This window comes from Solanum stenotomum, chromosome 4 (genome assembly GCF_019186545.1).
Source record: "Solanum stenotomum isolate F172 chromosome 4, ASM1918654v1, whole genome shotgun sequence".
Taxonomy (NCBI): Eukaryota; Viridiplantae; Streptophyta; class Magnoliopsida; order Solanales; family Solanaceae; genus Solanum; species Solanum stenotomum.
This window is the reverse complement of record NC_064285.1, coordinates 6,402,312-6,474,400: the sequence shown is the minus strand read 5'-3', so window position 1 is coordinate 6,474,400 and position 72,089 is coordinate 6,402,312. Positions and strand designations below refer to the sequence as shown.

Here is a 72,089-nt window from a genome sequence, read left to right as displayed (position 1 = left end):
ACTTGGTGATATCCTTGAAATGTGCAGCAAGAAACTGTTTTGCAGCATCTATCAGTGGCCGAACTGCATCAGCAATAGAAACACTAGAAGGAAGATCCAAATATAGCAATGCTGATTCACATGTCATGGGAAGATTGAGCAGTAAGCGGCTGCAGTGTCTCATGCATGATGCAACCTCAAATTTGTCAGCAGCCATAAGCACATCAAGCAAAGCAGTAGGTGTTATCGTAGACAAAGTATTGCTATACATGAATTTTAGTAAGTCCATGAAGGCAGCTTCTTCTGCGAAAAAAAAAAGATAAAGAAAGGTGGATGTGAAAAGAAAAAAATTGTGATCATAAATTAAAGGAAACTATGTTCACTAGTTAATAACTATGTAAGAATTCTTCTTTAAATATATATATATTTATTTTATGACAAGGGAAACCCGCAGCCGCATGCGCACAGGGTAAAACCCCCGCTCCTATGCAATAGCTCGCAAACCACATAGGAGAGATAATCCGCACTAGGCGAACCCGATGCGACGAGCTCGACCCAGAAGACAAACCCCTTGCTTTCGCTAGCAAGGGGTTCTAAACTTGAGACCTCCAACATGGAAGTCTCAAGCCCAAACCACTGGGCCACTTGGAACATGTTATTAACCTTGCAAACATATGAATAGACAATCACTGTCTCACACAAATGTTTCTGAGAGACACGATTCTTGTTCTGGTGTCCAATCCTTTTATTATTCATCGAGATAGATAAAGTAATGGATATTTAGAATGATGCCTTTCTATATTTGAAGACTTTTTACTTCTTAACATTTCTACTTAGCCATGTGACCAGGAGGTCATGAGTTCAAGCTATGGAAACAACCTCTTGCAAAAATGTAGGGTAAGACTGCGTACAATAGACCCTTGCCGTTCTTTATTGTACCCCGCGCATAGCGGGAGTTTAGTGCAACGGGCTCCCTTGTTTTTTTACTTAGCCCTCAATGATATGTCCAATAAGAATTGGCATGGCTTTCAAGACTAGTAGATACAAAGGGTACTTAAGGGGCGTTATGAATTTAACTTGTGTCAAACATACTTCTTACTTAAACAAGTCAATCAAACACCATCTGATAAATTAAAAGGTGGAAGTACAAGAATCCCTTCAATTCTATGAATTCAAACAGCCGAAAAAAACTGAATTTTCATTTAGTGATTGATACACATTGCTCTCTAATTGCACATCCTAAACATCTAAAACTTGTTATTGAAATGTCAAATCAAGTGCACAAGAGGTGGCTAGTCTGTGTAAATAGGAGTATAGCAAGACATGCTTTTCATTCCACCTCCCCTTTTTTGGGGGGTGAGGGTGAGGGTGGGGGTGGTAAGTAACATAGAACACGATATAGTGTAAGTAACATAGAACATAATATAGTACTACCTACAAGCAATTTCAATAGCTTGCTTTCTAGCCTTACCAATTGAAATATGAGATAGACAATAGACACAGATGAAGCTCAGACAATACAATTGTACCCGAATTCTGATATGGACATCATCAGGTTAATATTACTACTCTACGAGGACAACTTTCTAAAGAAAAGGACATTACAATGAAATGAGAACATGCCAAACTACAACTACAAAATCTTAATACTAACCCGAGGCATGGATTTGTACAGTAACATGCTGCTGCTCCGACTCTTTCATGCCATTGGAGAATAGCTATGAAGAAAACAAGAAGACGTCATCAAGACTTTCTGACTCATCAAGAACAGAGCATTAAAGACTCCTAACCTTGTAAAAGAATGGACTCTGTGCGGCCAAAATAGGAGAACTGATGTGTATAGTTCTAACTGGAAGCGCAGCTGCTGAGTTCAAGTATGTGAATGAGTCAGTGCTCTTAGAAGCAACACCACCACCTTTAAAATGCCGTAAGCTTGTTACAAAAGGAAATAGAACAGAGAAAGAGAAACAAAAACACAAAATGATAAAGGAACTTAGGTTTCACATGCCATTACATCATAACAAAATTAAGGTTTCAGATTATGCACACAAAGACGTCACCTATATTGCCTAGAAGAGTGAAAGCCATGTTAGTATATCTCTTAGATTCTCATATATCATGATCTTATGTTAAAACAGTTAGAATCCTTAACAAATGACATCCTTGAAATAGTACTACAATGATGGAAATAAGATAATTTGGTCTACAGTGGGGAAGTGCATAGGTACCCGGGTGATCTGTAGTCATCTCAACGCCGGATGGAGATTCCTCCGCCATTGCAACAGCTTCCTCATCTTGGTTCTCATAAGCAAGGACATCTTCTGTATCCAGCATAGTACAATTCAAAACATCGTCCTCACATTGCGTGAGCACGTCTGCATCTGAAAGGTTTATGAGATCAGCATCCACTATGACGAAAAACAAAGTGAACTTGGAGAAACTAACTAATAAGTGCAATTATGTTAAAACAGAACTAGCTTGAGTAAGTTTTCTGATGGGCAAATTCTCGAAATGCCACACACGTGTCAAATTCTTTAAAAATACACTACTTTTTGGAGAATTCGACACACACATCCATTGAGGTTTTTGAAACGTTCGAGCAACATAGCTAGATAGTACAAAATTAAAATTTAAAAAAGAAGAAAACAGAGCAGAAAATAAATAAATTCAAATCCCAAATTTTGCATCTTTTCCTCATAAAGCATGATATTTTAAAATCCCATTCTTCACAATCAGTGGCGAATTTACAGCCAAAAAATAGGGCACCCGCACCCGTGGTCTCTTTGTAAAATTAGATATTTTATATGTATATTTTTTAAGATTTTGTATAATATTATATTCTTGCACCCGTACTACAAAAAGTCTAAATGGTCCACATGGTTAGATGTTGAGCTTTTGACCTTGAGGATTAAGGATCAATTCTCACTTCAATACATTTTACTTGGTGCACCCATGTTCGAAAAATCTTAGATTCGCCTCTGTTCACAATCATTTTAACCATAATAAAGACAACAACAAAAAAGATATATCAAACATCCCTTTGTAAAAAAATTAACCCTCAAAACCAAAATTAGACAAATATGCAAATTGTACTTCTACATACAAAATATAGACACATTAAAACCAAGAAAAAACCCTAAATTCTACAAAAAGATTTTTCAAAAAACCCTAATTAGTGAAATTAAAAGAACTAACTAACCATTTTGTTTATTGGTTTCTTCTCTTCTACGTTTGCGTTTCCGGTCCCAATCGCCGGCAGTACTGCTGCATCCCTCACCTTCGGATTTGAAGTACGGAACAATCTGGATCGTCAGAATCCGGTCGGAGAAAGTGGCGTTGTTGTAAGCAAAAGAGAAGTCGGATCCGGTACCCGACCCGTAACCAAGAGTGTCCATTTTGGTTAATGGATCAGAAAGATCGTTTTTCATGGAATTCAAAAATTACGTAATTTAGAGAAGAAAAGGTTGAGAGAATTTGTGAGGATAATAATATTATGGAAGTTATGGCTCACAATATATACATTTTTGTTCATTTCTCTAATTAGTTATATTAGGTTAATTAAACTACTTTTTTGTTCTTCCGTATGTATACTTTTATTTATAACAGCTAAATGAGATCTAAACATAAAATATTATTTCGTATATATATTAATTATCGAGAAAATGGCCAAAAGCCCCCCTACTTATAGCTAGATTTCCAACTACACACTCATACTTACACCCCTGAACATTTTAAAAGTAGAATATATAACCCCTTAATAACTCACCCCAGATTCGTATTAAGTAGTGCTGGACACGCGCCCGCCACGTAATATATATATTTTTAATGTATAAAAATCAATTAGTATTTTGTTTTCTTTCATCTCTAGGCATGGCATCAGCCAACGGCTGAAGATTTTTCATCCATTTTCATCCAAATTTTCTCGATTCAACCTTCAAAAATCCCCACTTTTTTTCAATAATCCTAATTACCCTTCAAAATCTCAATTTCTACACCATTTCCTATTTTTTCTCTCGATATTGATGAAATTTCACTCAAAATCATTAACAATTTAATGCTCTAAAAAGTCAGTCAATTTTGGGGATTAAATTTTTAGATGCAATTAATTTAGTTTAGTTGGGTAGAAATCTTTAAAATGAAGATTTTTGTGCTATTAGTATTTATTGTAGATTTGATAGTCACAGCTTTAACAGATCTGAAATAGGAAAGTAGATGCAATACCTAACTATTTAAATTTTGTGTTTATGCTTGAATTTGCATCTCCTACTTTAAAAATCTTGAAGCTACAAAGGAAGTGGCAATGGTGGATCACAACGAAATTGATGGTTGATGGGTTTGTTCTCACATAGTGGAAGGCCGATGAAGACAAAGAATTGGTGGTGGATGAGTGAAGTTCACATGGTGCCGCCGCCGCTGCAGCCCATGTTATTGTTGCTAGTGTTTCTTGTTAAAGAGAAAGAAGAAAAGGTTGCTGGTGTTTCTTGTTAAAGAGAAAGAAGAAAAAGATAGTTAAAAGTAAAATAAATAAAATAAAAGGAAACATAAAAAAAAAAAAAAATTAATAATGAAATAAAAGAAATACTTATAAAGTTAAAGTTTTATTATTTGTTTTTGCTTTCACTCTCTCAAAGAGAGTGAACTACACATTCCTTGCCACCTCAGCATATAGGGAGCAAATAACTCCATTTTAAAATAGTCTAAGGGGTTAATAGGACCATCCTAAAGTATGAGTGTATAATTGGGAATCTGACTATAGATTAAGGGGATTTTAGACTATTTTCTCTAAAATATCACATCACTATAGTAGTTATAAAATTTTCAAACAAATAACGATGTTTGATTGTACATAAGTATTGAACTAAGAATGCGATATGAAAAATTTAAGGTGGTTTACTATGTTTTGCTCGTATAGGTAAATTCGTGAGTATGATGAAGATTTATGATTAAATATTAATTAAATTAAACTAATTCTAATTTATTTAGTCAAAAAGTATGCTTGAAGTGATTTTATGATTAATTTTTTAAATGTATGAGGGGTTGTCAAAGAGAGATAATATTGTAGGATTATGATTTTGTCTAACAAAGCTTGTTGAATTCTTCAATTAATTTGACTAGTTATTAGTTAATTAATCTGGCTTGTTAATCTACAAGAATAATACTCATAGAAAGTTAATCTATGTGAATGCACCTTTTTACTCTTTTTGTCGCGCTACTTTGGCTAGCAACCGACTTCAAATTCTCCGTATTGAGTAGGAATTTGAATAGAAACTCTATTTTGGGGTTCAATGTTGTTGGACTCTACTCCTCTCCCTGGGCTCGCTTCGTTCTATGCTCAAAGCTTCAAATCAATCACTTGGACAGAGGGATTTGACCTGTTACTTTCTTCTACACGAATATGGACATCATATTTTGATTTCAAAGAGGGGCTGGTGGAGTTAATTCCTTAAATGACAACTTAAAGTGGATCTCGCTGATTGAGCAGCGAGAAAGAATGAAAATTGGACATCGTGAATGGCGTTAAAAATCAGAAACAATGAGTGAGTTGTCCATTTTGGTTTTAAAAATTTTAATGCCCCTTTATGCATTTTGGTTCCAAACTCTACATATTTGGTGGAAGTTGTGGCAGCTATTTGAGCTGTTGGATTTTAAAGGAGTGAATAGTAAATGAAGGGTTGCAGCTCTCTTCAAAAGTAGGAGATAACATGAGCATCTTCAAGTGTTTCAAGTTCCAACATATGAAGGCAACAAAGTAAGACCATGCTAAATTATGGTGTTGTGGTGTGACTGTTTCATTCTTAACTATAAGTTTTGAGTTTGAACCCTGAATATGGAAAATATTATGTTAGGAGCGTCATCCTCATAATAGACCTTGCAATTCACGATTCAACATAATCAAAGCTCCAACATAGGCATCAGACATCAACTGAAAATACAATAATAAAAAAAAAGTAATACTATGTTTTGACACAAATGCACAAAATTATTTCCCTCAAGAAAATAATACCCTTTTTTTAATTATTGTCCGATGCTCGATACCCAGTGTTTTAAAAAACGTTTTTGGGGCGAGTTTCGGGGCGGGGCGTACCAAAAACGCTCTGGGGCGTAAATTAAAGACGTAGATCCATAAGGCGTAAGTTCTAAAATTTGAGGCGTAAGCCTCGAGCATAAAAACGTAGGCCCGGACGTTTTAATTTATTTTTTTAACATTTTTTGCTTTAAATCATATTTCTTACTATTGGTGTAATGATATTTCTCAAATAGTAATTATAATACTCCCTCCGTCCCATTTTATATGATGTACTGTGATTTGGCACAAACTTTAAGAAAAATGGAAAGACTCTACAATGTTCCGAAAATACCCTTATTAATAAGTCTAATTTGTTAAATAAAAAAAAATACTATATTTGACTTTGAATAGAAAAGTATATGACTTTTCTCTCTCTCATAAGTTAATGTCACATCAGTCATTAATATAAATCCAAAATAGTCCAATTCAAGAAGGGTAAAATAGGGATAATGTCATTAAATATTTACCAAATAAGGAAATGTGTCATTCTTTTTGGGACTGACCAAAAAGGAAAGTGAGTCATATAAATTGGGACAGAGGGAGTACTTTTTTTCTTCATTATTGATTATAAATACTTATCTCAAATAAAAATCATAATATAATTTCTATATATTATTGGTTATTTATAAAATCATTGAAAGGTTTACTTTTGCTTATTTTATTAGTAATGAAACTATAAAATTGAATATACATGAGACTATGAACCGTAGATCCATGAAACTTACACCCCGTGTCTCGAGGCTTACGCCTCGCTTTTTAAAACACTATCGATACCCATATTGAGCGCCAACTAAATTCGAATTGCATACCGGAGTCTCTTAAGCCCAGTAGTGTATTAGGCAAAATGGAGATTGAAGACAAAGGCAGGCAAGTAGTAATGGTTGAGAAAAATTATTGATTGCCCATTTATGGGATTTATTTTGACAAGTCGTTATTATTTACGAGAATGATTGAAGTATAATGATTAGGTGACTACTAATTTTTTAAACATTCCTAGGAACATTGTCATGGATACAATTGGGCAATTCAGTAGAATTGGAAGTTTAAATTTAAATTTTTAAAAAAAGAGATATTATATTTATTTAATAATTTTTTATATTTTTATTTTCATAAATTATTAAAGTATATGATAATTAATTATAATTTTTTTAATTGACTGTATTATATTTCTTTTGTAATTATTCATAAGACAAGAATAGACATATATAAATTATTGTACAGTATATAACATTACAAATGTTTATATTTTAGATACATTCTTATTGATTATAATTTTGAAAACTTTTTCAATTGAGTCAATTGTTATATAAATTATCAAAATATTCTAGAAGTAGTAGAAGTATTTAAAATATAATTACTTCACTTGATTGAATATACCAATTAGTATCATTTTTTATTTATATAATAATTCATATTTATTTTATTTACAAAAATAGGCCTAAATAATCAATATTATAATGATTGTTATGCTTTAGATGACATAGATAAATTAAAAAGTAAAAAAAAAACTCCAAACTTAATTGCCTACAATTTTTAATAAAAATTATGTCAATTATTTTTTAGAAAATAATAAAATTTTGAAAATACATGCATAATGATTAATAAAAAATAATTAAGAAACTTACAATAAATACATAATTAAAGCAACTCATGCTTTAGAGTTTAGGGTGTGAACTGAGAAAAAAACATCCAATTAAATAGCTACGTATTACATTTTCATCCAAATCGTCCGGATTTTGCTGGCGCTTACACTAATCAATTTAAAAATATATATTAAATAATTGTATCTAATTAATTACAAAATTTATTAATGAGATTTATTAGTTAAGTAAGTTAAATAAACATAACGTTTATGTCACTATGAATACATACTTCCTTTTCAATCTATATGGCCTTAAATAATATTTATCATAATTCTAAATTTTGACAATGATATCATTCTCTTCAATCTTTCCTTTTACTTGCTATTTTTAATATTTTATTTAGTCCTTAATAACTTAAATATAATTGATATTTTAAAATTTATATAGACAAAATAAATTATACAAAATAAATAAATCATTCCGTTTCTGCATTGGTTAATTGACTAGTTGACATGAATAATAAAGATTCAAACTTATTTGTTCAAGACAACTCGAATGAAAATTGAAGGGTTCTTTTAAGTGTTAATTACTCCAAAAATTTCCACTACGTTTGTCTATGACTTCCCTTAAATATAAACAAAAGAAGGAATGAAGAAACTGAAAAGCCATTTTTTTTCATTTTTTCATTGGTGTTTGGAGTCCATATTGATATATCGATTAAATTTGAATAACACACTACAAGATCCATTTGAGAATGCCGCATAAAATTTTCTCTATACCAAGTGGTCGAATCCGACCTAAAGAAGCATTAATATGTAGAAGTAACAGTGAAACATTGTCTAATTCCCTTTAGCTAATTCAACTTCATATGGCACTTTCCTAATTTGTTGGAAACATAAATGTCACAACAAATAATATTAAAGGAAAATAAATGTTTTAATCAACACACAAAATAATTTATTGTGTGATTACTTGATAATAATATAACAAGCTTACATTTGATTTGATTTGATTTTTTTAATTAAGGGTAGAGAAAAGGAAAAAGAAGGAGAGGAAATACAAGGTAGAGAATTATCTAATCATCACCGGCCAATGAGGTAGGTAAATTAAAAGTTATATAATCAATTAACTGAACTACTAAATAGACATTTGACCGAGAATATTTTCTACTTTTTTTCAGAGTAGAATTCCCGGAATCATGTTTGGTCATAAAAAAATGAAAATTTCTAGAATTTGGAAAAATACTTAAACTTTGTTTTCTTCACTCCAAATGGAAATTTCTCATTTAAAAATAATCTCAATTTAAATTCATGTCCAAACACAACCATGATTTATAAATATCATTTTTGACTTCGAAAAAACAAAAACTAATTTTTCAAATACTCACACTTTTCAAACAAATGAGCCCTAAGACTTCTCATTTATTTAGTATTTGCTTACAAGGAGGGGAAGAAGATGTATAAATGTATCATATAGTTGTCATAGAGCTTCGTCTTAGAGAAATCCAGTATGCCATCTTCTATTAATCTGAAACTAAAAAAAAAAACAAGCCAATTATTAAGCAAATATAGTAATATAAAAAGATGAGAGTTCAAATTATATATATCGTCAACATAAAGAATTTTTACACTAGCTATTAGCTATATTATTTAAAGAATATCTACAAATAAATCTTCATAAAAAGTGGCATGTATAATCTTGAAAATAAACCATGACCGTTAAAACTCAAATACAAATAAGTGTGGCAAACCCTAAAATGAATTTTAAATCTTATGAACTAAACAATATAGAAATTTATTCATTTACACCATCAATTTATTTTTACTTGATATGAGATAAAATATGGGTACAAACGATTATAAAAATTACTACTAATTGGTGATTTGATAAATATGAAAACTAACCAAACTAAAACTTTGGTATATATGTTAAAACTTGAAAACATCCAAAAGTAAATTTAATTTCTTTTTCTTGATATTATAGCAAGAAAACTAATTAAATAACATCAAAGGTATGACCTAGTGTTAAATAAAAGTTGAAAATCACCAAATTTATTTTTTTTCCAATTGTCCTTGTGAGATACCACAATATATCTATACATTTCCAAATATCATTGCTTCGATACGGTCCATAAAAAAAGCCAAAAATGAAGGAAACTAATCAAATAACTAGAACTAAAATTTAGAGTACAAATAGGAATTTAATTAATTTGAAGATATAGAAGAGAAAATATATTAGCAAGTAATTATGAAAAGGGAGCTCCCTTCAGTCCAAGCAAAAGAAGCTTAAGATTCAATCAGTCTACCGCATCATTCACTCAGTTACTAAGGTCTTTCTTTCTTATAACTCTCAAAACCTTAGCATTTGTGTGAATGAGTCAGCAGCTAATTGAACCATACTGCCCCCTTTATGTGGACTAAAGAAAGCTCTCTACATATATTATACAAAATGTTAAAAAAATTGAAGAAATTTATTGTGCTAAGGCAAATATGGGGAAGTAACGTTAGGGGAATGGAGAAAGAAGAATGGCTTTATATAAGCTAAAGAGAAAGGGTGTGATGAGACAGTACTATGGTTTAAATATTGCAATGTAGTACAATTTGGAAGAAAGTAATTATATATTCAAATATGCTTCTTATTATTGTAGTCCATTTTATTAGCATATGCTTTACTTTTGGAAGATATAAAATGTTAAATATATGCAAAGATTGTGGAAGCATAACCAACTACTAGTACTTGTATATATAAAAAATATATTAAGCATATGTTTGATAGTGCTACCACTTCAACATTGATGTTCTAGGATAAAGACATTGTTCATAGAGGATGAGTAATGTGTTTGAGTTAGTTGATCGTAAATAGTTGAATTTTTTTAAATGTTTATAAGTATTTTTTATGTATTAAAATTATTTTATAAATAAGTAATATGTGTTTAGATAAAAATGCTAAAATTGATAATAAAGGATTGATATGTTTGATTAAAAAAAATATTGATAGGCTATTCGTTTATTAAAATGACTAAACTAGTTTTAAATATTTTATTAAAACTTATACATTTAAAAGTTTTTTTGCAAAAAGGAAAAACAGGAGGAACTATATATGAATATAGATTGAAGAGTAAGTTCAAAAAGTATTCTGGAATAGATATTTTGAAAATTAGAAAGAATATTAGGATAAAACCAAAACAAAAAAACTTGGTCAAACCAAAAGTACCACTTACAAGTTGAAAAGTCATAGATTGAAAAAGACTAATTTATAGCTTTTGATTATACAAATACTTAACTTATAGTAGCATTTTAAATGTTTAGTAAATGCATAGATATAATACGAGGATAGATAGTATTATAACTTATTCTTTAATGTGATACGAACTTTCAATCTATCGATTGACGATAGCGGTGCTCAAACACCTGAGTAGACTTCTTTTAAAACCGTAGGTTTCATGGTTGAGTCCAATGTTTTTGTAGAGCCACCTATTCTTGATGTTATAACCAAATATAGCTAAATTACTACAGTAGAGAAAAAAGTTCTACAATAAAAGCCTATGTATAGATTACAATTCATCATGAATTTATTGAAAACAAATCAATATCATTATCAATTTATTGCTATTTATATTTAAAAGGGAAAAGTCATGTCTCATGAATTATAAGAATTACTTATTTCTCCACTTTATAGTTACTATCCAAATTTATGGCGATGTATTGCCTGATTTGAACTTAGAAGCTAAGTTATATCAAACTTAAAAGTGTGTATATCATGTAAATTTAAGTTATATATTTTATAAAGTTCTTCACTCTATTCTTTTTTCTAATATGAGGTTCGCTTAAGGTATTATTTGCACCTCATCTTCAGAATCTTGCTGATCTAAAAGCATATCATTCCTGCTAGGCCCACCCTCGGTCAAGAGCATCACATAGATAGGGACTCAACCTTCTCGTTGAAATTTTTCCCATCATCATGTTGAGGGAGTACATGCACTAATGTTATATTTGTCATGACTCAAGTTCATGACATGTATTGTCCACTTTGAGCCTAGACAACACAAATTTGTCTTTCCGATTACGCTACGTATTGAGCCTCAAAAACACGTCTATCATGTAAACTTGAGTTATATATGTCTTATCAAGTTATTCACTTTTCTCTCTAAACCATTGCGTTCACTACAAAAAAATACTTATAATCTAAAATTAGCTACTAACTTTGTGCTAATCTGACACTAATTGCTTGTAGCTAACAAATTTTAGGATAATTTGTTGCTAATCCTTTTCTTAAAAGGATATCAACGGATCTTATTATTTAGCTATGAAATTTGTTCATCACTAATCCTTATTTTTGATAGTGAATATAAGATTCGTCTAAAATATTATGTGTCCTCATAAAAGTTTAGCAATCTTGAAATATGTCAATCCTGCTTGACTCACACTCATCGTGTTACATTTAAGAAGTGTGATTCTTTTACTTGATTTTATTTCAAAACAATCAAGATAGTTGTTATACTAATTAGGAGGACTATTTAAACATATTCCAAGAGGAGCTTTAAAAATATTTCTTCGAGTTTTCACTTATTGTGACTCTTGAAGAACCTTGAATTTATTTTCATTATTTTCTTATGGAACATGAAAACGTTCAACTAATTACTATCACAACGTCTTGACAACCTACGCCTACCTACTATAAGTAAGGCAACAAGAGCAAGTGTTGTCATGTGTGCAATGCATAATTTATGAGGAAATTAGGGATCGCTCGATAATTAATTTGGAGGTGAGTTATGTTAGAATTGATTAAAATCTCAAAAGTAATATTATGTTTGGAAACTGATTGAGAGGTGAGTTATTCATGTATAAAATTAATACTCCCATATTTGATTTCCAATTTAAAAATCTACATAACCAATACATATATAAGTATGAGAAAATCTACGTAGTATTATTTATGCATGACAGAAAGTAGAATAAGTAATACATGTATCAAATAATACATAAATTCCCTCTTAATTACTCTTGACATTACTAATATCTACATAATTCTAACCAGCTACCAAACTACAGTACCACATATATATATATATATATATTTATTAGTATCAAAAAGAAAATATTTCCTCTTAGACTTTGATATAATTTTTTATTCACTTGTATTATTCCATCCCCATGACCAGGATTGTCTTGAAAAAGCATGATGTGTGCAATCCTGTCAAGCACAAAGTCTAAGAGGATAATAATTTAGTATAATTTCTTTAAAAAATCTATCAAGAATCTCTAAACCCACATATCTCTGTTGGCCACAAAGTCTCTGGAGAAGCATATATATAATTACCCCACTTGATTGTGCAATTTGGCTTCATTAAACGATTATTAATACAAATAATAGGATAAAGATACGAGTAGTTCCTAGACTATGATCAAAATCTCAAAAACACACCTTAACTAAACTAAATTCTTATAATCTCTCCGAACTCTTTTTTTTGTAATTTTATACATATTCTTGTCTTACGTGGTATTCAAACATTTCCTACGCGCCTTAACTACGTGGAATCACGAAGTGTGCCACATAACACGTAAATCAAAAGGTGTACAAAATTACAGGAAAAAAATGAGTTCAAGAGAATATTAAGACCTTAATTTAGTTAAAGCGTCTCTCTGAATTTCAGTCATCGTCTAGGAATAATTATGATTCATCCTACATAATTTAATGAAACCATTTTAAAAATAATAAATAGTTGTGCATATTGCTTTTTGGGTGATTTTTGCACAAATGTTGGAATAGGATTTCAGATTTTATTCCGGCATTTGATATTTTATGAGATCACTACCTAGAAAAGAGAATCACTAGTTCTCATTGAAAATCTTCACCAAAAATATTTTGATTGTTGTAGATACAATTTTTTATTTTTTTTATATTATAGTGAGAACTTATTTCCCATTATAATTTTCCAGTGAGCTAATTTAGAAAAGTACGTAGATGAAAAATCATATTTTATAATACAAAATTTTCATTAATTTGCAGTGAAAAAACCCACCTCTATTATTTTTTTTAAAAAAAGGCAACAAATTTATTGAATTCAGAATGAATTACTTCTATTATTGTTTTTAAAAAGGCAACAAATTTATTGTATCCTGAATGAATTATTTATACGAACAGACAGAATTATAATATCAATTCATACATAAATTAATATTAAAAAAATTGACTCCTCAAATTTACTCTTCATTCGTTAAATTCATTCATTTTAATTAAAATAAAGCAAAGTAAAAAATGGCTTTAAACTATGCGAAATTAAATAAAGATGTATGAAGTTAACAGTAAGATTTTAAAATATTCATATCATCAATAATTTGTTTTTAAAATGTTCATAACGCTAGCTAATCGTTTGGTTCAAAATTGTCCATACCCTTAAATTTGGTAAAAAAATATCCTTATTGTTACTTAAAGAATAAAAAATGTCATTTTTCTAATAAATTTTTTTTCTTTTTAATCATATTTTATTCCTATTCAAATTATTATTTTAAACAAAATTCTATTCTTGTTTCTTTTCTTTTAAAATCACTTTAATTAATAAATAAATAGAAATTCATTTTTTTAATCTCATTTTATCAATTAATATGGAATAACTATATGTACTTTCTTACCATAAGATTATAGTAACTCTATCATTAATGTTATTTCAATAACAATAAACAAAATTCTAATAAAATAGAAAATATTTGTATTTTCTTAATCTTTTTTTTCAAATTGAAGTAAGATAAATAATTACTAATAAGAAAAATTATTATTCGTAAAAATGTGTTTAAAAGAAATAAAATAATATATTTATATGAAAAAGAGATATTTTTTAAAAGAACATTTTTATATCAAATTATTATTTGGAGATATTTTTATTTAATTTTTCATAATTCAAAATTATTTTTGATCCTTTTTTGTATTTAAATGACATGTCAACTCCCTGGATCAACATTTTTCATTAGCGTACGTATTCACTTGTTAAATCCATGCCATCCTGTCTTTCTCCTTTGCCAGAGTACTACTAAACAACAAGCCTCAGCCCCCTCATGCCCATTGTCCTTTTTTTAATTTACTCCATTTCATTTTGTGAGATATCGTTTGATTTGATATGATATTTAAAAAAAGAGACTTTAGAAATTTATAGTTGTAAATCATTTTATTAAAGATGACAATGTAATTTTATAATTAAATTGTTTCTAATTATAATAAGTAGTTATTTTTTTCTTAACCAGAAGTTCGGACTCGAGCCTTGAGTATGGACGAATCCTTGGTAGGGAGTGCTTTCCTCTAAATGGGGTTTTATTGCGGGTATACCACACATCAAATGGAAAACAATTTTTTTTAATAGTAAGTTGACATTCTTTATGACACCGATTAAAAAAAAGAAAAGGTGTCACATAAAAAAAGAGAGGATGAAGTGAGTACTTCTTTCTGGATCTTCATGACTTGAATTGTTCACTTCTCCCTCCTATTAATTTGATTGTGTTGTTTTGACTCGTTGCGAAGTTTAAAGAAGTAAAAAAGATTTTTGATTTTTATCGTTTTAAATTAAAGATACGTGTTATATATCAAAGACATAATATATAAACGTGTTATTTAACTTTATATCATGTGATATTATGTTTTTCAATTTTGAATATACACAAATAAACAATTAAATTTGTATACAAAATTGAGCAAATACATACATACATCTACTTATCTATTTGAATGTGTACAAGTAGATATTTAAATTTTTATAAAGTTGAAACAAACAGACACATGCATCTACTTTGATGTCCACAAGTAGGTCATTTGGAAAATAGACATTCTTTTTTAAAAAAACTAAATAGAAAAAAAGGACAAATAAATTGAAACAAGTCGAATAGTAATATTCTTTCTTCTGAACAATAATTGATATTTTCTTCTGCTAAAGGGACCTTTGTCATTCTCAAGTCTTTTCCAAATTCTGCTCATGTTTTCAATCTTTCACTTATAACAACACATAGAAATGGAAAAAATAAAAAGGAAAGGAGAAAAGCCATTCAGTACTTAGTTACAGTTTAGTTCATGGAATTGGAACTAACCTAGCTAGCCTAAGCTTAGCTCCTTGGCATAGCAACTAAATACTGTTCACTTTAAAGTATTTGGTTCCGTTAGTCCAAAAGTGGAAATATCTAAAGTAGTATAGTCATTCAATTTGTGTTCAACACAACTTGGAATAGTTTCCTTTTAGTCTTGTCAATCACCCTTCAATATATAGTTGAATACACAAAAAAAAAATCTTAGGCAATAACAACAACTAAAAATATATTTGGTAGGACACTTTTTTGGCACGACCTGACACGATTACCTAAATGACAGAAATAGCCTTTTGACTCTTGACTCCCAAACCATCTAAATTTTCCTTAAAAAGAGAAAACCACATTTGACTTTTATTTTTTATTTACTTTACTCATTTTATTTCATTTACTTTACTATTCAAATATCTTTACTTTCTTGTTTACTTAATTCATTTCATTTCTCATTCTAAATTTTTTTTCTTAATTTTTTCATGTTTGGTTGACTTAAATATTTTAGAAAATATTTCTCAAATAAATTTATTTTCCTCAAATTATAATTTTTTTCCTTACCTCACTCCATATCCCGACCCTCCCCATTCAAAAAAATAAAATTTTAAAATTTTCTTTTTTTAAAAAAAAAATCAATTAATTTGATTATTACACCCAAACTATCCCCTCCCTCCAACAAAAAAAAAATTAACAACTTAAAATTTTATTTTTGAAAAATAGTTCAAAAATAGATTTTTTCAATTTTTTTACCCCGCTCAATTCCTGACTGTCCCACCCCCGATTTCCACAAAAAAAATAAAAATTTGTTTTTGAAAAAAATAATTTAATTTTGATTTTCTTTAAACCACACTTACCCAATCACCTACCAACTCTCCCCCCCACCCCCACCCAAAAAAAAATTAAAAATTTGTATTTTTCAAAAAATATTACAAGTCAAAGTAAAAGTTGTCAATATGTGTCTTTACTCCCTCTGTCCCATTTTATGTGGCACTTTTCGAATTTCGAGATTCAAACAAGTCTATCTTTGATCGTAAATTGTTCATAGATCTTTTAAGCATTTTGAATTATCAATTATTGTGACTTATAGTACTTTTTACGTAGTTTATAAATATATAAATTTCATTTCAAAAAAATTGAAGATTCGATGCGCAAATTCTCGGTCAAACTTAAATTGTTTGACTCTCGAAAAACGAAAAGTGTCACATAAATTAGAACGGAGGGAGTACAAGTCAAAGTAAAAAAAAAATCTCTAGTAAAAGTAATTCCTAACTATGCTTCAAAAAATATTCTTCTAAGTCTTCCTTCAAGAAAACATACAATAAATAAATAAAGTAATACAATACAAGCAGAACTTTTATAGTTTCCATTATCAAATAAATATGAATTCAATAAATCAATTCATCAATTCAAAATAAATTATTTAATTATAATAGTATAAAACACAAAAATCATAAACAATTATTAATATGGTACTGTTCTATGTATGGTATTTATATTCCCATCATGTCAAATAAAAAATAATTATATCAAAAAAAGGAAAGTAATTTAAACTATACTCGTAAGTTATGAAATTATCAAGACTAGAATTAAAGGGTATGAGTTATGAGTAGTTATTATTTATAAATATATTAAACTAGTGAATTCATCCGCGCTTCGCGCGGTCATGAAAAATACAAATAATTTACTAAATATTATTTGCATACAAATATATATATATAAATGTCTTCTTATGTATATTTAATATAGTTGAATTTTAGTTGAAATTTTTAAATACTTTTTGAGAATTTCTTCTTACATAAAAAGAATTAAAATAAAATAATTATATTATACCTTCCTATAAATGTATAGATGTATAATTTGGTTCCATAGGAAAAAAATATGAAAAAAAATTACATGTAATATCTTCTTTAGATGAAAGAACATTCTTATAATTTATAACGATTTAAAATAAATAACATAAATACATTATTTTTTAAAGTGAAAAAAAAAACGATAGAAGAAGAAATAAAAAAATATAGTTTTAAAGAATAGGTGATATGTATTGGATTTGGTAATTATAATTAATATACTTTTACCGTAAATAAGTAACAACTACAATTAAATAATGAGTAATGTTTTAATCATGGAACTTTTTCGTACCAATTAACTTTAATGTAGAATAATAATTTTTATAACATGAAAAAAATATAATTAGTGTTCTTGTTCTTAAAAAGTCACGTCAATTAATTATTGTTATTATAATTTCAAAACATTATGAGCATGTATGCCAAAATGAACTCAAACAACGATGACCCAAAATGCCCTCTTCTCATATTTATTCTATATTTAAGTTATTTATCCCGATACAATATATATTTGACTAAATATACATACATCATCTTCTTATTTTAAATATTAGAGATAAATCTAGCACTAATTTATAAAACTAATTAGAACTAAAAGAAATTATAGATTTACAACAATAAGAAGTTCGTACGAGAATTAAACTTAAAAGTCATCATAAAGATACACACGAAAGAAAGAATGAAAGAAATAATACAATACATATATTATTGCGACTTTAATCATTAAAATAAAAAATAGAAGGAAAAACAAAATCAATACATACTGTCTTAGATCTTGTCATATCCACTTTACAAGTCTATCAATATTCAAGAGCTTTCTTCTTCTTTTTCAAGTCAAACAAAAGCAGAGAGACATCACTCTTGTTGATATCCACTTCACAAATATATCACTATTCAAATGCTTTCTTTGTATAAAAATTAAATTTAAGAGTCATCATAGAGATATATATAAAAAAAGAGGGAAAAAAAAGAAAGTAAAAAGGAAAAGTACAATACACATGTCATTAAAAATAGAAGGAAAAAGAAATCAATATATAATTATCTAAGTTGTTGTCAATATCCACTTCACAAGCCTATCAATATTCAAGAGTTTTCTTCTTCTTCGTTTTCAAGCCAAATAAAAGCATGAATATAATTCTATAGTAAAAATGAAGGATAACTTTGGATAAAATCTCATGAAACAAAAAATATGAATTTATATAGAAATAATAGAGGAATATCATAAGGCATCTTAACTTTCATATTTAATATTTAAGGGTTATGAATATGAAAAATTGTAAATTATGAGAGTTATAACTATATGCATATTATGTCTAATAAAGAAGATATATTATGGTGGGAGAGGGTTATGAATATGAAAAGTTGAAAATTATGAGAGTTATGAATATATGCATATTATATCTAATAAAGAAGATATATCATAGTGGGAGATGAAAAATTGAGTAATTGAATATAAAGACTTTATGAGTTATTAAAATAAAATAGATAATTAAATGAAGAAAAATGGTAAAAAAAAAAAAAGAGGAAAAAGATAAATATAAATGGAGGCCATAGAGAGGTGCCACACTTTGTCTATATTTCTCCTTTATATAAATATATAGATTAGAAAAACTATTAGAAGTTATATTTGTCATTTTATAATAAGAGAAAGGGCACAAAAAATTCTTGACGAAAAAAATGTCAAATAATTTGAGCATAAATTTAACTGTCTTATACATGCTCTTAATAACAACAATTACACGAATAATATAAAAATCAAGCTAAAAAGATATCAAGATAATATATAATAAATAAATAAAGGAGAAAGTAATACAATACAAGCATCATTTTTACAACTTCCATTATCAAAAAAAATAAAATATGAATTCAATAAATAGAATCATCAATTCATAATTCTTCGAACACTTGTCGTTATCGGTATTCATTTCACAAGCCGGTCTTCATTCAAGAATTTTATTCTTCAAGATTAAAACATAAATATAATACCACATGAAATTTATATATATATATATATATATATATTACTACTTCAAATATGAAATAATAGAATGATCATATTTATAAGGATAAAATGATGGAATACCATAAGGTGTTTTAAATTTTAAATTAAATATTTAGGAGTTATGAATATTATTAAGAGTGAAAATAGAATAAATGAGTTGTGAATGTAAGACTTTTAATAAAGCAAATAAAGAAGGAATAAAAACAAAATAAAGAAGAGAGGAAATAGTGCTTAATATCTATAGTTATGTGGTAACTATTTCATGAAAATGGATATCAACCTTTGTTGTTTAAATGAATATCAAGAAATAGTTTTAGATTTTCTAATAAATTATACAAATAGAAAAAATTAAGAAAAATGTCAAAAAATTGAATAAAAAGATTAATGAAATTGATTTTTTTTAACAATCAAACTAATTTATTATGTATAAGTTATTATATTAATTATTATATTTATTAATGAAGAGTTGAGAAGTCACTCCAAATTCCAATCATGCATTCTCATTTCTTAATAACATTCAATTATTGTACTTTAATTAAGAAAATACGGGAAACTAAAGAAAAATATCAAAAATAAAGGAGAGAAAAAAAGATAAATATGAATATTGACCTTAGAGAGATGTCACATCATCTTATATATATATATATATATATATATATATTATTTTTTATATCAGAACAAAAAAATTTATACTAACAATATTAAATTAATGTACTCAACTAAATAAGATAATAACTTTTTATAATTAATTTTTAAAATATTTACACATAAATAATAAATATTAGTTAATTTTAAATTTTAAATTTTGTTACTTTTTATAAAATTCAAGAGCGAGGTAAATGTTTTTATTCTATTGTTAAAAATAATAATAACATGGCCCGACATTTCATTAGGAGTGAGGTTTATATTTTGAGGAAAATAGGAATAACTCGGTAATATTGTGGTTCTAAAAGAAACAAACATGATTACAAGACAAATTTCCAAACATGGATGATTATCTAAGAAATTTGCTCCCAAATTTTTTTTACGTCGCAATTCAATACTTTCTCCATCCCATAGTAGTTGTATTAGTTAGTTGTTTATATATATATATATATATTAAATTACTTGTTTATTCATTAAATTAAAATAAGATTAGTTAAATATTTTTCTCACTTTATCCCTACAATTAACATTCTTAAGGAAATATTATATAAAAAAAAATAACTAGAAAATAATGGATTCATTAAATGTTTTGAATTTCATGAAAATTAGTACTGCTATTCTCAACGTGGAATATAATTATTGAAATTGTAAAATATTATTATTATTTTGTAGAGGTATTAATTAATCAATAAACAAATAAATATTACTTTAAAGAATGCTTTTAAAATTTAATGAATATACCTTATTTTCCCCCTTAAAAACAAGGGATACTTAAAAGGAAGAAGAATGGAAGAATAAACAACAATGAAAGATCAAAAAATTGGAAGAAAGAGAGTGAATAAAGTATTGAAGTGAATATAAATAAATGCTTATTGGGCAGTGTTTCTTATTGGGAAGAAAAGAATTCTTGGGCAGTGTAAATTTTTGAAATCATCTAGTGGTTTAAGACTTTTCTTTTAGTGATTTTACTTTTAGAGGGTACTTTGGGTGCAAGAAAAAAATGTATTTACCCTATCACCCTTTTCATCCCTGTGAAATTACGACCTTACCCCGAAAAAGTAAGATAGCGTCAGGTCGTGCTTAAAAAGTGTCCTGCCATTTAATTTTACTTTAACAACAATACCTAGTGTGATCTCATAAGAAACAATAACTGGTGTGATCTCATAAGAAGGTTGTAATGACTAGTTCCCGTCATTATAGAAATGCTAACATGAGGGAAATTTGGGATCGGAAAACTTTTTCGTAATATTTGGATTTTCCCAACGTAATCCAGATTTGGATGAAATTGGAGTCTTTAAGGTGTAGGAAAATCTAGTAACAATCGGGTGAATTATTTATGATTTTCATTACATGAGTAGTTATATAACTCGTTAAGGAATCCGTACGACTTTACGGAATTGAATTCGGGCGAGTAGAACGCCTGGAATCGATCTTAGCATAAATTTTCAGAGCGTCGTTGGTTAGAGGTGTGTTGTGAAATAGGGGTTTTGGAATTCTTTAAATAGCTCACTGGTTCGTCCAAGTCGCCTTGGCGGGGGTTTTTGCCGCTCTAGCGGGGACGCTACAGTAGGGTGAGGGTCGCTGTAGTGGGCTTGACGCGACTAAAGGTTGTTAATAAACCCCGTAAATGACCTTATTATGCACTTTTCAACTTTTAGAGCTAAGGAACGAATCCCAGGCGACTCCTACTCGTTTTCCAGCATTCTTGAGGCTAAAAGTAAGCTTTTCGCTCCCTGAATCCATTGTTCAATCCGTAAAACATAATTGAATAGGTAATTATCGATGAGGGAAGGTTTTGATTTAGATTATGTGGTGGAAATAACCCTAATTGGGATGATTGGGATCATGATTTTGATCTAGGGTTCATAGAATTGTTAGCAATCCAGGTAATTAGTGATTGCTTATTGATTATCGTATTAAATTGATTGTTTGTAGATCAAGAACAAGTGGAACGAATCTGAATAGGGAAGGCTCAAGGTTCTTAGGGTTTCAAGCTTGTTTCGAGGTAGGTGATGGTTCTGATTATGTGATTGTGTAATGTATGTTTGTTCTTGTTTCATTATGATACTTGTATGTATATGAATGTTGCATTATTGATCAAACTTGTTGTAATTGAGATAAAGAATTATGAATGCCATGAATCATGACTTAAATGTATGATCTTGAGAATATACTTGTGATTGTGCCGTGTTGATGGGATCGGTTGCCACGTTTTGGCATAACTAACTTGGATCGGTTGCCACGTTCCGTCATAACTATGGGATCGATTGCCACGTTTCGGCATAATTATTGAATTGGGTACCACGTTTTGGTATGCTAACTGTTTGGGCTTGGGTTCCATGAGAGGACCAATGACTTGTCATAATTGTGTATTTTGAGAAATGTAAAGTTGATCGTTGTTCATAAATGTTGATAATATTATATATGTTCATTATATGCATGTGATTATAATGTTTTGATGACTTGCTTATGTTGCACTTAGTGAGATAGCCGCGTGATCCTACCAGTACACTGTGGTTGTGTACTGATATTGCACTTGCTCTTTCTTTGTTGAGTATAAGACATCTTCAAGCGACTATTGACAGACCTCACTTAGAAGACCAGTGATTGTTCGAATTCAAGAGTGAGCCAATTCTTTCGGGCTGCCATAAGTTCTCCGTTCGTCTATGTCCACATTTCGGACTTAGACTTGGTTTAGTTAGTATTAGTTCATTAGTTAGGGTTGCATCCATTCATGTTAGACTTGTGGAAATTTAGATGTTTTGGTACATTGACTTTCAAATTTTAGGCATTACTTTCGCAATGTTAGTTTTATTGTTAGACTTTTGTTGGAATTTATGGAAACTCCTTATTTCTTTCCTTAGTATTTGACTTGTTTTGTATCCTTAAATGCTTTAATTTTTAGATTAGTTGCTTGTTTTGGGTTGTAGTAGTGGTTCTTCCACTATAGGGTTAGCGTGGTTGTCAATTATAACGGTCTGGGTTGTGACAAAGTTGGTATCAGAGCCTAGGTTTGTTGATCTCAATGTACCAAAACGAGTCTAGTTGAGTCTTGAGGAACTGTACGGGGATGCCTTTACTTTTCTTCGAGATGCTGTAGGACTTTAGGAAATCTCTCTATTTTTTCTTATCTCATTTCGTGCTATAACTTAATTCCAATTGGTATCTGTCGATTCAAATCAGTATCTAATCTTCTCCACTCTTCAATTCGCAGATGGTTAACACTAGATACAACGGTGTCAGGCCCGTAGCTCCCGTCAATGCTCCAGCTGAGGAATCTGTAGCGAGAGGTCGCGGTCGAGGCAGAGGTAGAGAAAGAGCTATCGGTAGAGGTCGTGGAAAAGTAGTACCTGCTGGGAATGAGTTACTTGTTGAGAATGCTCCTGTGAATGAGAACCATCATGTGTATCATGAAGAGATAGAATAGGATATTGAGGTTGACAATGTTGAGGAGGTTGGACAAGAGGAAGAGGTGCAGGTTGAGGCTACATGTATTCCTCCCATCTACCCAGTGCTAGCTCAACATATCATGTCATTTTTTAAGGGATTGGTTGGCCCTGGAGTGCTTCCATTTGTCCAAGCAACTCAAGCTCTCGCTAATCCCCCTATTGCTATCACTACTCCCAAGGTGGGTGGAAACGTAGGTACTGATGTTTTCTTCCGTCCTTTGTTGGGTTCTGTTATGACTGGTAATGATCATGACATGTTAACTATGTTTCTGAAGCTTAGGCCTCCTGTTTTTCTTGGTTCTGAGAATGAAGATGCCTATGAGCTTATCTTAGATTGTTATGAGAGGCTCCATAAGTTGGGAATTGTCCATCAGCATGGGGTTGAGGTCGTGACTTTTCAACTTCAAGGTGAGGCTAAGCAGTGGTGGAGAGCTTACATGGAATGTAGATCTTCAGTTTTACCTCCACTTACTTGGACCTAGTTTCATGCTTTGTGCTTGGAAAAATATGTGCCTAGAACTTTGAGAGATCGTAAGAAAAATGAATTTATTGCTTTGGAACAACGTGGTATGTCTGTGGCTGATTATGAGGTCAAGTTCCATGTTTTGTCTAGATATGCTACTCAATTGGTGACTATTGAGGAAGAGAGGATCTGCTTATTTATTAGGGGACTGAATTCTGAGTTGCAAGTGTTATCTGTTCATATGACTTCTGCATGAAGGAGCTTTAATAAGGTAACAAACTATTTTATGAAGTGGAGGGGGTAAGGCGAGACGGTCAGGCTAAGACATTGGCAAAAAGGGCCAAGGTTTCAGGCAACTTTTAAGGTTCTTATTCCAGAGGTTCAGGGAGGTCAACGCTTGCAGCCAAGTCAATTCAGTCCGACATGCCTGCCTCTACAGGTAATTACTCAAGAACTCAATCTCATCATTTTCAGGATAGCCAGAGAGTCACGCCTTCGACGGGCAACATACCATCTTTTGATCGTACTTGCTATAATTGTGGAAAACCTGGGCATATGAGGAGAGATTGTCCCCACCCATGTGTATTAGATGTCGTACAACAGCCTTCTAGAGCAGTGGTACCCGCGGGGAACGATAATAATGGTCGAGGGCGTCCACAAGGTGGGCAAGGAGGTAATCAGCGAGGCAGTTGAGGTAAAGGAAATAGTAACGGATGTAAGGGTAATGTGCAACCAGGCAGGGAAGTGGCTCGTCAAGATGATAGGGCTCAGTGTTATGCATTTTCGAGCAAGAATGAGGCAGAGGCGGCTGACGCAGCAATCACATGTACTATTCTTATTTTTGACCGGATGGCTAATGTGTTATTTGATCCGAGTTCTACTTATTCTTGTGTATCCGTGAGATTTACCTCATAATTTGATATGATTTGTGATATTCTTGATGCCCCTATCCATATTTCTACCCCAGTTGGAGAGTCAGTCATAGTTACCCGTGTCTATCGTGCTTGTCCTATTTTGTTTATGGATTTTCAGACTTGGGTTGATTTGGTGATTTTGGATATGACTGACTTTTATATAATCTTAGGCATGACTTGGTTGTCCCCATATTAAGTTGTGCTTAATTGTAATACTAAGTTTGTAACTCTAGAAATTCCGGGAAGGGAAAAATTAGAGTGGGAAGGGGTGTACAAGCCTAAACGAACTAAGATCATATCCTTCATTCGGGCTAAGAACTTGATAGGGCAGGGTTGTTTGGCTTATTTGGCTCATATTAAGGATGTTGAGATTGAAGCTCCATCCATTGAGTCTATTCCTGAGCTGTCAGAATTTAGAGAAGTGTTTCCAAATAACTTGTCTGGTATGCCTCCGGATAGAGATATAGATTTATGCATTGATTTAGAACAGGGTACACGCCTCATTTCTATTCCTCCATATCGTATGGCTCCGGCAGAATTAAGAAAGCTTAAGGCTCAAATCCAAGAGCTTCTTGATAAGGGATTTATTCGCCCTAGTGCTTCCCCATAGGGTGCTCCAGTTTTGTTCGTTAAGAAAAAAGATGGTAATATGAGAATATGTATAGATTATCGGTAATTGAATAGGGTCACTATTCGAAACAAGTATCCTTTGCCTCGAATAAATGAACTTTTTGACCAATTGCAAGGTGCAACAATTTTCTCTAAGATTGATCTAAGATCCTGTTACCATCAATTGAAAATTAGGCCTGAAGATGTGTCTAAGACGGCGTTTAGAACTCGCTATGGGCACTATGAGTTTTTGGTCATATCTTTTAGCTTGACCAATACACATGTCGCTTTCATGAGTTTAATGAATGGGGTGTTCAATCCATTTCTTGATTCTTTCGTCATAGTCTTCACTGATAATATTTTGGTTTATTCAAAAAGTGAGGAAGAGCATGTCGACCATCTTCGTATTGTATTGGGTATTCTTGGGAAACAAAAATTGTATGCTAAATTTTCTAAATGTGAATTTTGGTTGACTTATGTTGCATTTTTTGGGGAATGTAGTTTCGAAAGAAGGGGTAATGGTAGATCCTTAAAAGATTGAGGTGGTTAAGAATTGGGTTCGGCCAAGTTTTGTGACTGAAGTTAGGAGTTTTGTGGGGCTCGCTAGCTACTATCATTGATTGTGAAGAACTTTGCTTCTATTTCCACTCACTTGTCAAAATTGACCAAAATGAAGATACCATGTGAATGGACTGAAAAATGTGAGGAGAGCTTTCAAAAGCTCAAGACTCTTTTGACTACCGCACCCATTCTAGCATTACCGGTTGAAGGTAAAAATTTTATTATTTATTGTGATGCTTCACATTTTAGTTTGGGTGCTGTGTTGATACAGGATAAGAATGTTATAACTTATGCATCGCGTCAATTGAAAGTGCATGAGAGAAATTATCCAAAACATGATTTAGAGTTGGCAGCGATAGTGTTTGCTCTTAAGATTTGGCGGCATTACCTCTATGGTGTTAAGTATGAGGTGTTTACTGATCATCGTAGTTTGCAGCATGTGTTCACTCAAAAGGATCTGAATTTGAGACATCGAAGATGGATAGAGTTTCTTAAAGATTATGATGTCACCATTCAATACCATCCGGGTAAGGCTAATGTGGTGGCAGACGCTTTGAGTCGAAAAACGGTGAGTATGGGTAGTTTAGCTTGCTTGAGTGTATCCGAGCGACCTTGACTAAAGAAATTCAGACCTTAGAGTCTAAGTTCATGTAGTTGGGCATCTCGGAAAGAGGTGGGGTTTTAGCTAGCATTGAAGTAAGGGCCACATTCATTGATGAAATCAAGGCCAAACAAATTGAAGATGAAAATTTGGAGGAGCTTAGAAAGAAGATTGCTATTGGTAAGGCACAAGAGACCACTCTTGATGCGGAAGGTGTACTTAGTTTCAAAGGAAGAATTTGTGTTCCTCAAGTTGATGATTTGATTAAAAAATTATTGACAGAATCCCATGGCTCGCGATATTCTATTCTACCTGGTGTGACCAAGATGTACTGAGATTTGAAGCGAATTTATTGGTGGCCGGACATGAAAATAGATATACCAAAGTTTGTGGATAAGTGTCAAAATTGCCAACAAGTAAAATATGAACACCAAAGTCCTGCAGGTTTGCTTCAAAGAATGCCAATTTCGAAATGGAAGTGGGAAAGGATAGCCATGGATTTTGTGGTTCGTCTTCCTAAGACTTTGGGGAAATTTGATTCCATTTGGGTAGTGGTTGACAGATTGACTAAGTCAGCCCATTTTATTTGGGTAAGAATAGATTATAATGCTGAACAATTGGCTAAAGTTTACGTGAAAGAGATAGTGAGGTTGCATGGGGTGCCCCTCTCTATCATCTCAGACCGTGGTACCCAGTACACATCCAAGTTATGAAGGAAATTACATGATGAATTGGGCACACAAATCACTTTTAGTACAGCCTTCCATCCACAGACAGACGGGCAGTCAGAGAGGACTATTCAAGTGTTAGAAGACATGTTGAGGGCATGTGTGATTGATTTTGGAGGGCATTGGGATAAATTCCTACCTTTGTGTGAATTCTCCTATAATAATAGTTATCACTCCAGCATAGATATGACATCATTTGAGGCACTCTATGGGAGGGGATGTAGATCACCCATAGGATGGTTTGAGGCTGGAGATGTGAAACCAGTGGAGGTTGATTTAGTGAAGGATGCTCAAGATAAGGTGAAGAGTATTCAAGCTATGCTTCTAGCAGCCCAGAGTAGACAGAAGAAGTATGCAGATCATAAGGTAAGAGACATGGAGTTTCAAACCAGTGAGAATGTTCTTCTTAAGGTATCACCCATGAAAGGGGTAATGAGATTCAGCAAGAAGGGTAAACTAAGTCTGCAATACATTGGTCTCTTTGAGTTTCTTGAATGTGTAGGACCGGTAGCGTATAGATTGGCTTTACCTCCTAATTTATCGGGAGTTTATCCAGTATTTCATATGTCCATGCTAAAAAGGTATCATGGTGACGGGGATTATATCATCAAGTGAGACTCAATTGTGTTAGACAAGGACTTCCAATATGAGGAAGAACCGATTGCAATTCTTGATTGTGATGTGTGTGAGTTGAGGACCAAGGAGATTAAATCTGTGAAGGTTCAATGGATGCATCGTCCAGTTGAGAAAGCTACTTGGAAGACCGAAAGGGACATGCGAGACAAGTATCTCCAATTGTTCGTCGATTCAGGTACTACTTCATTCTTTCCTTAGCCTATTTTTTTCCTAAGTATGGTCATTCGAGGATGAGTGATGGGTAAATTGGTATCTATTGTAACGACATGTTCAACTCGTTATAGAAATGTCAATGGGGGGGGGGGGGNGGACCGGAAAACTTTTTCGTAGTATTTGGATTTTCCCAACCTAGTCCAGATTTGGATGAAATCGGAACCTTTAAGGTGTTGGGAAATCTGGTAACAATCAAGTGAATTATTTATGATTTTGATTACATGAGTAGTTAGATAACTCGTTAAGGAATCCGTACGACTTTACGAAATTAAATTCAGGTGAGTAGAACTCCCGAAATCGATCTTAGCGTTAAGGGTATTTTTCTGAGCGTCGTTGGTTAGAGGTGTGTTATGAAATAGGGGTTTTGGAATTCTTTAAATAGCTCACTAGTTCGTGCAAGCCGACTTGACGGGGCCACTGTAGCGGGCTTGACGCGATTAAAGGTGGTTAATAAACCCTTAAATGACCTTATTATGCACTTTTCGACCTTTAGAGCTAAGGAACGAACTCCAGGTGACTCCTACTCGTTTTCCACAATTCTTGAGGCTAAATGTAAGTTTTTCGCTCCCCGAATCCGTTGTTCTATCTGTAGAACGTAATAGAATGGGTAATTATCGATGAGAGAGGGTTTTGATTTAGATTCTATGGTGGAAACAACCTAAATTAGTATGATTGGGATCATGGGTTTGATCTAGGGTTCACATAATTGTTAGCAATCATGGTAATTAGTGATTGTTATTGATTTCCGTATAATATTGATTGTTTGTAGGCCAAGAACAAGCGGAACGAATCCGGAAAAGGAAGGATCAAGGTTCTTAGGGCTTCAAGATTGTTTCGAGGTAGGTGATGATTGTGATTCTGTGATTGTGTGATGTATGTTTGTTCTTGCTTTATTATGATACTTATATGAATATTGCATTATTGATCACACTTGTTGTAAATGAGATAAAGAATGATGAATGCCATGAATCATGACTTAAATGTATGATCTTGAGAATATACTTATGGTTGTGATTGTGGTGTGTTGATGGGATCGGTTGCCACGTTCCGACATAACTAACTTGCATCGGTTGCCACGTTCCGGCATAATTATTGGATCGGGTACCACGTTTCGGTATGCTAACTGTTTGGGTTTGGGTTCTATGAGAGGACCAATGACTTGTCATAATTGTGTATTTTGAGAAATGTGAAGTTGATCGTTGTTCATAAATGTTGATAATATTGTATATGTTCATTATATGCATGTAATTATAATGTTGTGATGATTTGCTTATGTTGCACTTAGTGGGATAGCCGCATGATCCTACCAGTACACTGTGGTTGTGTACTGATACTGCACTTGCTCTTTTTTTTGTTGAGTACAAGACATCTTCAAGCGGCTATTGGCAGACCTCGCTTAGAAGAGCAGTGATCGTTCAAATTTAAGGGTGAGCCAATTTTTTCGGGTTGCCATGAGTTCTCCTTTCGTCTATGTCCACATTTCGGAGTTAGACTTGTTTTAGTTAGTATTAGTTCATTAGTTGGGGTTGCATCCCTTTTGTTAGAGGTTATGGGAACTCCCTACTTCTTTCCTTAGTATTTGACTTGTTTTGTATCCTTAAATGCTTTAATTTTTAGATTAGTTGCTTGTTTTGGGTTGTAGTAGTGGTTCTCCCACCTGAGGGTTAGTGTGGGTGTCAATCATGACGGTCTGGGTTGTGACAAAGGTATGGGAAAGGTAGAGTGTACACTAACAATACTTGATGAAAGTAGAGTATATGCGGATCTTATCCTACTTTGTTGAGATAGACATATATTGTTTTTGATTGATTCCTCGGATTTAGAAAAAACATTGGAAAAATACAAGAATGAAAAATTCTCTAACAATATATAAAGTATTGACAACAAAAATAGTACTTCATCTGTCCCTAATTACTTGTTCACTTTTGAATTGACACACCTATTAAGAAAACAATGATTGACATTGTGAGTTTACCACTTTACCCCTTTTAATTATGAAATGGATGAATTCAAAACTTAATATTTTCAAGAAGTTCTACCTTTTTCAACGTAATTAATTGAGGGTATAATGAGTAAATTTTTTTTGTCATTTCTTGATTTGTCAAAATTGACAAGTAATTAGGGACAACTATAAAAGGAAAAGTGGACAAGTAATTAGGGACAGAGAGAGTAAATAATTAATGGGTCGTTTGGTAGAGTGCAGTGGCGGAGCCACCTTACAATGAGGGGGTTCATCCGACCCCCTTTGGCGGACAATTATATGATTTATATTTGGTTAAAATAATTTTTTAGGTATATATAGTAGATAACGAACCCCCTTCGTCTACTTCGTGTGTTTATTTTTTTAGATTTTGAACCTCCTTATTGAAAATCCTAGCTCCGCCATTGATAGAGTGTATAAAAATAATGCTAAATAGAGTTTATTAGTAATGCTTGCATTAACAATGCATGTATTAGTTATGATTGCAATAATTATATATAGATTATTTTTATGCATTGTTTGGTTTGATCCATTAAAAATAGAATGCATTGCATTAAAAAATTATTTACAAAGATACACTTCACTATTATGGTGGAAAAGATATATAAAAGGTATTGAGGGGATATTGGATCTTTACTTGAGTAAATGCATGCATTAAAACCATTGCATTGCTAATATCTAGAAATCCATGATATAAGCAATACACACCTTAATACACAAGGTTGGAAAAGAGTACCAAACAAGGTACTAGTAATACATAAGGCTAATACATGCATTAGTTTTTTTAATACACTCTACCAAACGACCCCTAAATATAATGACCTCTTCTGGTTGTTATGGGTAATCCAATGGTGAAAGATTTGGGTCAAAACTTTTTGAGTAGTAATTTGAAAATCTTAGGCTAGGCTAAGCAAGTCTCAGACGAAATGAAAGGTGAATTCAGATGAGTATAACTCCCGATATCGATCTTGGCGGGAAAGAGTTAGTTTGGAACGTCAAGTATTGAAAGTGTGTTGCGGAATGGGGACTTTTAGGGAGAATTCTGAGTTTTTTTCCATGCAGGCCGCTATAACGGGTGTCACTCCGCTATAGCGGGTGGTCTCGCTATAGCGCGTTGCCCTACTATAGCGGAGTTCGTCGAATTTTTATGCAAAAAATATCCAAAATCAATTATTATGTGACTATCTCGTTTTGGGGAAATGTGGGCATTTTTTTCATTTGTTTTTATAAAGGTAAGTTAATTACTCTCTTAACTTGTAATTTGATTTTTAAGCCCTAGAAACTATGGTGGTCAGCCTTAGGGTAGAGTTTTAACTTGAAATTAAGGTGGGAAAAATCCTATTTGGGCAGAATGATCATGTAATTGGCCTAGTATTAGGATTTGAGTATAATTCTGGTATTGTTAGGCCATCATTGATTGTTGTGTTTTCTTATTATTTAGTCTAAGAATAACTCAAGGCATTGTAAAAAGGGGAAAACTCTGGTTCTTTAGAGTTTCCAAGGTTTGATTCGAGACAAGTGATCGATGATTGCTTGTTTTCCAAGCTATGTACTATGTGCATATCAATTGTTGTATGGTATTACTTGTGCAACGTATGTGAAGAAAACTAAAAGGCTAATGTGAAATGACACCATGTTGATAATCTCATGCAATGAACCCGTTTATTTGTTTGTGGTTTCAAGTATGGTTGTTCATTGTGATTGTGATTGTGCATGTTGTTTGTAATTATTGGTTGACTCAGGTACCATACTAGTATATAATACTAACAGTATGCTCAGATACCATGCTTGGTATGAAATACTAATGGTGGGCTCTGATACCACACCAGTATACTAATTTACTAATAGTTTTTGTGTGAATTCCATGAGAGGGCCGGATATGTGCTATTGTGATCAAGTGGAACATGTTCATGCATTGATTAAGTAAAGAATCGTGACTAAGAGTCTATATCTGATGTGATTGTTGATATATGTGTTGACCTGTATTACTATAGTGTGGTTACCTATTTACATTCATGTCTTGTGACTGGCCATATGATCCTACAAGTACAATGTGGTTGTGTATCAACAATGGCGGAGAAGGAATGTCTTGATGTAACTGATATAGTTGTTGACACGTGACTATAAGGTCACATGTTTGAACTGTGAAAATAGTCTCTTGCAGAAATGTTGGACAAGATTGTGTACAATAGACTCTATTTATCAGATTCTTCTTCGAACCCCACACATAGTAAAAATTTAATACATCAAACTACTCTTTTATTATAGGGAGAGTATAAAGGTTCTACACCCATTTAGGGATATGCTTTGAGATATTTTAGAAATTTGTTTAAAGAGATTTGAGGAGAAAAATTAAAAATTTAGTGAAATTTTAAGAAGCAAGAAAAAGATTTTGAAATTTCAATTTTTATTTTGATGGTTCGATTTAATAGACATAAACATGTTTGAATGGATATTATGTGCGAAGATTACAACGTAGGGTTATTTTATGCCAATTATAAGTCTTATACAACGCATTTTCAAAGTTATTTGATGTAATCTTTTTGCTTAAAAGGTAATTATCATAATTACATTTTAAAAAAACAAACTAGATATTGACAAGTGGCACAAAAACTTGTCCCAATTTTGGGACGGTAATATTTATCTTCAAATATAATGGTTTATGGTACTTAATTTTTATTTTTGCTACTAATTTAATGAAAAATTATGGAATAACTTATTTTTAATTATGACCTAATTTCATAAGACATAAACTCATAGCACTTTTCTTGAACTTCTGCCTTGTCCGACAAAAGTTCTGTAGGAATAAGTTATGTCTCTTAAGCCATAAATTTATAGATTATGAACTGAACTAATGTCTCTAACGACATAAATTCTGTAGAAATTAAGTAGCATAACAAGGTATAACTGTGTTACATTACGATATGGAAATATAATTTTTTTGCCTTGTATATTTTATTTTCTGATGTCAGAAATATTTTTCCACTTTTTTGTTATTTAATATATCGAAGGACAAAAATTGAACACCAACCCAAAAAATTCCCATCCGTGAGAATGACCCGGATGGTGAAGCTTGGGCTCAAGAATCGAAGTTGGCGGTTTGGGTTTTCATCGTGAAGCCCAATCCTTTTTAGTTTTTATCCTACAAACATAAATAAATGGAAAAATTACAGAAATCTCACATTTTAGTTTACTTATTACCATTATTTCCTATAAGTTTTACAAATCTCCAAAATCTCTTATTTTTGGTCATCAGATTAGTGTATCAACGCTTATATTATTGTATCTCGCGCATGTATCAGCGCTTATATTATTGTATCTCGCGCATCACATTAATGTATCAACGCTTATATTATTGTATCCGTTTGAGGAATTTCTGTAATTATAAACTTTTAAGGGATAGATTGTAATTTTGCCTTAAAAGTATGTGATTTTTGTAATTTGCCCTAGATAAATTGATTTTTTTAAAAAAGGAAAAACTACATAATTTGACATACTTCACTATCATAGTCNTTATATTATTGTATCCGTTTGAGGGATTTCTGTAATTATAAACTTTTAAGGGATAGATTGTAATTTTGCCTTAAAAGTATGTGATTTCTGTAATTTGCCCATAATAAATTGATTTTAAAAAAAAAGGAAAAACTACATAATTAGACATATTTCACTACCATAGTCCATATGTATTATTATTATCTATATTTTAAAAATATTACGTATCTTTACCATTAATTAAGAGTTTTCTACTATATATTGAGAAATATATACTTAGAAACATGTATTTTTTTGCTACCATTTACACTAAAATAGAGAGAGGTGAGCGAGATTTTATTATGTACATCATATACATGTGAATCACACTAGATACATGTATGTGATGTGATTCACATGTATTTAGTCCCGTATACATAGGAGAGTGGCGAGCAAGACGTGAGAAAAGTGAAAGAGGTGAATGAGATTTGTTATATATCCCAGATACATGAGAATCTACTTTGATACAATATATATTAACAAATTTGACCCCGTGTATCTTGAGATACATGTATTTGAACACACCAAAATATGATAAGATACGTAATATTGCAAATTGAAGTGTATCTAAATAATTAGCTCCTAATAAGGTTAATGTAAGTTCCCCAATAAAAAAAAGAGCCACTAATTGCTTCTTATTTGAATGATAAGTAAAGTGAAAGTCCAAGTAAATTATCATTGATCTCATGTTAGCGGGAATTGGTTATATTCCTAATATATTATTTCCTAATTCATAATAAATTTATAATACTTCATAAATTTCATTTTAGGTAATTAGAGTATTTTGATAGATGATATAATTTAGTGAAAATTGTGTGAAATAGCAAACTATTAATTCAAATTAAATGCTATAGCCATAGTTTATTCATTTGATTCGATATACAATTAGCCATTTTTGGTATACAATTAGTCATTTTATACATTTCGATATAAAATGTATAAAATGCGTTTGTGTTTGTATAAAGCGAGAGAAAAGTATATATACATATACAAATACATATATTTTCATCCTATATACTTATAATTATACAAACTAAATTTCATATTAAAACTATGTAAATCCTAAAACTTATACTTGTACAAATACAACTCTTATTATACAAATTACAATGTATAAATAAATTTATACAAAACTGAACAATTTGTATAAACATGATGTTTCTAGCGTTATACAAATCAAAAGCTCCATAGCAAACAAAAAATTTGTTATGGAGCGCAATTATGCAAACTATAGTTATAACATTCAAATATGATTTTTATGTTTGCTATATGTGAAAATTGCTCCTACATACTAATTTTAAATAAAATAACAAAGATAGTTTTTCAAACAAGTAGCAAACAAACGGTCGGGAATATGAATAGGTTGAAAATAGGTTAAACATAAAATTATATTACTTTATTCATAATAAATACTGATAAAAAATAAGTTAATCAACGGATAAAATGTATATCCATATTAGGAAAAAGAAGCTTTACGTAAATAGTCGTCGAATCATTGTTATACATGAATTATATAGTAATTATATACACTTGTACACATATTTCACATAGATTATACATATATTATATATTATGTTTGTTTTTTGTTTTAATCGATTATGTGAAAGGCTATTTAGATTACTTCTTCTTCATTTTATCCATTGCCAAGTGAAAATACAAGCTAAAAAAAACAAAAATAACATGGATATCCATATTATGCATTTGGATATCCATTTTCATTATATAATATTGATATATTTGATCAATTTTTAAATATTCATTTAGATAATTACTTGTTCCTTTAACCATTTTGCCCCACAATTTTCAAGTATAAAAAGGTTTGCAAATGTTTTTCAAGACAAGGTGTCATCAACATAAACCATTACACACACGCACATAGTGGCCATGGGAAGCACAAATTTGGAATCCAACAAGTTAGAAATGTATCAATTTGGCCCTTTTGAAGAAGATGAGGGTTTCCAAATTGGGTTTTTGATAGGCCAGAGATTCTCCAAATTAATACAAAACAGGTTATCTACTGACCTTATTCTTCAAAATCAACTACTCCCTTTTGCTCAACTCCAAAATTCCCAAACACTTATACATACTTTGTCTCAAACAAACAAGAACAAGTTCCCTAATTATTGGAATGAACTCAAAGGAATTGCTCAAGGAAGTGGTGTACCCTTTCTCAATGTGAACTTCCTAACTTACCCTTCTTCCCTTTTTTGTATTTTGTGTATTCTGATTAATTTAAATTCATATCGTGTAGGACTTATTATAGAGCTAGGGGCCTAAAGGTTCGTCTAAACTAAGATTTTGAGTTTATGAGCTCTGTATTCTAGAAAGTTGAGGTCATTGTTTTTTTGGTAGCTTCTTTATACTCCCACTGTCATAATTCATGTGATGTTGTTTGACTTGACATGAAAATTTAAGAAAGACAAGTTTTGGAATTTGTAGTCTAAAACAAGTCACAAGTGTTTGTGTGAGTATAAATCATCATTTTAAAGTTAAATTATTATTAAATAAAGAAACGTGTCATTTTTTTGGGATTGATTTAAAAAAAAAGTGTGTCATATAATTTAGGACAGAAGGAATTCTAGGTTTGATTTTTAAAAACAAATGCAAGGTTTGAGCCAAAGTTAATATGCTATGTTGAACCTGTAACCAAAGTTGTAGCTCCACTCTAGACTATATATATGAAGTTGTATTATGGCAAATGTTGAGTCACCTTGACTTTCTTATGTGCTTTGCGTAGTGAAAATTTTGATTTTGCCACTTAAAAGATCCATTACATTAAATGAGAAGCACCTTAGTAGGAGTTTTTTGTACTTCTAAACTTTTAATTAAGGGCGGAAGGATATCATCGACTCCCCAAAACGACTTTATTGTCTATAAATTAACAAACTGATATTTTTTTTTCTTTTGGTTCTCCAGATTTTACTATTGAATTTTAGGAAAGAAATATTGCCTTTCATTCCAAAGACAGAGGAATATCCCAAGGACGAAGACATTAATGATGACTGTTCTGATATTCTTGTTGTTAGTAATTCCATGGCTGTGGCAGTTCATAATGAGGATGCAAATGTTGCTCTTGTTGGACACACGTAAATTATCTTGTTTTTTTTTTCCGACATAATACATAAACAATCATTTAAACTTGGCCGCAGCTAGCAAGTAAACACTTTGAGTATACACATCTAGACACCTCAACTCGTCTTCATTGTGTTAGTTGAACTTCCAAATTTTATATGTCACTTTAGTGTCGGGCATCCACGAGACACAGTGGGAATGGTTTGGTTGTCAGTTGAAACCAAGTTGAGGTGTCTAGATGTGCATTTTCAAAGTAGAAGTGCTTACTTGCCAGCCGAAGCCATGTTTGAGCGCTTGTGTTTGTTTTATGGCTTTTATGTTTTACAGCAAGAAATCCTTGTTTTATATATATGTGGTGTTCTTAAAAAATATGATCCTTTTCCGTTTTCATTATATTGCAGTTATTTGGTTAAGGTGAAATTATCTAATGGAACAACATTCACTGCTTACACATATGCTGGAGAACTTCCAAGTTGTGCATTTGGATTTAATAATCATGGAGTGGTATACTGATATTCATTTCTTGTCAATTATCAGTAATATTTCTAGTTCTGATTGTATTTATATTTGAATTATATATCAATTATAGGCTTTTACATTGAACTCAGTACCACCATGTGAAGAAGAGATAGTAGGTGGTGCAATTGGTAGAAACTTTGTGTCCAGAGACCTGCTTGAAGCAACTAGCATTGAGGATGCTCTGGCTGTAAGCTCTAAGTTTTCTTCTCTCTTTTGATTCACGTTGTTAAAAGTCGCATATTGGTTGAGGGAATGAGTTATTGTTAGGTAGTCTTGTCATTCTTCACCTCATGAGCTAGTTTTTGCATTGGTATATTACTCAAAATAGACATTCAAACTTCGCCTCAGCTGACGAGTAAGCATTCAAACTTTGACAGTGCACATCTAGCTAGATACCTCAACTTGGTCATAACCGACTACTAAACACTCCACTTGTCTTCACTTTGTCTCATGCACACCCAACGCTGACATGACACATAAATTTTGGAGGTGTCTAGATGATCATTTTGTAAGTTGAAGTGTTCAACTGACACAGTGGAGATGAGTTGAGCTGTCTAGATATACATTTCTCAAAGTTGGAGTGCTTAAGACCAAGTTTGAGTGTTTGTTTATGTATTATGGGTTTTGAGTTATATGGTATTGAGGCTAGAGTCATTCCAATTGTTTGAGCCTCATACCTTACTGTTTATTTGCACTCCAAATTGTCTAGTTTTTGTGCGTGCAGGGAGGGTGTCGGGTGTTCCATATTGGCTGAGAGGCTACAATGTTGTTTCCTTGTATTGTCTTGGATCATCTATCCCTGCCTCACGAATTAGCTTGTGGGCTTGAGTTAGGCTTAGGTTCATTTTATTAACACAAGATGGTAACACGTTTTTATGTTCATCATTGAGAGATTCCAGAGGATTCAGTCATCAGAAGCTTCAGTAGGGCACAGCTATAATTTGATAGACACAAGGACTCGAAGGATTTTGAACGTTGAAACTGCATCAAGAAATCGAATTTCAGTTCATGAAATCGGAGAAACTCCATTCTTCCATGCTAACATGTATCTGCATCTTCAAGTAAAGCAGGCAAGTACACTTTTTAAACTTTGCGTCACCTATCAGTGCATTTTATCCATCATAGAATGTAATATTTCCTTCTTCTTATGGACGCTTAATTACTGCCAGTTATCTTTTAGGTGATCTGATAACGTAATACACTCTTGTCTATATTTTGGCTAATGAAGGCACAAGATGAGAACTCTTTGAGCAGGCAAACAAGAGCATCTTCTTTAGCAAAGGAATCAAAAAGTGATTTTTTAGCACTTGTTGGTGACATGAACAATGAGAAGTATCCTATTTACATGACAGGTAGTTAGTTGAATTCATCAAAAATATTGCACATATTCCTCTATTGATATCCATTTTATTAATAAAATTATGCTTCTTTAACCTTATTTCAGGTCCATTGTTGTACACACTTTGCACAGCTGTGATAGATTTGGATGAAAAAATTCTAACAATTATAGAAGGGAATCCGAAGGAAAAACAAGAATCATATGTCTTCTCATTGTCCTAAAAGAAGTAGATGAAGGGAAACTTTTACTTGTTCAAATAACAATTAAGGTGAAGTAGGGTCAGGAAGAACGAATCATAAAGAGATCCATTTTGCAAGTTAGTTATTACGTGTAGAATTGGACTAATGATGTATACAGTATTGGAGTTGCCGATGTAGATGCTTCATAGCTGGTTCTCATTCTTTAGAGACTACAAGTGTAATAAGAGTAGATGTTAGATGGTTCTATTTCTCAATCTTTTTGACTTGCCCCTATGAAACCAAGGTAAAACAACTATTCACGAAGGATTGCTCGAAAAGTTGAGGATTAGTACTCATTTTTAAAAATCAAATGGATTCGGTCTTATATGTATCCCATACGAGCTCCCACCTTTTTATGCTTCCATGATAACTCGAAGTGATAACCTTAAGGTTGGAGGTGGAAAGTGTTTACCATGTGAGCAACTCTTGTCTCTGATAGCAATAGTATTCCCATTGAGTGGTTGTAATTGGGGATTTTCGATATCATTCTTCTCATTCACAATGGAAACTCTACCTCAAGAATATTGGATTGGCCGAACCTCACATTATGTTATTTATTTTTCTCTATTTATTTTGTATGTGTTTGTGTGCTAGTTGAAGTATATTTTAGCTTCATTGATATAATTAGAACAAAACAAAAACAAATTATCGATCATCCATCAAATTCTCAGATTTTCATATACCTTTATTATCAAAGAGAATTTCACACTTATTATGCATTTTAAAACAAAGGTGAGATATTAAAAATAGGAAGAATTCATACTCACACATGAAAACGTTGAAGTGCACCAAATTGGATGTACAAATGTCCACTAATTATTTACACTTTAGTTTAAAATTAATTAGTACTAATGGGCTATATGGTAGGTTTTGGCGAGCATAAAATCACAATTCATATTTCATACCAATATTATACGATTGATATATTGACTTGTGAAACCACACAATAAATCAAAATTATAAAACAAATTCATTTAAATGTGACACCACGAATTATACATAATTTTCATAACATTAATCTCAAACAATAAAGACACTTATTTTCAACAATCAATGTAGAAAAACATTCATTATTAATAGAAATCAGCATTTACATCTAAATTGCAAAAAAACGTGTAAAACAAAATCGTTTTCAACATCTATATCCATTACAGAAGATTTAACAACAAAAAAAGACACAAAAATATTATATAACCTTAATTATGGAATGGATATCTTCTCTCTTAATTACGTTATTAGAGTATTATTATCTTATATAATTACTAATTAGTGACAATTACACTTTGTTTGGATGGTTGTTACGTATTGTTTTATAATGTGTTGTATTGTGTTGTACTGTATCGTATAATAAATATAATATTTGAATAGATTGTATTGTTTTCCATCGTTATATAATGTCACATATCGATAATTTGAATGACAAATCTACAAGAAGAGTAGAGTATAAGATAGAGCTACTATGAAAATATAGGGTAAACGACAAGATATAATTATTAAATTATTAAATAATAAATAAAGATAAAATGAGAAAATATTAAGGTAACGATGCGATCATGTCAAATCGGTCGTTACAGAGTCTTTTCGTCGTAACCTAAGTCCTAGATTTAAACAATACGATACAATAGATTTAGTTAGCAATCAAAACAAACATTATATCTAACTGTCTATTTTAAAAAAAATATTAACGCAATTTACAGAAATATAAAGATATATTTGATTGTAATTTTATGAAAAAAAAATTTCTACCAATCAACAATACTTAGTTTATTAGAAAACTGATTGCCTACTTTTAAGAAGTGAAATATATATATATTTATTAATTAACCCATTAAAAAAAGGTTACACCAACTTTTAAGGAATTCTTTAAATAACTTATTAAAAGATTGTGACTATTTTTAAGGTAAAAAAATGTAATGCTCTAACGTGTATTAATTATCACATAATCGACAATAATTAATCATATAATATTAAATGACATTTTATTAGAAACTGTAATAATACATATGCATAAATTATACAATAATTAAAGTTGCGATTACATAATGTATACATAAAAAAATGTATTCACAAAAAAATATTCATAAAAATAGACGTGTAAATTTTATTGATGTATACAATAATTGTAGCATGTATACATAAACTTTATATTGTATACATAAGATTATTACCATCAATTATACGTATTACTATAATGAATACAAGAATGAGATTAATATGATACATATATAAATTTTATTCATTAATTGTACATGTGATTTTGTTTATGTATACAGTAACTGCACTATGTATACATTAGTTCGTATTCATCATGTATTCAGTGATTTGTATTCACATAATAAACTTGTATACTTTAATTTAAATTGAGATTAGAATTCATTGGTATACATTGGGTTGTATTCATCAAAATCAACATTATGATTTTTTACGAAGTTCTAACGAGAATCTTTCTTACCCATGAAATTGAGAACACAAATTTCAAAAAACTATTACCTGAATTTTCGCCAAAAAAAGTTATAAAAACTTTAGTTCCACAAATCACGAAATTTCAAAATTAATGTGGCAAGAAATACTACATAATTATATATTAAAAGAAATTATTGGAAGGATCAATAGATAAACATACAGTTATATTTGATTTGAATAGATAGAGTAAATTAAGGAGAATAAGAGAAAATTTAGAAGAGAAGCAAATATACATATGAAAAGAATTTTAGAAAGAAAACAAAAGAAGGTTGAATAACCTAAATTTTCACAAAAACTTCAATTCTACAAATCATGAAATTCACAATTAATTTGACAAAAATAAGATTATATATAAAGATGATTTTTAGAAGTATCCATGAAAAAATATATTGTTATATCTGATTTTCATAAACAGATTGAATTAAGGAGAAAAATTGAAAATTAGGAAGAGAATCAAATATACTTATGAAAAGAATTCTGGAAAGAGAAAAAGGAGACAAAAAAGAGAAGAACTCTATTNATCAATTATACGTATTACTATAATGAATACAAGAATGAGATTAATATGATACATATATAAATTTTATTCATTAATTGTACATGTGATTTTGTTTATGTATACGGTAACTGCACTATGTATACATTAGTTCGTATTCATCGTGTATTCAGTGATTTGTATCCACATAATAAACTTGTATACTTTAATTTAAATTGAGATTGGTATTCATTGGTATACATTGGGTTGTATTCATCAAAATCAACATTCTGATTTTTTACGAAGATCTAACGAGAATCATTCTTACCCATGAAATTGAGAACAAAAATTTCAAAAAACTATTACCTGAATTTTCGCCAAAAAAAGTTATAAAAACTTTAGTTCCACAAATCACGAAATTTCAAAATTAATGGGGCAAGAAATGCTACATAATTATATATTAAAAGAAATTATTGGAAGGATCAATAGATAAACATACAGTTATATCTGATTTGCATAGACAGAGTAAAGTAAAGAGAATAAGAGAAAATTTAGAAGAGAAGCAAATATACATATGAAAAGGATTTTAGAAAGAAAACAAAAGAAGGTTGAATAACCTAAATTTTCGCAAAAACTTCAATTCTACAAATCATGAAGTTCACAATTAATTTGACAGAAATAAGATTATATATAAAGATGATTTTTAGAAGTATCCATGAAAAAACATATTGTTATATCTGATTTTCATAAACAGATTGAATTAAGGAGAAGAATTGAAAATTAGGAAGAGAATCAAATATACGTATGAAAAGAATTCTGGAAAGAGGAAAAGGAGACAAAAAAAAAAGAGAAGAACTCTATTTTAAAATTGTTGACAAAATAATTTAAAAAAAGAGATAAAATAGGGATAATAAAACAATAATTGTTTTTTCAAGAAAAAAAAAAAGCAGCAATCAAACGTGTGTTTGAGAAAAAAAAGGAGGATAAAAATACATTTTTAAAAAAGAAAAGAAAAATAACAATTCAATGCCAAATAAATAAAACAAAGTTTTTTTCTTGCTAAAAAATTAAAAATGGGCTATTTATTGCTAATTTAGTCTATAGGGTGTCATGCTGTGCCATTTTGTCATTTTTTAAATTGAATAAATAAAAACAATATTTCAAAAGGGTAAAAATATATTTCATTTTTAACATATTAAAAATATTTTTTTTATATCCCCGCATTAATTACATATTTTTCAAATTAATTTTGAAGACTTTAGAGTTTAGACTAGCGAAAAACTTAAATATGTCATCAAACTTTAAGAAAAGGCTCATCTATGTCTCCTGTAGAAGTTTGATTCATCTATATCATTTTCGTTTGAGAAAAAGACACATCTATGTCATTATTTATTAACAGTATGAATGAACATTTTCTCAAATGAAAGTATAACATAGATGAATCAAAAGTTTAATAGATAACATAAGTAAGCTTTTTTAAAAAAAATAAAAATTGATGACATATTTAAGTCATTCTCCTATTAATTAATATTATTTTGGTTCCATATTAATTGATTAATTTTCATTTTGCACGGTGCTTAAGAAATCATAAAAAAAAATACTAATCCACCCCATAAAAAACTTCTTCTGAATTTTCCAAACAAATATAAACACTTTCAAAAAAGAATTAATTATAAGATAAAATAAAAATAGTAAAACAGACAACTAACCTATTTTTAATATAATGATCAATTAATACGTAACAGAAGAAGTATAGATATTATAATAAAATATTTATATTAATTATTAAATTTTAAAAGAAACGTGCAAAACTCAAAATGAAATAGTAAAACAGAAGAGAGCGAGTATCTTGTACTGTCAGATTGTACTTTCATTCATTCTCGGAATTAAAACTATTTTGGGGACTGAAAGCTACTTGTTCACACACCAATCTCTTTCAAAAGTATTACCAAAAAAATAATTTCTTTTCTTCTCTTCTTTCTTTATCTTCCTTGATTTTGGTATTGATTTTTATTTGTTCGCAAATCTCGCAATTAATTAAACAAAGGTTACAAGGTATGATTTTTCTATTCTTTTTTCATCGTATAGCATACTGCCCAAATATTTCTGTTTAATTTGGTACTTATTGATAGTAATAATAATAAATAAAAATCAGTCATAAGTCTGATGAACAAGTAACTGATATAGATCCCTTGATCTGGATATTCTTTTTCCGAATTTCGATTAGTATTATATGTTTTGTGCAAAAATAGTATTTTTTTTTTTTAATTGGTGTCAGTGAATTGATTGATATTCGCAAGACAATAACAAATTCAGTATAGTGAAGGTAGGTTGTACACATACCTCCTAGGCTAGAGAATTTGTTTCTGATAGACTTTCGGCTCAAGAAAATCGTTTTTTTTTTTTTTTCGAGACATCCCAGCTGGAATTACTTGTTCCATTTTTTTTGTAAGGATTAATGCCGATTGAATTTGTAGTGCCCTTTCTAAAAGAGGTATATGCATATATTTGTAGCTGTGGTATCTGGTACCAAGGTTAGGGTAGATAGGCTCACTTTAAATGTTGTAGATAGCGGTGGATTTAGCGTTATACCTATGGATTTACGTGAACTCAGTAGCTTCAGCTCAACCTTTATATTTCTATTATAGGAACCCATAAACTCGAGTTCGTTGTAGGAACTCATAAACTTTAAATCCTAGATCCACCTCTGGTTGTAGCTGAGCAATCCTGGATGTTTTTTACCAATCAAACATCCCCTGTGAGTATTGGATTTTCTTTACTTCATCGTGCTACTAAAGATTTTCATGTTGATCCTTTTCATAATTTTGAGTTGAAATTGGAGCTATCTTGTTTTACAGTATTGTTTTCACAGGACTAATTTGGAGAGGCATCCAGTAAAACTATGGATCATCATTGTCCATCTCCAATGAAGGCTACGTCTAATGGCATTTTTCAAGGTGATAATCCCCTGGATTTTGCACTTCCGTTGGCCATTTTACAGATATGTTTAGTTCTTGTCGTCACGAGAGGTCTTGCCTTTTTGCTGCGTCCGCTACGACAACCACGTGTAATTGCTGAAGTTATTGTAAGTTGTTTTCCCTGCCACCATCTCTGAGAAAGTTTGGTTCATTGTCTGTAATTGTGTATCAGCCAACAGTTATTGTTTCTATGGTGCCCTATTGTCTTCATTTGCTTAGGGTCTCTACCGTGAGGTAGGGGTAAGGTCTCGTACACTCTATCCTCCCCAGACCCCACTTTGTAGGACTACATTGGGTATGTTGTTGTTGCGCTATTGTCTTCATTTCGTTACTGGTTTATTCTTTTCCATTTTATTTCTCTTCTAGCTAAATTATCTGCTCTTTCTAACTATTTTGTCTGTTTTAATCTGCTTTGTACTTACCTGTCCTATTTCTCTTTGGTAGTGGTTTACAGTCCAAAATGCTGCTGTCAGTAACCCATAACTACCCAAGAAAAGCCTACTTGGTTTGATCATCATTTATAAGTCATCAAAAAGCCCCTTTTTATTTTGTTTTCTTGAATCACATGTTTTTTTTCTCCTCGTTATAGTATATTAGACTTCGGTCATCAACTTCTGTGATGAGATCCTCTAGTCTTCCGTTTCATTCATCTTCATGGCACGTTCTTTTGGAAGAAGAAAGAACAATTTCACCTTTTATATTGAATTACAGGAGTACTACAAAGCCAAGAAAATTTAAAGGTTATCTTGAACTTCGTTCTGTTTAGAAAATTAAACATTCTGTTCCTGATATACAGGGAGGTATATTGCTGGGACCATCAGCTCTTGGTCGAAACAAAGGTTATTTGAATGCAGTATTCCCACCGAAGAGCATCACCGTCTTGGACACTTTGGCAAACATTGGTCTCCTGTTCTTTTTATTTCTAGCTGGCTTAGAACTAGATGTCAAGTCATTGCGTCAGAGTGGGAAAAAAGTCCTTGCCATTGCTGTTACAGGAATTACTCTTCCGTTTGCTTTGGGAATCGGCACTTCATTTATTCTTCGAGGAACTATAAATAAAGGTGTAAATGCTACCGCATTTCTTGTATTCATGGGTGTAGCGCTTTCCATAACTGCATTTCCTGTTCTGGCACGCATTTTGGCTGAGCTGAAACTCTTAACTACTGATGTTGGGCGAATGGCCATGTCTGCGGCAGCAATTAATGATGTGGCAGCTTGGATTTTACTTGCACTTGCCATTGCCTTATCTGGTGATAATCTATCTCCTGTTGTGCCACTTTGGGTTTTCCTCTGTGGTTGTGGTTTTGTCATTGGCGCCTATCTTATTGTGCCACCAATTTTTAAATGGATTTCGCAACGTTGCCACGAAGGTGAACCTGTGGATGAGCTGTATATATGTGCTACTTTAGCTGCTGTACTTGCAGCTGGACTTGTCACTGATGTTATTGGGATTCACGCGATGTTTGGGGCTTTCGTCATTGGAGTTCTACTTCCAAAAGAGGGTCCATTTGCAGGTGAACTGGTTGAAAAAGTTGAGGACCTTGTATCTGGTCTTTTCCTCCCATTATACTTCGTCTCAAGTGGTCTAAAAACGAACGTTGCTACAATCCAAGGTATACAATCATGGGGTTTGCTAGTTCTGGTCATCTTTACAGCTTGTTTCGGGAAGATTGTTGGTACTTTTATAGTTTCCCTTCTCTGGAAGATTCCCAAAAATGAAGCTCTTGCTCTTGGATTTCTTATGAACAGTAAGGGACTAGTGGAACTGATTGTCCTTAATATTGGTAAAGATCGAAAGGTAATGCTCATCTAGCATCTTATTTGTTTTGTGAAATCAGGTAATCTGTTTCAGCTTTAATTTGTTTACGCCATGTCTCATGCAGGTATTGAATGATCAGACTTTTGCTATCATGGTTATGATGGCTCTCTTCACGACCTTTATCACCACACCCCTGGTTCTGGCTGTTTACAAGCCAGCGAAAATGCTAAGCAAAGGCGACTATAAACATAGAAGAATAGAAAGGAAAAATCCGAATACTGAACTGCGAATACTAACCTGCTTCCGTAGTTCTAGAAATATTCCATCGGTCATTAATCTCCTTGAGGCCTCACGTGGAACCGAGAGGGGAGAAAGGCTTTCTGTATACGCAATGCATCTCATGGAGTTCACGGAGAGACCATCAGCTATCTTAATGGTACACAAGGCTAGACATAATGGCTTGCCCTTCTGGAATAAAGGTCAGCGGTCAGCTAACCACGTTGTTGTGGCGTTTGAGGCTTTCCAACAATTAAGTCAGGTCTCTGTGCGGCCAATGACATCAATCTCATCACTCTCTGACATGCATGAAGATATTTGCATTACTGCTGAGAAGAAAAATATAGCAATGATAATTTTACCATATCACAAGAATCTGAGGCTTGACGGCTCATTTGAATCAACTCGACCTGATTTTCACTTGGTTAACAGAAGGGTTCTTGAACATGCTTCATGTTCAGTGGGGATATTTGTTGATCGCGGACTTGGTGGTACTTCACAGATATCTGCAAGTAACGTTTCCTTCTCTATTACCGTTCTATACTTTGGGGGCCATGATGATCGTGAAGCCCTTGCTTATGGGACTCGTATGGCTGAGCATCCAGGAGTCGAGTTAACAGTCATTCGCTTCCTAGTGGAGTCAGATTCCTCAGAAGAGATAGTAACAATACATACAGAAGGCACCTCTGCTGCAACATTAGTCTCTGCTGATGAGGAGTTTCTCGCTGCTTTCAGAACGAGCATATCAGACGACAGTTCCATCAAATATGAAGAGAAAACTGTTAGAAATGTGTCGGAAACAATTACTATCCTACGTGATTACAGTCGATGCAGTTTGTTTCTGGTTGGTCGAAGGCCTGATGGCGTAGTACCTCTTGCATTGAGCCAGAGGACTGATTGTCCTGAACTCGGACCAGTCGGGAGTTTGTTGACTTCACCGGAATACGCCACAACAGCATCAGTCCTGGTGGTGCAACAGTATTATGATAACTTATATGCAAATAGTTCACAACAGAGGGATGTAGCATCAGTTCCAGAGAATTAAGTAGGGGCTCTTTCATTGATCTTTGAATCATAATGACTGTTTTTCATTCTTGACAGTTTGCTCTATTCATCTTTTTGAGCTGTAATTGTCACTTTTTAAAATACAAGGATTCTGGTTGCTATTTTGTGGAGCCTTTTTTCTCGTATTAATAAGTGACGTTTCATGTTGATTGTCTTCGTTCACCCCCTATTTACCTACAAAATATTCATATTCTCCTTTAAAAGTACTTCCACTAACTCAAAAAATGCCATATGTAATCAACTAGTTCTCTATTTTGCTACATCAGCAATGACTGTACTACACTCATTTTTAGTTTTCTTGTGGATTTGTCAAAAAAAAAGTCTTTAATAGGACGGTTTATAATAGGTTGAGTGTTCAATTGAAACATGTTTTCGTTGAGGTATCTTAATGAAAAATCATGTTTACTTTAGGTGTTTCGGTATCTATTCAGCCTAACCTTTGTTGTATATATATATATAAGAACTTGAAGGACTCAAAGTTGTTGTTTGAAATTCGAACAAGTTCTTAAATGATCTCTACACTCAAGCATATATTTGTTCAATGAGAAACTTTAATTTGTGTGCCATACATAATTAACACAAGTTGTATAACACTTCTTTTTATTTGATAACTTAATAAATCTAAAGATTACACTTTAGAATTCACAAATTATTGATCCACCAATTTATAAAATAAAAAGAAGTCTCACACAATTTGTGTCGGTTAGATTCTGATGTATGCATTGTTATAAGCTTTGGTTTTTCTTTATTTAGTAAAATGTGTCTAGTAATAGACAACAAGCGTTTGTAGTCCAACGGTTAGGATAATTGCCTTCCAAGCAATAGACCCGGGTTCGACTCCCGGCAGACGCATAGGTTTTTTTTAATCTTTTTTAATTTTTATTTTTTTGAGTGATTTTAATTAATTTTGCTTTTTCTTGTCCTATTTTTAGGTGATTAAAAGTGTATTATATGATGATTGGATATTGACATTGAGAGCAGTATTTCATACATTCTAAGTTCAATATTTATTAGACATACATATACATATTAAATATAAGATTATTTTAAACATTTACTTATCAAGCATTAAAAGATAAGTAATAAATTTACTTATTTTTTCAATGTATCAAACACAGTATTAGTTAACGGCATATTCATGTTTTGTTTTGAGACATGGGGAGTGATACATATTCATTTGTATCCTCTATTACCTGATTGTTGTAATGAAACTGCATGTCTTATTGTCTTCTTCTATTTTATAACGAGTCAGCCCTCACAATTAAGGAAAGCTAAAATCTTTTTTCCTTTTTATTCTTTGTTAAGTGTCAAAAAATATATGAAATTGAATAAAATGTTTTATGTTAATAGTTTGATTAAAAACATTGTTATTATTACTTAATTGGTTAAAAATGTCTTTTTTTTGCTAATAAACATATTGTTTATTTTCTTTTTAAACATATCATATTCTTTTCCTAGTATAATTGAGATAAGTGTTCATCTCCAAGGATCTTGTACAAGCTGTAGTAGGAAAAGAAAGTACATAGTTGAATTTCGCAATGGATGGAGATTGTTGGCTTGCTATAACTCGGACTTGAAGCCTCTGTTAGCACTAAGGTGAGATATGAGATAGTATAAAAGGAGGAGTGTTAAGTCTCATTCAACGGTAACCTTTCGTCATTTAAAAATTATTAGCCCGAAAAAAAAATCATTGAATCATGATTCAACATTCTTTTTGTTTTATTTCAATTAACAAGTGGATTGTTATTAGAACTATTTATTTGGATCACCTCTTATAAACGAAATATGTCTGGTTCTCCTACTCCAATACGTTCACTGAGATTTCGCGTGATTAAACCTTTTGAAAGCATATGTTGTCGGCTTCAGCCAATTTTTTCATAAAATTAGCATACAACGATCAGCAGAAGGTAAAACTAACAAGGGTTTAAAGTAAAATGTAATTGTCATCTAGGCAAATATGTTATCCATAAGCAGATTGAGGCAAACCATTGCCAGTATCAACCATTAGAAAAATAGAAAAGCAGGGAGAAGAGACAATAAGATGAGCTATAAGAATCTACAACACGCACAGAATGAGTATGAAAATGTCCTGACCATAGATATCAGATAATGAATACATTTACACACACATAACGAATGTGTCGCCGGAATACCAGAGGCTAAAGAGAGAACCTTTCTACCATATTGCCTCATCAATGATGTACACTGAGGCAATGCTGAAAGCGGATCGATGTATCCGGCATCCATGTTACATGTAATGGCACAAGCACAATGCTCCCCCGTCTAAACCCTAAACCCAACGCAGCATAAGATTACAACATTCATTTCTTCCATGTGACAGGCTATACAAATTCTACCATATTTTGCATGTCTAACAGCAGTTAGAAGGAATAGATAGACAAATGCAACGGTAAAAGTTCTTGTCTGATTCACTGCATAATGAGTTCACTCCAACATTCTGTCATCTCCTTGGCTCCGCTCCATTGGCTACCTTCCTCGGCTTCTGGTCGCTACTACTATAAGCCTTATCCATCACCCTTGTATATTGGGACGTTGTACATGGTTTATTTACAAAGCTGTTACTGAAACCTTCAGACTCCCTAAAAGATTTGACAGGAGTTGATCTTATCGATTCAGTTGAACAAGGTATTGGTCCTTTCCTATCAGGTTTTTTGAAGTTAACTGAAAGACGAAGCTTCTTTGATGGAAGTATCTCATTAGCAATTTCAACCAGACTACTTGATACCACCACTGGTTTTGGTGCTATGAATTGATTTTCAGGTTTCTCAGTCAATTTACATGCTCTCATGCCACCGCCCTTCTGAGAAGGTTTCTTCAGCGATTTGGTTGTTACCTCAGTGTTCTGCTTCAACGAATGTGTAGCAATCTTGCAAAGCGTTGAATGTGTAGCAATCCTACAAAGCGTCTCAGCAGCAGCCAATACCCCTGGAGATTCAGCTACTATCATCAGATATAATATGAGCTTCATAAGGATAAAAATGTCTAGGACAGCATGCATGAAATATAGTTTTGTCAAGATTCAACGCTTCTTGGAAGCTAAATGGAAAATGTGCATCAATGCATGAGACTGTACTGTATATTTCTTGATACCATACAGTATGATTTGGAAAAAATCTAATACTCTTCTGATGGATATTCCATAGAAACTCAGAGAATACAGATAGATCATATGAAGTCACTGTTGTGATGGATAGATTTTAAAATAAAATAACTCTTTGACTATGCCTACAGGTTCCACATAGAAACTCAAAGAAAAAGAAAGAGAACATGCAACACAAAATGTACACTGGTATCCCTCTAGTGGAATGCCGAAAGCACAAAAGCACATGATTCATTCAAAAAAATGCAGTAACTCCTATTCTCAAGCCCCTGAGAAATTTACCTGGTGAAACTTCTGAAGTGTTGCTGGCTGCCAATGATGATGAAATCCTTTCACATGTCGTAAGGCTATCGCGGTTTGTTGAAGCATTTTCATTTTTTAAAGGCCCAGACACTTGAACTCCTGTTGGAACTAGTTTGTGATTGTCAGTGAGTGATTGCAGTTCCTCAAGGAAACCAGTAGAACCTTTCAGAGGAGTCGAAGTGTTTTCCACTCTTACCCATCTACCTTGACAAACCATCTTATTTGTAGATAATTTAGCTGAATCCGGAACAGTTTTAGGATGCCCAGAGCACGGATGTGACCAAGGAAAAGGAGGCAAGCCATTTCGCTGAGATGATGGCTTGCTTAGTCGAAGATCACTGCTATTTCTTGAAGATGCAAACTTGACTGTATCCACAAGTAAAGAATCCAAATCCTTGGATGGAGTAAGCGCAAGGCGCTCCAACACTTCCTTTGGTGTATACAATGGAGCATGACACATTGTCGGAACTGATTGAACCTTGCAACTGTACTCCTGTACCTTTGAGAAGAAAAGAAAAGATAATATAGATTATGAGCTTTTGCAGAAACTGACATTATCTTGTTTTTTTAATTAAAGGATGCTGACAGTCTGACATTATCTTGTTTTACCTTGTGAACCCAAAAACAGTGTCCCGTTTTATTTGGCACTGGTATTCATAGTCAGTGTTTTCTTTGGCTACAAATTTCTCAAATATTATTTTGGTAATTTTTGTTACAATTTATTGTGATTTGTAGTACTTTTGCGAAGTTTCTAATATGTAGATTTTACTTAAAAAGTAAAGTAACCGATGTCCAAATGCATACCGAAATTAGATGGTTTGACCTTGTACTTCAAAGTTCAAACTCAACAATTCCGTTTAGGCTGAAGGGAGTAATCCTCTTAGGACATGAAGCAGGCTTACTTGATCAAGTCGACTGTTGAGATTCAATTTCGGTAACAAATAACCTTGCACACTAACCTGATCAGCAGAAGACAGATTATCTGTCCTGGTCTCTCCCTTGTCTCCATCATTTCGACAAGAGAGCTTGCTATCAACATTAGAACAATTCTGCATCTGTACAGACTTCTGGCATCGAAGCATGGAGTTAGCATTTCTAACCAACTGCATGAGACTGTCACTTGAATTTGACGCATTGTTTCTCCTATCTTTGGGAGAAGGTGCACACTTATAACTTCCATCAAGTAGTTCCCTCAAAGGCAGATCATCTACATCTTTTGTGACATCCATGACATCAGATTTCAAGCCATACATTCCTGAGTCAGATATCCCTTGTTATTTTCTCAGAACATTTATAGTATAACACATTGGTAAATACTAAACACCAAGAATAACCAAAGAATGTATCGATCAACCGAATAAGTTCCAGGGTAAAGCCAAAACTAGTGACAACTGACAGCATACTTTATGACTACATATGTAGAAATCAAGAAGTAAATGTCAGGGTACAACAAAAGCTAGTGCGGACATACTCTACATGAGTTACTTTACTGAATGCAGGTCAATCGTATGGACATGTTCAGATGGATTGCTATGTTTTACCCAAATAATTCCGAGTCCAAAAGCTGCATAAAACAAGCATCATGTGATGTGCTAGTGTGAAAGTGCAACCTGCTAGGTAGTCAAAATATCTTCTATAAAAGTACATCTGGTACACACACAAATTGCAGTGACTTGAAACTTCTTGTAGGTTTTGGCTGAGATATTTTGTCACAGAAATGACTGCTAAATTGGCAGTTGGTTCAATTAAAGTTGTAAGTAACTTTAGCCTTCATTTTTTTTGGGTAAGGAAGTAAGTTAGTAATTTCGTCTTCATTGACATTGTGTTTTGCATGCACTGATTATACCAATTGTGCTTAGCTCTATATATTTCCTTCAGAAAACATGGTAAACACATGCATCTGCAAAAAGTATTTAATAAGATTTAGTTGAGAAAGATTATCAAGTAAATTTGCATCAAATGTATGCTTTACATATTTGGTGTTTAATCATCAAGAACGACAAAGTGAACCAACCATGCACGGACTCAGTCAATAGTACGCTGAGAACTTCATGAAAAATCAGTAGATCAATGAAAATACTATTCACCTGGTTGGAAACTGGAAAGTGAAATTTCATGGAGGAAACTCTAGCATATATATTGAAGGATTTCCAGATGATGGGAAAGAAGTGAGCGTGCACTTATTTGGATAAATTGTGTTACATGGCAAAGCCTCTACACAAGCTCTCAGAAACGAAAACACATGGCTACTATACAATTTACCATGTCGAAAATATGAATTCGAGAAGAAAAGAGATGATGTGGGAAGAAATTTAACAACTATAGTTAACAGTGTAAAGTAGGGCAGGGCATTTGGTAATGCGGTTCGGTTTTTTCAGTTTTCAATAACTGTTGTACCGAACACCGAACCGATAATTCGGTTCGGTTTGTTGTAATTTGGTTCGGTTAATTTAGAGTTGCTTTTAACAGTATAAGGTACGGAACCCCATGCCGATTTTCTTAATACCCTGTTACCTCGGTTTATTAAATTCCGTTATCACACACTTAATTAGTTTATTGAAAATCAGACCAAAAAGATAAAAAGGAAAATGGAAGAAGAAAACTTGAAATCGCAGCAGTTAGAATTGAAGAGGGGGGTGCTGGAAATGGAATGGGCAGTGATGGGTATCCATTTCTTGGAGTTATCTGAAAGGTGTTGGTATGCAACACTGGTGGTTTTGGGTAGGATGATGTAGTCGCCATTGAATTTAGATGGATTCTTTACTGGAATTCATAGTTGAAAGCATGGAATCCAAAAAGTACGATCAAATACCTAGAACTAGAAACTGAAAACCTGAAATCGCAGCAGTTGAAATTGCTGGTCGCGGTCACGATCGCTGGTTGCTGGTCGGCGGTCGCTGGAGCCTGGACTCTGGAGGCTGGAAGTCGAATTTGGAATTGGAATTTGGAAGAGAAGGATAAAGTGCGGCGGAAATGCAAACATGAAAACCTAATGCTAACTTGCTAGTTGCTAAGGGCAAAAAAGGAAATAAAGTTTAAAAAGGCTTAGTAGTTAGTATATTTGATATAATATTAATAATTACATAATATCTATTATAGTATGTATATTAGTGTGTATATTTCGGTACCGAAATACCAAAATACGAAAACATATTACTGAAAACTGAAGTTTGATTTTTATTTTTCATGGGATAATGCAGGTTTAAAATATTTAAAAAGGAAAAACAAAGTTCTTTGGTCGTAAATCTGGTACTAAAAAACCAAACATGTATGCTCACTTTGTTCTGATAAGTGTTTGGAAGAGATAGAACAACACATACCGAGAAAGTTTCTTCCTCCAGCAGCTGAACCGAAGCCAACCAAACTCTTTAAAGAGAAATTACTTTTGGTAACTTTTCCATTTCTTTTATCACTTCTCTTGCCACTAGAATTCTGCCTTTGCTTAAGCATTTGAGTCCTCTCTAACAAAATAAGAACAGATTACAAAAACATATCATGTCACCAGCACCGTTGAAACAGAGCTATGCATTAAGAAACATACCCTACAGAACAGATAATTCAAAGATGCTTATGAGAATAGAATAGCTCAAACATATTTCTACCACATAAAAAAATAGTAACGGAATGAATGAACGCTGTACGGAAAATTATTAACCCGCTCTCTTTCAAGGGTTAATAGCATGCAAATCCAAGTACATATTAAATGCTGTACAAAATATTAAAGCAGGCCCTTCATCAACTTAATCTTACAAGTAGAAGATTCCAACTCCCAGCACAAATTTGACATTGTTGCGAAGTGGTATCCATGTTTTGAGAGTATATTCTATTCACTTGTACTGGGGAGCAATTTCAACAGAGTACAGACAGGATGTCCCCCCAATGAGATTAGAGAAATTAGGCTGACATTTTTTTTTATCAAGTAGGCCAACATATATCCTTCAAAATACTTCGTTGATCTTTTTCTTTTTAGATAACTGTGAAATCTCCAAATATCGGTTGGCACACGGGTTCAAAATCGGTGGATAATGGCCCTTTCTCTCCACTTATCATTTAATACCATCACTTCTTTAATATCTATCTTTTAATATCTTATAAAATAGAAGACGGAAAAATGCTTAATAAGTACTATACTTTGTCCAAATTTTCATTGGGTTGATTGTGAAATTGCAAAATAAGACAATCATCTGAATCATATTTCTTACTTCTTAGCAGGGGGCAGAGCTACAGCTATGAAAGGGTGGTCAGCCGAACACCCTTCGCCGGAAAATTATACCGTGTATATAGGTAGAATACTGTCTAATATCTGGAAATATAATTAATTGAACACCCTAAGACACAACAAAGGCTGCTAGTCTGGCGGTAAGCGTGTTCATTTATGTGTATGAGGTTTGTGGTTCGATCCTCACTTGCTGCGTTTTTTTAACACACTCTCTTTTTAAACAAAAAATAAAGATCCTCACTTGTTGCCTTTTTTTAACACAATCTCTTTTTAAACAAAAAAAAACACAGAAATAGCTGCCCCGTATCTTCTTTATGTTTCTAGCCTTAAATTGATTAACCTAATAATTAAGATTTTATTGTTTTCTATATATTTTCGATCTATATTAAGTGAATTATTAGGTAAAACACAATCTCAAAAAATTATTTTTAAAGACAAAATTAAAGATTATTATCCACTATTATACTTTTGATTATTTCTAAACTATTTTTTTAGAAAATGTAAAATAGTTAAGGATTTATTAAAAGAAAAGGTAAATATGGAAAAAAGTTTCGATAATTCTCTCGAACTTTGAAACATTCAGTTATTTTGAATCACGGAAAAAGTCTCAACAATTCACTTAATATGAACTAGAGGGAGTATATTCAACTAGTAGCAAAAATTTGTTGACTTTTATCCATTAGTTTTGATTTATACCATTGATAGCTTTATAATTTTAAGTTTCCGTATGATTTAGTTACTAAGTGATATGTAATTTAATTTTCAAATTTGGTTGCACCCACTCATCAGTAAAAAAAATGTTTTGTGCACCCACTCCGCTAAAAAAAAAAATTATCGATTTTTTTAAAGTTTGAACACCCTTGGCAGAATTTCTGGCTCCGCCACTACTTCTTAGCACATGAAGCATTTAAACAAGCCATACTCCAATTACATTTTAATCTTCTTTAAACAAGTAATGCAGTTTCTGTTCTGGTGATTCAAACATCCCTATAAGACAGATAAATACAATCAGCAACATATCGTAGCCGATTGATCAGCAATGTGCTCCATAGGAAGGTCAGAACCGAATCCATAGGCAACACAACAACCACATATCTAGTTGGAAACAGAAAGCAATTTAGCTTGAATGTCATAGAAGATAAAATTTAGCTTCTACAGTCTTAATTGGTAACAGCATATACAGTAACTCAGCAAGTTAGCACATTTGCACATTCACTACCTACAATTGAAGCTGCCCCCAAAGAAAAAATGCAATGAAAACTAGATTGCAGAGTGGATTCCACATTCTACCTTTACAGGTTTACATCTTATGATGTTTCTGATTTGATAATATATTTGGAGAGTCTTTCCTGGGGCATTGAAATTCTGGATTCTATCCACACAGGATTTTATTAGTGTTACCAGTCTGTTAAGATGATCCAACCTGTACCGACTTCAAAAGTGGCTTTATCCATACAACTCTTCAAGGATTAGTACAATGAGGGGCATATACTCTGAATCGAGTAGGATTAGGTTGCCAGCAATGCTTTTGAAGATATATGATCCCCAGATAAAGAAGTGTACCATTTCCGTAACGAACAAAGTATTGGGGAGCCTATAGAGAAGTGAGGTAATGGCATGGGGGAAGCGTCCAATGGCCTTCTTCTCAAACTAATTCCAACTTAATCAGAAAGAAGAGCACTTTTTGAAAGGGAAACTTTTGGAATCTTATTTTCTCAAACTAAGGTGTTGCTTTCTTTAAAGTTTTCAAGCATAACTAACACAAGGCATCATAGGACTATAGTGATGTTCAGAAACAATAAAACCATGAGCTCAGCCTGTTCCATGCCACTGTGAATCCTGAAAACGCATTATTGAAGGAAAAACGAAAAAGGAAAAGCCGAGGAATAATAGCTCTATCCAAATAGGTTCCCACTGAAAATACTGGACACATGATTTCTGTTGCAAGCTATTGACCCATATGTGTTTCAGGGAAGCACTATAATGGAGTAGATTTTGACCAAAAAATATCATCAACTAGGAGACATATTTGAAATCAAACCAAGATACATGAACCATAGGCATTTCCAGTGTCATCTGTGAATGCCAATCATAACTAAAGCTAAGGCTGTATAACTATATTGAAGAACATACATACATAATTGGTATTACCTCCATTTTTGTAATTTGTAAGATTTGCGGAAATCTCAGTAGAAATGCCTTTTCCGTCTTCACCGGTTTTATTTACAGAAGCATCCATCTGCATTATCCTTGATCTCTTAGAATTAGAAGTACTATTTCTCCCCACTTTCCCACAGTTCCGATGTGTCTGTGCAGCCTCTAGCCCAAGCGTCAGCGGAAGAATAGTATTTGACTTCCCAACACTGTGGTCTTCTAAAGCATCCTCAACATGATGGCTGGATTGCTGACCAGCAAATTCATTCTGGGGCATCTTACTCCAAAAAGCTAGCTCTGAGGTTTTAACAGCACAAATCACATCTCACATAACCATATTTGGGATAGAGAGTTAAATAGGATGCAACACTAGCAGTACAGCTTAACATGTTTTCAGGTCTGTACATTTACCTGCTTTAGTGTTGCAGAAGAAATACCAAAACAACACATATACATGTTCAATGGTTTCCGAGAATTAGAAACAACGTAAACCGTTCTAAGAACACGTATGACATCTTTTTACTAGAAAATCACCTTTCCCATTTGTAAGTTCATACTGTCCTGTGATGAACTGCATAATTGTCCAGTTAGTAACTTCCACAACCGTGTACACTGTACCCAGACTTCTTTTTTGAGATAGTTGACCGTATCCAGCTACTAATACTAAGTAACATCATTCAGATAAAAACAATTTTCCCTTAAAGACTGGGTATATCAACAGTAAAAATCATCTCAAGAAACTTCAGCATCTTAACTTGCCACTAACCGTCTTTAGCAATCTCAGTTAGTTCAAGAGAATATCCAAAGGTTATCAGTAATTTATAACATCTATCTACCCATAAAATCGTACACTACACTAAACCTCCCTAGACTGTACATAACAACCAAAGCTAACTTTTATGACAAAAAAAAAAAACTCTCAGTTCCTACTGGTAAAGAGCAAAATAGCCATATTCAACCCCAAAAAGGAACTTTTCTCTTTTTTACACAATCAACCTAGAATTGATGGGAGGTGACCCAGTATAAGGTAAACCGGCCGTACCAGACAAACAGTGTAAAAATCTCTTAATAGTGACAGGTATATAAGTTAAATCCGGCCAAAAATTTTAAAAAGGGAGGAAAGGATACCTTTTCGTCTGACTGAACCACTGATCCTATCAATAGAAGGCGCAATAGCAACAGAAGGCCTCTCCAATTTCCGAGCACCGCCACTAAAACTTTCCGATCCCATAAGCTTAGACACATCCACATCAACCAAAACAGGTCCTTTCAAAGCTTCCATCACCTCACTGCACTCCACCAAACAAAACCCTCACAAAAACTCTCAAACTCATCATTTTTCGTCGAAAAAACTTCAAATTGAACAGATTTCAGCCGTGAAAAAGCAAAATTGAGCTGATTTAAGGCGATTTGAGAGGGAAAAAATGGATAATTTATGTACTATAGATGAAAGTAAAGTGTTGCGGCTGAAGAGAAAAGGGGGAGTTTTTAGGGCAAGGAAAAATTGGAAGGTGAAGAATGAGAGGTATTTATACTTTTCGGGAAAATGGGTAAAGTAGAATTGAGGTATTTGGCGTCGGTGGGATATTCGGGTGCGGTTGTCATCAGCTTAATCCACTTGACACGTTGTAAAAAATACTATCCACGTTGCATTATCTACTGTTAGAAAATGTAGCTGCTGCTACCACAACTGTTGTATTTTTGTCGGGATATTGATCTCGAGATAAAATGCGAGATTATATTATATCGTTTAGTTGTGACAAGAGACAGAGCTAGGATTAGGAGGTTGTTGTATTTTTGTCGGGATATTAATCTCGAGATAAAATGTGATATTATATTATTTCGTTTAGTTGTGACCAGAGATATAGTATTTTTGTCGGGATATTAATCTCGAGATAAAATGTGAGACTATATTGTTTCGTTAGTTGTTACAAGAGACAACCATGATTAGGAGGTTGTTGTATTTTTGTCAGGATATTAATCTCGAGATAAAATATTTTGTCGGGATATTAATCTCGAGATAAAGTGTGAGATTATATTATTTCGTTACTTGTTACTTGTTACAAGAGACAAAGCCAGGATTAGGAGGTTGTTGTATTTTTGTCGGGATATTAATCTCGAGATAAAATGTGAGATTATATTATTTTGTTTAGTTGTGACCAGAGACATGGAATATTATTTTGTTTAGTTGTGACCAGAGACATAGATAAGATTAGGAGGCTGTTGTATTTTTGTCGGGATATTAATCTCGAGATAAAATGTGAGAATATATTATTTTGTTTAGTTGTGACCAGAGACATAGAACATTATTTTGTTTAGTTGTGACCAGAGACATAGACGGAGCCAGGATTAGGAGTTTAGGGGTTTTGTATTTTTGTCGGGGTTTGGGGGATCGCAAAACATGCTTCCTTATTTTTGTTAGTAGTGGGGTTCGAACACACAACAATACTATGAAAAGTATTTTCACCACCCTTTCTTATCACTAAGTTGTCAATCAATTTTATTAGGGGGTTTACAAGTTAATATACATATATATTTATTAAATTTTTAATACAAATACAGGATCTATGGAAAAGCTAGTGGGTTCGTCCGAATCCACGAACCCCAACCTAGCTCCGCCTCTAGACTCACTTGTGACTTGTGAATACTAATTCAATTTAAGATTATTTGATTAAAATGATGGAATTAGATATTCGATATAGAAAATAAGATAATTAATCTCATTAAATATCTACGGATATGGTAAGGTGTGATTTAGTAATGTCGATTTGATCACTATTAGTCGATAAAATAATTCCCCACCTTTGATTGATTTTTCTATTCATAGCACTTCGAGTGAAAGATATTCTTTGATAGAATACATCATTTTTTACTATAAAGTTTGTAAAGGAAAGAATGTAGGAGGGCGGTTTTTTAGAGCGGACGCTCTCTGAGATATTTTTTATATTTATGTATGTATTTGTTCTGTAGTTGGATCAGCCCTTTTACTTAGTATATCGAGGGTGGATTAATGAATGATAAATACCACTTATTATATGAGTATCGCACGCTGAATATCTTATATATTCTTGTTTATCCATTTTTACCAACCAAATAACTGATAAAAATATATTGGTGAAATGATGCCTCCTAATCCTCTTTGGAACAAAATGATGATTCTTTCAATCATATTTTTCGATAAAGTTTAAAAAGTTTATGAAAAGAAAATCATTTTTAAAGTATTTTCTTTTAATGGTAACATAAGGATAAATGTTTATAGTAATTAGTATATTTTTACTTGCTCTGATAGGATGTGTTCAAGATCTAGAATTTTTATTAAACCTAGATTTTAGGGTGCCATAATATTTTCAATTTAACATTTTTCTAAAAGTGAATGAGTTTTATTGGGAAAATAAATACTTTTGTTAGGAAAGACTCGGACATTTTTCTAATTTTGAAATATGTATTTTAAATTTAATATTACAATAAAAATATATTTACCACACAAAAATGGTCAGATATGAAAAAAATGGATATACACAAATCTTTATTCTTTATCTCATGAAGATATCAATCTCAAAATTTAAGGAAATAAATTCAATATGCAATAAACCATCCAGAATTATAAGCATTTCAGAGGACCCTTAAAATAATCTACTATTAACCTAAACTAAAATGAAAAAAAAATATAAAGAATTACTACTTCTTTTGTAGCACCAAAAAAATTTCTTCAAAAATGGATTTTTTTGACTTATTATATTTTTTAGTAGCTTTGTTTTTTCTTCTCATTGACTTTGACCCAAATATTTATCAGTCTAATTCAAGAGGTTGGGGGTATTTCCTCCGTCACTTTTTAATTGTTATGATGTGCTTTTCAAATGTCAATTTGATTAATTTTTAAAATTAAATTAGATTATATTAATTTGATATTTTAAACAAAAAAATTAAATATTCAAAAATTATACGAAAAATACTATAAATTACATTTTTTTGCATATCAATATGATGAAAAAAAATACATAATATGTAACATGTTAGTCAAAGTTCTTATCATGTGACTCTAAAAAAGAAAATCGTGACAACTACCAGGAGACGGAGGGATGTATTACGTTTCCACATTAAATGAATTGTTGTTCTCATTCAAGAAATGAAGGTTATTTTTTTATTCCCTTAAAAATGTAGAGGATAAATTAAATTTACTATTAATTTATCCAACTCATAATAAGCTGAGACAAACAATCAAACAAGGGCACTTGGTACCCTACAAACTTAATTTAAGGGGGAAAAAATTAAAAGAAATTTACATACGAAATTATCCTTTCATGCCTATTTATTTATTTGACTATCATTTGAGAAAAAGATTAGTAGATTTTTACCACATAGTTTAATTTACATAAAATCTAAAGATTAATCCAAAGGGTAGAAATTAAGTATTTTTTTAATATCTGGAATTGATTTTTTTTCCTTTTTTATTTTTGTGAAAAAAAAGAAGAAGCTATAATCCACTGGCCAATACATTTAGGAGCGCCTAATTTAGTGTACGTGTCTTATATATGTGTATCACGTCAAAAATATAAAGATATGGTGTGATCATCGTAAATTTAAGAAGAAATTATCGAAATACACAACTTATTTTACTATATTCTCTAAAAAAAAATTACCATTTGAAAAAAATTACAAAATTTCTACCCTCTCTTATTTTTCGGATGCATCACTTTACGCGATGTATCGAGATGTACGTAATGTATCAGCACGTTGAGTGATGTATTCGAAATCGAGACGTTATGTATCAGAAACATTTTGCGATGTATCCAGATTTCGCCAAATTTAAGGAATTTTTATAATTTAAAAAAGCATAGAAATAAGATGTAATTAGCTCTTAAATCTTAATACTATGAGATTTGTGTAAAATTCCCTAAATTTAATAGCCTAGCATTGCCTTATAAACCTTTAAATAAGCTTAATAATTTCTCTTCTTCTTCAATCCCTGCTTATTTTTTCTAGATAACCTTGCAACTATAGGCTATGCAACTGCATGAATGGAGATTTTGGCAAGTTCAACTCACCTCTCAATATATATGATGTGTATATAAAAAAAAAAATTGTTGATATATATATATATATATATATATATTGTATAAAAAATGAAAAATCTATTGATAACAATGTATATAGTAGATATAGCATTTATATAAACATATATATATGGTATAAAAGGGTATATATAAAGTGTATATATAGTAAATCATGTATATATTCAATAATCTATTTATATTTTCTCTGTTTCAATTTATTCGACTTATTTTCCTCTTTACTTTGTTTCAAAAAGAATAAGCCTCTCCACTTTTAGCATTTTTTTAAATTTCACTTTTTTCATATAACATGTCTAAGATCAGAAGATTAAAGGGTATTTTGGTAATTTGACATATTGTTAATTTAAGACCACAAGATTTGATAGTCTTTTTCCCTATTTATTTAAATCTTTGCGTCAAGTCAAAATAGATCAAATAAATTAAAACGAAACAAGTATATAATTAGTGTATAAACATTATACATTGATATATCTTAGTTAGACATCTATTGCACACAAATTATACCAAAAACAAAAAAAATAGGCATCAAAGATTACAATGCATTGACTTTTTTATATTCAAACTATCTCCATCATATTGGGAGCAAAATACTAAAGACTACAAGATTATAGTTGATTGTTAAAAATAACAATAATTAGAAGTGCATATAAAATATTTTGCACTGAATGACCAGCTGAAGCCCAACACTATTGGTGGTTTTTTGTGTTGGGTCAATTTTTAAAAATTCTATTGGGCCTGTCAAAGTATATTTCCATGGAGACAGTCAGAAAACTCATTTTTTAGTCAGGTTTATCTTTTCGGAAAATACGATATAAGTTGATTGACTTTATTGATAAAAAGAAGAATAAAAAATATTAGTCACTTAACTAATTAACTAATTTTACTAATTTTTAGTCACCTAACTAATTAACCAATTTTACTAATTAAGTGACTATTTAAGATATTTATTCTCTCAATCTTTGGGACGACAAGATGGGCCTGAATTGGCATATGGACTTTCTCAGATGATAAAATATGAGCCCAACATTTTTGACGTAACTCAATCTAACGTATGAATTAAATATGTATCAAAGGGAAACTTACATAAATATACTATATTAAAAAAAATATTCATCATTTATAGCAATAACATTTTTTCCCACTTGATCACTTTTAATACATTTATAATACAGTTTTAATACATATTAAAAAGGACAATTTATTATTCACATATAATACAAGTTTTATTGATGGATAATACATTTATCACTCATTTTAATACACTTATAATACAATGTGTCAATTTCTTACCAAACAAGCATAATTTTTAGTATAAATTTTAGGAATCACATAGTTTTAATATGAAATTACAATCTATCCCTATTTAGTTTGTAATTACATTAATCCCTGAAAAAGTAAAATAAGCCGGATACATACTATGTAGCTAAGATACATTATAAAATAAACCAGATACATAATATGTAGCTCAGATACATTAAAAACTAGCTCGGATACATTATAAAATAATTTAGAACTAGGAGAGAAATAAGGGATTTTAGAAATAGAAGGGAATATCAGAAATAAGGGAAACATAAGACGTGTAATTCAGTAATTTTTCCTAATTTTTTTTTAAAAAAAAACAGTTATAATACATGTATATATATATTGCATACATAATTCACTTTTAATACATATTGCAAATTTAACATAGTATTGTTATGTATTGCTATAAATGGTAATAAATAAAAAATATCGCTAAAATCATTAATTATATATTAAAAGGTACTCATCCAAGTAATTTTTACTTTATCAAATGTATCATGAGATTTTCGTTTACCAAACATAATAAGATTTTTTTTTTTGATAAAAAATATATATGAAATTTCACTCCAGGCTCAACTTTTGTCCACATTTTTCGTGCATGAAGACTATATAAAATGGGTATGGAAAATTTGTGGAGCAGTCTTTGCCTCGTTGGCAGATAAAATAAAACCTCAATGCTTAGATTTCGCCTATAATTTTTGTTTGTGAAAACTGTATAGAATCAATATGAAATATGTATATAATTATATAAATGTTCTATAAAATTCATGTTAGATTTCTGAAAAAACCACTCACCGAATCTTGCTCAGGATTTATGTATAAAAGATATGTATAATTTGTATGAAATATTTATATAACCATATAAATTTTAGGGAAAAGGGTCTGAAAAATATCCTAACTTTGGTTGGAATTGCTGTTACGATATCAAACTTTAATGAGGACCTATTACTCCCTAGACTATTTAATACAGTATTTTAAACATATCTATCTGCTCAATTGGTCAAGTGCGTGAAAACATGACGCATAGGCGCGTAGGGCACTGGATCTGAAATTAAAGAAAATAATTTGTTCCCTACAAAGCTTACCTGGCCCTTCAATGGTGGTCTTTTGGATTTAGAAAATAATTTCCAGCGAAGGACAAAGGGTTGTAAAATGAATTAGAATTATAGGTAAAAAGAAATAGATATAATTTAATCCCTGTATTGATACGTGGCATTTAATGATTGGCCTAAAAAATTTATTTTTTTCTTGGTCTTATTTGTTCTATTGTTATTTACGGCTTCTAATTTCTTTCCTTGATTTCTAAAAAAAATTATTTTTGACAATGAAGTGAAAGAGAGTTTTGGGAAAGAGACGGAGTGACAGTGAAGTGACTATTGATTTCCCATTTTTTTGACTTTTTCAAATATGTTTATTAAAGGAAACGAAATGACTAATTTAATTAATTTAATGAATTAAAACGCCCGTGTGACACACTCAACTAACATAAATTGAGTATGGATAAATATATATGTTTAAAATACGGTATTAAATAGTCTAGGGGTAATAGGTCTTCATTAAAGTTTGGTATCGTAACAGCAATTCCGACCAAAGTTGAGATATTTTTCAGACCCTTTTCCCTAAAATTTTATATATAGTTCATATTAGTTTTTGAAAATTTAATACAAATACACCAACATTATATATAATTTTATATTGTATTCATACAAGTTCAATGCACTTGATTATTGCTTCAAACTTCAACGATCTAGGATTGAAGTTCAGTCTAAAACTAGCTCAAATCTTTTCCAATTAGCCACAAATTTCATATTCAAACTCCTTTGACGTTCTAGTTCTTTTGATATATCAAAATGAAATTCGTTTGTGATAAATTAATTTTCAAACTTGAACTTCAAACTCCTTTACTAATTAATAATGGAGTTTAACCGTAAAGAAGGAGGGAAGGGTTGTGTACAAGTTAATTTTTTCCTAAATTTGTTATGTTTGGTAAATCTTGTTATATTATGAAAAATAAGAAAAAGTATCCTTATTTTTAGTAATGTATATTGTATAGTGATTTTCCCTTTATTGAATCCATATTGACCCATTCAACAAATTTGATCCATATTGCTCATTTACTATCCCTTAATATACTATATTAATTAACTTAATCATGTCCATAAATGACTATATTGATCTTTGATCAAACATCACAATCACAATGTAACCATGAGTAAATTATGAAAGTAAACCATAATTTTCAAATTTTGGATCATGATATTTGACTTAATTAATTGGAGGCACGCCATATTTTAGTCGTGCACAAATGATTTGGAGTTATTTATAACTAATAACTTTCACAAATTTCTTTCTAACTCCCTCTTTTCAGCGCCATAATGTTTAATTTGAACGAAACTTTGACAAATATTTTGGCCATCATTCTGCGTAAGCTACTTAGATACTACTCTTCTGTCTTACTCGAAATTTTTAAAAATAGTTATCTTAAATTATTTATTTTTTTCTATTTTATCCTTAGTAGTAATTATTCTTGAATATTATAAATATTTCAATTATGAGGTGATGACCCACAAATAAATTGAATAAATATTCAATAAGAAGAAATTATATATCTTAAGACATAAATAAAAGTAAGATAGTTAAAATTGTTCCTAAGTAATATTTTCTTAAGACTTAAGAGGCATGAAAAAAAAGAAACGCGACAGATAATTTGAGATGATGAAGTAATAACTAATTAGTACTTCCTCCATTTTAAAGTAAGTAGTGTTTTTAGTTTGGACATGTCATTAGAGAAAATCACTCATTCATAGAAAATGAAATGTATTGTTATCCAACTAACCAATACGTACCTTAAAAAAAACGATGTAGTTCTTGCTAGTTATGTAAAAATCTCTTTATTTAAATAAAAGAATAAAATTGATAGAAAATCATAAATATCTTTTTATTCCATAATCACTTATTTTGAAATAAAATAAAACGGAAAAAACACCACTTAGCTAATTTTTTGCATTAGTGATGTTATGTATTCTCTCACTACTATATATATAGTATATTCTCCAAAATATAATAAACTAATTTCATAAAGTGGACGGTGTGGGTGAAATCTAAAACATTGACTTTGTCAAAGAGAATAATAAATAATAAAGGAATAAGGGTCCGAAAAATACCTCAAACTTTGATCGAATTTGCTGTTGTGATACTAAACTTTCATGAGGACCTATTACCTCCCTAGACTATTTAATACCGTATTTTTTACCCCCTGAACTATTTAATAGTGTATTTTAAAGGTATATATGTGCCCACGTGGCCACATTACTATTTATAATTTTGCATTATTTTTTACGTCCACGTGGGTAAATATATATGTTTAAAATACGGTATTAAATAGTCTAGGGAGGTAATAGATCCTCATGAAAGTTTAGTATCGCAATAACAAATTCGGGCAAAGTTGGGATATTTTTCAGACCCTTATCCCAATAATAAATAATAAAAGGTTCAATTAATTATATGTGTACATTTAATCTAAACTTGCTAGAGGATAAAAAAGAATGATACGTGTGACTTTCTTTTTCTCTTTCTTTCTACCAAACTCATTAATACGTATACATTTAATCAGTTCTCTTCTCATCAAATTCAATTCACCTTCTCCATTTTTCTCCAATAAAACATGACTAGTTGCATGCGTAACACATTGGCCTCTTTTTTTTTTTCTTGTTTTCATCCTGACATTCATTTTAAAAGTCGATTAATTTAAATTCACGCTAAAAAATTTACTTTAGGGTAAAGTGTTTCATCTCAGAAACAATTTCATTTACAAGGTTTGAATTCAAAATTTTAGTTAAAAATGAAAGAATATTTATCACGCCACTTCACTAGATAATGTAACAAGATTTTCCTATCGTGAATCACATGCATGCTCCCTAGTTATCCCCCCTTTTAGGATTTGGTTAATAGTCAATTTTAATTTCCTTCGTTGTATTTTTGTAAGTTAAAAACTTAAAATATGAGACACAAATTGGACATGTTAGAATATATATATATATATATATTGCAAGAAAATTTTAAAGAAGGAAACAATGGCTTCAAGATAATTTTTACTTCTTCCATATAATAGACCATAAACCTATTGCAAGAAATTAGTCGAAAATGCAAAATCCAACTTAGAGTCTGTTTGGATTGACTCTTGACTTATTTTTATTATTTTGACTTAAAATCAAGTGCTTAAATTTTTTTTTTTATATTTTATCCAAACACCGTAAAAATGTTTATTACTTAAAATTATAAGTCAATTCAAACAGACTGTTAATTAGTAAATTAAAGTGGATGAAACCTTCTTGTTCCTCATTTCTCAAGAATTGCATCTTCCAAATATCTCCAAAAAGACATTTATATACTTGCTAATTCCTAATTAGACATACAATTTGTCAAGCATATTTTTAGATTTGACATTTGACTATATTTAGTATTTTCCACAAAATACATTTAACTTTGTGAAGTATCAATTTGCAATCTATCCATAGAATTGTAGTTTAGTCGTAAGGTAGTAGCACAAACTCTGAGATTAGGACTATGTTCATATCCAGAATTTCAAAATTTTTTTGTACATATTGATATATCTGATAATAAAGTTTACAGTTACCAAAAAAAAAATTGCAGCAAATTAGGCCCTTAATTAATAACACTTGAAAAGTATGACCTAAATCATTACAACATGTGGCCTTTGTAAGATATTTATGTGTCAAAAAATGGCCAAACATAAGGGTTGAATGGTTCGAGCGATATTATACTATTTTATAATACTATCTAATATCTTTAGTACTATGTTAATGTACATAACTTAAAGCCTTCGATAAAATATAGAAGTGTTACCAACATTTTATTTTTTATACAAAGTTTTGATTATGAGGCTGATCGAAGACCCATTATATACTTCTCTCCATCTATGTATCATAATTTACATAACAATACTTTTTCCTTTAGACGTTCGAAAATATTCACTAATACTTCTCACTATAACTACATATTTAATTTTACATTTAATTATATTATTAAGTTTCTAGCATCCAAATCTATTTAACTAACTACTCAAATTTAAAGTTTCGATGTGAGACTTTATTTTTTAAAAAATATCTTTCAACTATTTTTCTAATTATTTTCTTCAAGTAATATTTATTTTGATATATGCAAAAATCAAGCTAGCTAAGATTCTAGGTTACATATAACTAATCAAATATAAATATCCTAATTATACAAAATTGTGAGAGTTAGGGTGTGTTTGGTATGAAGGAAAATGTTTTTCATGGAAAATGTTTTCTTGGAAAACAAGTTGATTTTTGACTTATTTTCTCATGTTTAGTTGGTGAGTAGAAAATATTTTCTGAAAAAAAAATTTAGTGTTTGATTTATGAATGAAAAATGTTTTTGAAAAAATTCTTTTATTTTTACTAGAGTAGAAAATAATTATTGAATTTTTTTTTTTTGGGGGTGGTGGTTGGGGGGCTGGTTTGAGGGTAGGGACCAAATATATTGATTTTTTCAATAATTTTTTTTTTTATTGGAAGTTGGAAGAGAGTTTTGGAAAATGTTTTCTTTAAGTTTTGAAAGGAAGTCATTTTCCTTAAATTTGAGGAAAATGAGTTGATTTGGAAAACATTTTCCAAAACATTTAACCCAACCAAACATGAAAAAATTGGAAAACACCTTCATACCAAATACACTCTTAGTGAATAGTATTTTCACACTCCATCTCCTTGTAACGCCATCACCGGCAAAAGATTTGGTAGTGAAGGGACATCAATAACAGCACACAAGCGTGTGGAAATTAATTAAATAATATATTATATTGTCTTTATCAATAACTAAACGATAAAAACGTCTTTAATGTGCATCTTCTAATCAGGGGCATCAAATTCGAATTTTGGCATAAATTATTTTTTGATAGAGAATGCTTCCTTTCGAATGGGATCTTACGCAACATGAATCTGAATTAGTCAGACTTTTATATAAATATTGAATACCAAATCAAGAAAAAAATAAATTATTGTAAATCGTTTGACTAATTTTTGACAACTTTCTTTTAATTTTTGGATTGCACTCGAGTATAAGTAGAGCACATCATCATTAGGGCAATCAATAACAACACTAGTTTATGATGATGTGGCATGATCTAATATAACTATGGAACATTATTTGATACTCCAAGTTCACTATGTTAAAAATAAATTTTCAATTTTATTTGTCAATTTTAGCATTAAGAAAAGATGATTATTTTTTCATGTTTTACTTTTAATATTAATTATTTCTTTCTCAAATCATTTTTCAATCCAATTAAACATCAATTAATTACAGTATGGCAAATTCAAGTGTGACAAGTAAAAATGAACTAAGGGAGTAGAATAGTACTGGATTGGATACCAATATGCATTTCAGCTTATTAAAGCCCGTCCAAATTCAACTCAACTCGCTTATTTGACATTTCTAATATTGTCTTTACCCACCCGAATCTCTCATATAACATTTATCTAAATTAGATACAATACTATTAGGATAATATTTTTTACTTACACACCGAACACAAAAAAAAATACTTATTTTTCATGAAAAACATTTTTTTGGGTACCGAACACACCCTTAATGTTTTTTTTCCATTCAATAGTACTCTTGTTTAATGATAAGCGTGTTGACGTTAGTTAACGTTGACGGCACATTTAATTTAAGTAGACCTAAGGGAGACCCAGTCCACAATATTCTTTGTATGGCCCAAAAAAGAAAGAAAATAAGAAAATTATGCTCCAAAAAAAGTACTCCAATAATGCCTAAGATAACAATTTATGCATGCCTAATAAATTTTTAAGTTAGAATAAAAAGCGGAATTCGTAGTTGATACTTTAGCTCTGCTCCTAATTATTAATTGGAAAACCCTTTTTCTATATTTGAGTATGATCATTCAATACGTATGTAAATTACTCCTTCAGTTCATTTTTATTTAATTTGTTTCGTACCAAATTAAAATAGATGTCCATTTTATTTGTTCAGTTTAAAAAATTAAGAGATGATTTATTATTTTATAGTATTTGTTTACCCTTATTATTAAGTATTAATATTTATTTTTTAATATTTAAATGACTTAATAATAAATTATTAAGGATGATATAGTACCGACAAGGATTATAGTGGAGTGATAAGTACTCCTTATTTTTAATCAGAGGTCTCGATTCGAGCCCCCAAGAGTATGGAATTACCTTTGTTAGGAGAGTTTTACCCGTAGATACTAAACAATACCGGACGAAAACAAAAAAAGAACTTTTATTACAGTCCATTCAAAAAAATATTATTCTTCTATAGTAATTTGAAATAGAAATAATTAACTTTAAAAATCTCCTTTTCAAAAGTCTGTCTTTTTTCGTGCCTAGTCAAACACTGTCACTTAAATTTGGATGGAGGGATAATGATTATACTACTTCCTCCGTCCATTTTACTTATCTATAGTATATATTGACTTAGTACACCCCCCTCCCCTCGATGAACAACAAACAGAATGACAGTTTTACTATACTATCCTTGAATAAGAAAAAAATTCTATGTTTTGGCAAATAACTATAGTTAATATTTAATAAGAGTAAATTAGAAATTAAATAATAAATTATCTCTTAATTTTTTAAACTGGACAAATAAAAATACGGAAAGGAATATGATAGATACACTAGTGAATTGTAGTTGTATTTGGTATGGATTAAATTAAACTAATGAAGATTAGGGAAAGATATGGGGCCATAATCCAGTCCATAAGTAGTGCGGTATTAACACATAATATTAGTAATTAGCCGCCCACAATATCTCAAAAAAAATAGTTTGGTACTGTACTTCATGGAAA

At 31.4% G+C, this 72,089-nt stretch overlaps 4 protein-coding genes and 1 non-coding gene across 9 annotated transcripts in view; 3 read left to right on the top strand and 2 right to left on the bottom strand.

The window, feature by feature from the left end:
• The window catches only part of LOC125862029 (BTB/POZ domain-containing protein POB1-like), a 5,009-nt gene extending 1,532 nt beyond the window's left edge, over positions 1–3,477 (bottom strand). The window contains exons 1-5 of one of the 2 annotated variants that reach the window (XM_049542003.1): positions 3,179–3,477; positions 2,208–2,360; positions 1,770–1,840; positions 1,634–1,697; positions 3–282 (exon numbers count right to left, since the gene is read on the bottom strand). In XM_049542003.1, coding sequence (XP_049397960.1) covers positions 3–282; positions 1,634–1,697; positions 1,770–1,840; positions 2,208–2,360; positions 3,179–3,407 — 797 coding nt within the window. In that variant the 5' untranslated portion in view covers positions 3,408–3,477. Of the gene's footprint in view, positions 1–2; positions 283–1,633; positions 1,698–1,769; positions 1,895–2,207; positions 2,361–3,178 lie in introns of both variants that reach the window. The other variant, XM_049542002.1, reaches the window with a different exon arrangement.
• Positions 3,478–35,696: 32,219 nt separating this feature from the next.
• LOC125862034 (uncharacterized) lies at positions 35,697–39,538 on the top strand. The gene is made up of 7 exons (XM_049542009.1): positions 35,697–36,038; positions 36,780–36,949; positions 37,337–37,439; positions 37,525–37,641; positions 38,354–38,524; positions 38,683–38,806; positions 38,899–39,538. Exons 1-7 carry the CDS (start codon positions 35,748–35,750, stop codon positions 39,012–39,014), a joined length of 1,092 nt encoding a protein of 363 aa, XP_049397966.1. The 5' UTR covers positions 35,697–35,747; the 3' UTR covers positions 39,015–39,538.
• A 4,392-nt stretch (positions 39,539–43,930) lies between these two features.
• Positions 43,931–48,238, top strand: LOC125862025 (cation/H(+) antiporter 18-like). 3 transcript variants are annotated; one of them, XM_049541994.1, is made up of 4 exons: positions 43,931–44,025; positions 44,829–45,055; positions 45,745–46,746; positions 46,832–48,233. In XM_049541994.1, exons 2-4 carry the CDS (start codon positions 44,873–44,875, stop codon positions 48,026–48,028), a joined length of 2,382 nt encoding a protein of 793 aa, XP_049397951.1. In that variant the 5' UTR covers positions 43,931–44,025; positions 44,829–44,872; the 3' UTR covers positions 48,029–48,233. The 3 variants fall into 3 exon arrangements, with proteins under 3 accessions (XP_049397951.1, XP_049397952.1, XP_049397953.1); XM_049541995.1 differs by having other exon boundaries at positions 43,944–44,025; positions 44,843–45,055; XM_049541996.1 differs by lacking the exon at positions 43,931–44,025 and having other exon boundaries at positions 44,849–45,055; positions 46,832–48,238.
• A 590-nt stretch (positions 48,239–48,828) lies between these two features.
• TRNAG-UCC (transfer RNA glycine (anticodon UCC)) lies at positions 48,829–48,900 on the top strand. The gene has a single exon. It is a non-coding gene; the product is annotated as a tRNA-Gly (tRNA).
• A 1,214-nt stretch (positions 48,901–50,114) lies between these two features.
• On the bottom strand, positions 50,115–59,335 carry LOC125862028 (uncharacterized). 2 transcript variants are annotated; one of them, XM_049542000.1, is made up of 6 exons: positions 58,974–59,335; positions 57,843–58,142; positions 54,793–54,933; positions 52,432–52,727; positions 51,452–51,971; positions 50,115–50,994 (listed from the first exon to the last, which is right to left on the bottom strand). In XM_049542000.1, exons 1-6 carry the CDS (start codon positions 59,125–59,127, stop codon positions 50,510–50,512), a joined length of 1,896 nt encoding a protein of 631 aa, XP_049397957.1. In that variant the 5' UTR covers positions 59,128–59,335; the 3' UTR covers positions 50,115–50,509. The 2 variants fall into 2 exon arrangements, with proteins under 2 accessions (XP_049397957.1, XP_049397958.1); XM_049542001.1 differs by having other exon boundaries at positions 51,452–51,965.
• Between the last annotated feature and the right edge of the window lie 12,754 nt (positions 59,336–72,089).

Coding starts and splice junctions, on each gene's coding strand:
- LOC125862034 (XM_049542009.1), top strand. CDS start 35,748: ATGGGAAGCACAAATTTGGAATCCAACAAGTTAGAAATGTATCAATTT. Junction 37,642..38,353: donor GCATTGAGGATGCTCTGGCT/GTAAGCTCTAAG, acceptor GAGAGATTCCAG/AGGATTCAGTCATCAGAAGC. Junction 38,807..38,898: donor GTATCCTATTTACATGACAG/GTAGTTAGTTGA, acceptor ACCTTATTTCAG/GTCCATTGTTGTACACACTT.
- LOC125862025 (XM_049541996.1), top strand. CDS start 44,873: ATGGATCATCATTGTCCATCTCCAATGAAGGCTACGTCTAATGGCATT. Junction 45,056..45,744: donor GTGTAATTGCTGAAGTTATT/GTAAGTTGTTTT, acceptor CCTGATATACAG/GGAGGTATATTGCTGGGACC. Junction 46,747..46,831: donor ATATTGGTAAAGATCGAAAG/GTAATGCTCATC, acceptor TGTCTCATGCAG/GTATTGAATGATCAGACTTT.
- LOC125862028 (XM_049542000.1), bottom strand. CDS start 59,127: ATGGAAGCTTTGAAAGGACCTGTTTTGGTTGATGTGGATGTGTCTAAG. Junction 58,143..58,973: donor TGGTTCAGTCAGACGAAAAG/GTATCCTTTCCT, acceptor TTAAAACCTCAG/AGCTAGCTTTTTGGAGTAAG. Junction 50,995..51,451: donor CACTTCAGAAGTTTCACCAG/GTAAATTTCTCA, acceptor CTGAATCTCCAG/GGGTATTGGCTGCTGCTGAG.